This window comes from Aquarana catesbeiana, linkage group LG12 (genome assembly GCF_042186555.1).
Source record: "Aquarana catesbeiana isolate 2022-GZ linkage group LG12, ASM4218655v1, whole genome shotgun sequence".
In the NCBI taxonomy this organism is placed as follows: Eukaryota; Metazoa; Chordata; class Amphibia; order Anura; family Ranidae; genus Aquarana; species Aquarana catesbeiana.
The window spans coordinates 135,475,205-135,547,293 of record NC_133335.1 but is presented as its reverse complement, the minus strand read 5'-3'; positions in this window follow the sequence as shown (position 1 = coordinate 135,547,293).

Here is a 72,089-nt window from a genome sequence, read left to right as displayed (position 1 = left end):
TGAACAAACTATAGTAGGAGTAGACTGTTCGTCTCCTAGCCAGTCCTGGAGGCCAATGTGATCAGCTCATACAATTAACATGTTGAGTTCAGAATCAAACAAACCAATAATAATCTCTACATACATCCTGGGAGATATTGTGGACAAATATTACTGTCCCATTTTAAGTAGTCCAAGATATATTTTCTCACTCACCCTGTGCCAGGATAGCACAGGGTGACTTAGACATAAGAGGTGTATGGGGAGCTGAAAAAAGGGCATCCCCTACTTTCCAAGGGATTCTGAGTTCCACGGACCCTCCCGTCACAGTCTTCAAATTTATTGATTTCCTTTACCTTTCTAAGCCACATCCCGACCATCGGGTGCTGTGGGGATTTCCAATTAAGCAGAATGCATGACTTGGCGGCGACAAGGAGATGACAGATAATTGATTTTTTGTAGGCCTTCACCGGAGCATCTGAAACGTGAAGAAGGTCATCTGGTATTTGCCTATCTGTGAATTTCTGTGCAATATTTTGGCCTCTGACCAGAATCGTGTTATTTCGGGGCAGGTCCAAAACACGTGGAGCAGTGTACCTCGTTCCTTCTGGCATCTCCAGCGTCTATCCGAGTATGCAGGGAATATTTTATTTAATTTCACAGGTGTTCTGTACCAGCTGGTCAAGACTTTAAAATTAGTTTCTTGCATTTTCGTGCAGATGGAAGACTTGTATGTAAATTGAATAATGCGTTGTTTCTGTTGTGGCTAAATGTACAATTCAAGTCTCGTTCCCAGTCAGCGATGTATTTTAGTGAGTAAGAGTCTGGGGGAGTGATCAGAAGGTTATACATGCACGAGAGTGTGTGTGGTAAAGTCCCTTCATTTGAGCAGATTTCCTCTAGGGTTGTGAGGGGTTGGTCAAATTGCTCGGTAGAGGAAGTGATCTAAAGAAATAAGTGATTTGGAGGGCATTCCAAAACTGTAGGCGGAATGGACCTGACGGGTTTATGAGTTCTTGTAACAAAGGCCATTTTTTCTGTATTAGGAAGTGTAAGGCCTGTCAACAACCCATAGATATTAGTTGTTTGAATGGATCATCTTGATAACCCAGAGTAAAACAGGGATTTTCCAGAATCGTGAAGAGTGGCGAATTTCTGGATGATATGGACCCCTTCTTGAACAAAGAAAGCATACTTTCGTCGTTTGGCCAATAAGCGGGTGGGATTTCACTTCCTTGGGTAAGGATTCGTAGCAACAAGGCGCTCTATTCAAGGGGATATGGCTCTAATCTTGTTCAAGCTGATTCCACAGCTTGAGGGACCCATGTTTATTCCAGTCAACCAATCTACCAAGGTGAACTGCCTGGTAGTACTTATGAACGTCCGGCACTGCCAGGCCTCCATATTGTTTTGGTAGTATGAGTTGTGATCTCTTCAATCGGGGATGCTTGTGGGCCCAAATAAATTCGAAAAACATCTGCCGTATGTGTCGGAAATAGGTGGAGGGGATATGTACAGGTAAAGCCTGTAGGAGATGTATGAATTTAGGCAATATGCTAATTTTTAGGATATTGCAGCGACCGAACCACGAGTGTAGGCTGACAGACCATTTTTTTAGAAGTGACCGTACCTTTGAAAGTAGCAGGGGGAAAATCAGGTCAAACACCTTTGATATGTGGGCCGGGATAATTGTGCCTAGATATGCCAAAGCCGTGTTGTTCCATTTTAGCTTAAAGTTCGTCTGCAGTTGTACCTTAAGAGACTGTGGAAGATTAATGCCCATCGCCTCTGATTTTTGAAAATGTATTTTAAGATTGGAAAGGTCTCCGTATTTGTTGATTTCCTTAAAGAGAATGGGGAGGGATACCACAGGGTTGGTAAGGGAAAACAACATGTCGTCGGCAGAGGCTGAAATTTTATGTTGAGCGTTCCCTACCTTTATGCCATTAATATTTGGGTTCTTACGCACGGTGCAAATAAAGGGTTCCAGTGACAGGGCGAAGAGGAGGGGAGACAATGGGCATCCCTGACGTGTCCCGTTGGATATTGAAAAGGGATCTGATAAGACTCAATTTGCTCAGACTTGGGCTGTGGGTTTACAGTATATTGATGAGATCCATTGAGTCATATGATCTCCGAATCCTGCGTACTGAAGTATTGCGAGCATGAAGTTCCAATTCACCCTGTCAAAGGCCTTCTCTGCGTCCGTGCCCAGAAACACACAAGGGGTTCGGGATTTATTCACAAAGGGGTTCAGGATTTATTCACCATGTGTAGTAAGTTAAGCACCTTGGTGGTGTTGTCCCTAGCCTCTCTAGCGGGAACAAACCCTACTTGATCTAGATGAATCAAATGTGGTAAATGTTGTTGGATTCTATTTGCAAGAACCTTGGTCGATATTGAGCAGGGAGATCAGCCTATAGTTCCCGCAAGAGGTTGGATCTTTCCCTTCCTTTGGAATAACCGCAATGTGGGCTTGCAGTGATTCCATAGCAAAAGGTGATGTGGGGCCTACCATGTTAAATAGTTTAACCATATACGGACTTAGAGACGGCGTAAAGGTTTTATAGTATAAGATGGTAAGTCCATCTGGGCCGGGGGCCTTCCCAGGTTTGGATGCCGCTATCGCTCCCTGTACTTCTTCAATCGTGATAGGTCTTCTAAAGTAAAGAGGCAGCAGGGACCATTCGTATTGCGCTGCGCGACTCGCGCATGCGCAGTAGGGAACCGGGAAGTGAAGCCGCACGGCTTCACTTCCTGATTCCCTTACCGAAGATGGAGGCAGCAGCACCCGAGGACGGAGAGACGCTTCGGCCTCGGGTGCCGACATCGCGGGCGCCCTGGACAGGTAAGTGTCCATGTTTTAAAAGTCAGCAGCTGCAGTATTTGTAGCTGCTGACTTTAAAAAATTTTTTTTTCGGTGCCGCTCCGCTTTAAGAGCCCTATTTATCCACTTCCTGATCTTTTCCATAGAATGGCATTGAGGAGAGTGAAGCCAAGACAAACGGGGGACAATCTCTGAAAAAATGACCGTAGTGGTAGGAGAGCTTAATTTAAATCTATGTAGATTAGCTTTTATCTTAAAGAGCAAATCTAGAGTCCTCAGTTTTCCTAGAACATTTCCCCCCAGGTGTACAATCAGAATAGAATAGAATAGAATAGAAGGAGGAGGCCAATTCTGGTACAATCTAGAAAGAGCTAGGTACAGCTGACCCCATTGCAAACCCCGTATACCTTTCCATAACACCGTGAAGTGATCGGGGGTAAAGAAAGATTCTCCGTATGCCTTCCCAGGTTTGGATGCCGCTATCGCTCCCTGTACTTCTTCAATCGTGATAGGGTCTTCTAAAGTTTCCCTAGCTGATTCAGGCAATTTTGACATCTGGGAAGAAGTTAAGTATGATTGTATGTTTTCTTGCCTGGGGGGTACCCTATCTATGTTATATAGGGCAGTATAACATTTCTGAAATGTACCGGGCAATGTTGTGAGGTTTGGAGACTCTGGTTCCTTTTGGTGGTAATATGTGAGGTATGTATGTCGCCAGTCTCTGGTCTCGCAGGGATCTCGCTAGCATTTTACCGCATTTGTTACCCGATTCATATGAAATTTTTCTGCATATCTGCAGTGACGCTTTAGCTTTGAACTGTAGCAGGTCATTAATTTGCGATCGTTGGGTTAGGAGGTCAGTCTCTAAGGAAGGGGATGGTGCCTGTTTATGACGCGTTTCTAACTGTCTTAGGTCGTCTAACAGAGAGTTCAAATGTTGGGTATGTTGTTTTTTAAGTAAATCATTTAGTTTTATACCTCTGGCTGTTGCAGTCTGATTCTCTGATATCCAGAGCGCTGGACTATTTTTGTTTTTGTTTTTTATCTGTATATCTGTTACGGTTGCTCTAGCTGCACTGGTTTCACATTCCCCCTCCTAGCTATTATATGTTACAGTTTAGCTCCCCAGGTGTCCATATACTGGCACTGGGACATTGTTATTTTCTTAAAGTGGAGTTCCACCCAAAAGTGGAACTTCCACTCATTAGATTCCTCCCCCCCTCCGGTGACACAGTTGGCACCTTTCAGGGGGGAGGGGGGTACAGATACCTGTATATTACAGGTATCTGTACCCACTTCCGGCGTAGATAGCCGCAGAATCTGCGGGTATTTACGCCACATCCTGTTCCCCCCCCCGCTGCCTGCTGGGAAACAAACGGGTCCCAGAGGCAGCAGGGACCATTCGTATTGCGCTGCGCGACTCGCGCATGCGCAGTAGGGAACCGGGAAGTGAAGCCGCACGGCTTCACTTCCTGATTCCCTTACCGAAGATGGAGGCGGCAGCACCCGAGGACGGAGAGACGCTTCGGCCTCGGGTGCCAACATCGCGGGCACCCTGGACAGGTAAGTGTCCATGTTTTAAAAGTCAGCAGCTGCAGTATTTGTAGCTGCTGACTTTTAAAAAAAATTTTTTCGGTGCCGCTCCGCTTTAAGAGCCCTATTTATCCACTTCCTGATCTTTTCCATAGAATGGCATTGAGGAGAGTGAAGCCAAGACAAACGGGGGACAATCTCTGAAAAAATGACCGTAGTGGTAGGAGAGCTTAATTTAAATCTATGTAGATTAGCTTTAATCTTAAAGAGCAAATCTAGAGTCCTCAGTTTTCCTAGAACATTTCCCCCCAGGTGTACAATCAGAATAGAATAGAATAGAATAGAATAGAAGGAGGAGGCCAATTCTGGTACAATCTAGAAAGACCTAGGTACAGCTGACCCCATTGCAAACCCCGTATACCTTTCCATAACACCGTGAAGTGATCGGGGGTAAAGAAAGATTCTCCGTATGCCTCCGATGAGCCGCTCTCTTGTGCGCTCAAAAAATATAAGTGTACCCTATAATCCAGACACAGCATGCACCACCTGGGAAAGATCAAAGACACAGATTACGAAGGACAAATACTTGGAAACACTTGGACTCCCACCTACCCAAAGACCTGATATCATCTTCAGTCCCGCCTCTCCGAGCATCTTCAGAGGCAGCTCCAATTCTAAACGAATGGGGCGTAAACTTAAAGTCTTGTAAACCCATGGAAGTTAAACCTTTCTTAAAGACAAAATCAAATTGGTATTTGGTCAATGGAAGCCCATCCACATGAATCAACAAGTGACCCAAGTGTGAAGGGCGAACCAACAGGTATTGGTGAACCAACCCAACTGGACAAATGCTACCATCCTTGTCAGCTGGAATGGAGAGCCAATGACCTCTGCCTAATTGATCCTTTTTGGACCTTTTGATAAATATTTTGAGAACAGACTCCTCCAGGAGGATCTGATCAATCCAGACACCATTTGTACTGGATTTTTTCTGTGGGATCAACTCGGAAATTGTGAATGCTCCAAAAAAAATGCAGTACAAAAGCCGTCTGAAATAACAAAGCCTCGAATGCAGAAAAGCAAATAACCGGCATCACCCTACATAATTGAGCCAACATTACCCTGGATACCAGACAACTGGCATCCGGCACATAATGTGTGCCTCTATACCCTTTCAGAGCCTGCCTTACCATAAAAAATTGCATACAGGCTGGGAGCCTCAACAGCCGAAAAAAGAATGAAAGACCGGTCAGTGTTTTTGCTATGTGACCGTACAAAAAATGTAACTCCATTAGGGAAGTTAGAAAAGCCAGGATAGTAACCTGGCTTTACTACACACACACAGAGCCACAGTAATTACTACATGAATTATAGGCCACCTTCAGTTAATGGACACTGCACACCCAAGACAGGAAGTCCCCCTCCCTATATAGGCTCTCCCATTATAGGGAGTACCTCAGTTTTTTCGCCAGTGTCTAAGGTGTTGGTCACAGTAAAGAAGTTCTAAAAAGAAAGCTCCGCTAGGATCCACATGGGTGAAGGAGCTATGCACCGGATCCATTCAAAGTACCTTAAAAGAGGCAAAAGCATGGTACACGGGCCTCGTGAAAGAAGACACGAGATTTTGCCTGTAACGGCACAGGTGCAGAGTGGCTGAAAGTTTTAAAAAAGCCTCACTCTTTCTGGATGAGCAGTCAGTGATACACAGGAGCATCAGGGGCTTGTAAGGTGGTGGAACCAGGCACTTTATAAAGGGACACATTTACTTAAAGCATCAGGCTGAGCAGATAATAGCAGCATATAGATATTACTGAATTAATACTCAGCAGTTGAAATATTTGTGCTAGTACCTCTGCATTTGTGCTTAGGACTATACGTTCCCACAGAGGGGGCTCGGTTGCAACAAAAGGGGCGCAAAGGCATCACCTTCAGGATCTGAGGATCCTGGTCATGCTTCCGCAGTTCCTTTCTCTCCAGAAAGACCTAATGTAGCCAGTCAGGATGAGCCATTAGCACTATCAGATATTGCTGCCTCTCCTAACATCTCAGCCCCTGCATACGTCACTGAGGATGTTCTTGCTTCAGCTTTGGTTGGCTTAGAAGAGAGGTTAGCCCCATCAATTGCCAAATCTTCCCAAAAAGGGGAAAAAAAAGCGTATCAAATCCCCTTCTCCCTCCCTGGACCTCCAGCTGGAGGGACAGTGGTAAGATGAGGTTGAATCACCATCTGAGGACCAAGAAGAGGAGCAGTCTAATGACTCCTCTTCAGAAGAGACAGTCTCAGAAGAGCCTCTCTCAGCCTCGCATTCTCTGCAGTAGCAGCAATTGGCATTTGTCAGTCCTTGAAGGACCAAATGAAGCAGGTCATAAGGTCATAAGGTATGTGCCTGCTCAACAGGCCTGGGACATGGCTGACCTACCCAGGGCCTTATGTTTTGCTGTTGATGCAATTAAAGACTCTATTCATCAGGTATCTCGTCTTGTTCTAATGCTAGTGCAGATGCGTAGAAGCCTGTGGCTAAAACACCGTTCAGCCGAATCACCATGCAAAAAGGCTGTTGACTAGTCTCCCTTTTCATGGGGAAAGGTTGTTTGGGGAAGATTTGGACAAATTCATCCAAAAAATTCCAAAAAATTTCAAGTGGTAAAAGTACTCTTTTACCAGTGAAAAAGATGGCTAAACGTCCTTCCTTTAAACGTTCATCCTCTCCAGGTCCAGGGACAATTGCCTCCAGGCAGTCGCGACGGCCTCTGCTGTCAGGCTTTCAAGGTAAACCTCAAGGGCAAGCCCAGGGGCCGAAAAAACCCTGGGGACAAAAGCCTACAAAGCAGAGTCCCAAGGCCTCCCTGTGAAGGGGCGCCCCCGCTCGATCGGGTGGAGGGAAGGCTTCTACAGTTCCCCGAGATTTGTCAGGAAGAGATCCAGGACAAATGGGTCATCTCCATATTATCCCTACGATACAAACTGGAATTTCGTTAGTGTCCACCATCCCGTTTTCTAAGGTCAAAGGTGCCCAAAGATCTAACAAAAAGGAGGTAATCATAGAGATTCCCACGGGGATCAGGGTATGGGATTTTATTCAAATCTCTTCACGGTGTCAAAAACAAATGGGGATGTCAGACCCATACTGGATCTCAAGGACCTAAACCAGTTCCTAAACACCCGTTCCTTCTGGATGGAGTCAATTTGGTCAGTAGACTCCACCCTACGGGGGGAAGAATTTCTGGCGTCAGTGGACATCAGGGATGCATATCTACATGTGCTCATTTTCCCTGGTCACCAAAAGTTCTTACGATTCCCCGGTAGAGAGTCACCATTTTCAGTTTGTGGTCCTACACTTCGGGTTGGCGACTGTACCTCGGGTATTCACAAAGATGCTAGCCCCACTCCTGGCAAGGCTAAGGACCCGGGGTATAACAGTGATGGCATATCTAGACGATCTGCTGTTTGTAGATCAGTCGGTGGCTTGCTTAAATCAGTCCACCATGGTCAAGTATCTGGAACACTTAGGGTGGATCCTCAACTTTAAGAAATCAGCCTTACAGCCAGTAAGAAAGCTGTAGTACCTGGGCCTGGTCATAGACACAGTCCAGAGAAAGGTGTTTTTGCCCCAATCAAAGATCACTACTATAAAGGAGCTGGTCCAGTTGATCAGGGCGAAGAAAAGTCCTTCCATTCACCTATGCATGAGATTATTGGGGAGGATGGTGGCTTTATTCGAAGTAGTCCCCTATGCCCAATTCCATTCAAGACTGTTGCAAAACAAGATCTTGTCAGCTTGGAACAAGAAGATCCAAGCCTTGGACTTACCAATCTGTCTGACCCCAGAAATCCGTCAGAACCTCAGTTGGTGGTTGCTTGGAAGATTGTGACAACGGATGTCAGTCTGTCAGGCTGGGGAGCAGTCCTAGAGGAGGCTACAGTCCAAGGGAAGTAGTCCAAAGTCGAGAAGACCTTGCCCATCAACATCCTAGAGATTCATGCAGTACGTCTGGCTCTATGGGCCTGGACGTCCAGGTTACAGAATTGGCCTGTCAGGATTCAATCCGACAATGCTACAGCAGAAGTCACGCAGCCCAGTGGGAAGTGGACCATATTCTGGTTTGGGCAGAGAAGCATGTACCTTGCCTATCTGCAGTTTTCATTCTGGGCATAGAGAATTGGCAGGCAGATTTCTTAAGCCACCAGCAGCTGTTTCCAGGGGAATGGTCTCTACACCCCGATGTCTTTCAGGCAATTTGCCGGAAATGGGGCACCCCGGATGTGGACCTATTGGCATCCAAGTTCAACAAGAAGTTAATCAACTTTGTATCAAGGGCAAGGGACCCACTCGCATGCGGAACAGATGCATTAGTGGTCCCGTAGGATCAGTTTTCACTGATTTATGCGTTCCCTCCAGTTCAGTTGATACAGCGACTTCTTTGCAGAATCAAGCAGGAGGGGAAGCCAGTAATTTTGGTAGCACCGGCATGGCTCAGAAGATCCTGGTATACAGAGATTGTAAAGATGGTGGTAGGAGACCCATGGTCTCTTCCACTGCGCCCAGACCTGCTTTCACAAGGACCAGTATTCCATCCTACCTTATGAATGCTAAATTTAGCGGTTTGGCTATTGAAGCCCATATTCTGAGAAATCGAGGGTTTTCACGTTCAGCGATTTCTACCCTGATTAATGCTAGGAATCCAGCCTCCAGAGTCATTTATTATAGAATCTGGAAATCTTATGTCTCTTGGTGTGAATCCAAGAGATGGCATCCCCGGAAGTATGTCATAGGTAGGATTCTTGCCTTTCTACAGCTAGGGGTAGAAATGAAACTGGCATTGAGTACTATCAAGGGTCAAATCTCTGCCTTGTTAGTGTTCTTTCAAAGACCGCTTGCCTCACATTCTCAGCGACAACTCAGATACGGAAAATTGATGTTTTGTTTGTGTTACCAGAAGGTCCCAGGAAGGGGCAAGCAGCATCGAAGTCTACAGGCTTATAGTTTGAAAAAAAGGGTTCCACCCTTTCAAGTTAGAGCACACTCTACCAGGGCCGTGAGTGCTTCCTGGGCAGTGCATCACCAAGCATCCATGACTCAGATCTGCAAGGCTGCAACTTGGTCTTTGGTCCATACATTCACCAAATTCTATCAGGTGGATATAAAGGGACATGAGGACGCTGTCTTCGGGTGCAGTGTTCTGCGGGCAGCAGTATAGATCCTCATGTCTGATGGCAGCTTGTTTTTTTCTGTGTCTCCCTCACCTCAGATGGCATTGCTTTGGGACATCCCATATAGTAATTACTGTGGCTCTGTGTCCCGTGATGTACAATTAAGAAAATTGGATTTTTATAACAGCTTACCTGTAAAATCCTTTTCTTGGAGTACATTACAGACACAGAGGTCCCTCCCCTCTTTTTGGGATATATGTGTATTGCTACAAAACTGAGGTATTCCCTGTAATGGGAGTGGTTATATAGGGAGGGGGACTTCCTGTCTTGGGTGTGCCAGTGTCCATCACCTGAAGGTGGCCTATAACCCATGTAGTAATTACTGCGGCTCTGTGTCCCGTGATGTACTCCAAGAAAAGGATTTTACAGGTAAGCTGTTATAAAAATCCTATTATCCCTGGAGAAAACAACCCATTTTGCCCAGGAGAAATAGTAATCCGCCCATGTGTATGGCGCAACTGAGCTCCTAATAGCCCGAAATGCCACCGTCACATCAGGGCCCACAGGTGTGCAGGGCATGGCTGTCCCACTGGGTCCGCACTGGGAAGTAGCTGATGGAAAAGAGGGATCTGCAAATGAGAGAGATAAGAAAGGGCATTAGATTTTCCAGGAACAAATTTTGCCTTTAGCAAAATGTTGTTTTTCAAACATAAAAACACCTTATGCCCTAACACTTGAATGACAAATAAAGATTTGGAAGACAGACAGTTTACTGCAAATAATACACCCTTATTATCAATATGTAGCAGGATGCGCTTGTTGGCCCATTGAGAACCCCACAATTCCACAGCGACCACCACTGGAAATAGTTCTAGTAGCCTTCTTGAGCACCCAGGATTCCAGCCACCTACCATAGGCCCAATGTGTGTCCCAAATGGCTGCAAAACCACATGACCCTACAGCGTCAGTGAAAAGGTGTAAAGCATAGGAATTCACGAATGCCTCCTGGAAGAAGGACCTGTGATTAAAGGACTCCAAAAAATTTGCCCAAACGAACAAATCGTCCTTAAGCGACCGCGTAAGGCAAATGTGCGAGTAAGGGGATTTCAACTCAGAAGTAGCCAAATACAAGTGCCTAGAAAAAACTCTACCCATAGGCATGACTCTGCACGTGAAGGCTAAGAGACCCAGCAAAGATCGCATCTCTCTGAGTGTGATCTTTTTCTGTCTCAAAAAGATCGCAATCATGGAACTGATTCTGTCCATTTTCGCTGGAGGTAGCCTAAACTCCAACAATACCATGTCAATCGTGATACCCAAGTATTCCAAAAAAACTGATGGAAAAAACATCTTCTCATCTGCTAATGGAACACCAAAAAACGTTGCCACTTCAACAAAGAGCTGAAGCAACTCCGCGCAAATACCGGAGTCCGGGGGGCCTATAAACTAAAAATCGTTCAAACAATGAACTATTCCCTCCCAACCAGATTCAAAACATACCACCCAGTTCATGTAAGAAATGGAATGGTCGTGCTAAATAGAAAAAATATTGCTTTCTCTACAGAAATCACAAATAAATACACGTGCAAAAAGTTGTGCATAAAAACCTGAGTGTGTGTTAAATAAACAAAAATATCACTCTATATAAGACCACCATATAGTTGAAAAAGTGTCCATATAAATTCATATAGTGCAAATAAAATAATCATTGAGTGAAAAGTCCACATAGAATGTCTAAAATATTTAGACTAAATAAAACGGGCCACATAGAAGGATAAAAAATGGAGGGAACTCCAATAGTGTGATATTCTTAACCACTGCTAGGTTTATTAGTAAAACATTGCACATAAAAGGACAATAAGGTCATAAAAACAAAGGAAAAAATGCCGGCAATAAAAATACAGCTAACACCCGGGCTTCCGGGGTCACGTATAGTGTAGTGACATCAGTGCGGAGCATAGCCTGACATGTTTCGTCACACGTGACGTTTTCAAAGGGCACGGCCGATGCACTGAATGTCACCTTAAATACCGTATTTATTGGCGTATAACACGCACTTTTTTCCCCTTAAAATCAGGGGAAAGTCGCAGGTGCGTGTTATACACCAATCCCCTGCGATCCCGAGCTGTCACAATTTTAAAATCGCCGACCGCGATTTGAAAATGGCGCCGCCGGCGCCGAAATACACCGAGCCGGTCCTCGGCTCTTTCCGGCGGCTCTCGTTTACTTTCGGCTCCACTCGTAGTCCCGAGCGGAGCTATCCGAACCTACTCGGCTAGGTTCGGATAGCTCCGCTCGGGACTACGAGTGGAGCCGAAAGTGAACGAGAGCCGCCGGAAAGAGCCGAGGACCGGCTCGGTGTATTTCGGCGCCGGCGGCGCCATTTTCAAATCGCGGTCGGCAATTTTAAAGCTCAGGACAGGGGATCGAAGGCTGCACTGGGAAAGGCTGCACTGGGAAAGGCTGCACTGGGAAAGGCTGCACTGGGGAAGGCTGCACTGACATGGCTGTACTGACAAGGCTGCACTAACAAGGCTGCACTGAGAAGGCTGCACTGACATGGCTGCACTAACAAGGCTGCACTGGGGAAGGCTGCACTGACATGGCTGCACTGAGAAGGCTGCAATGATGGGCATTTAAATGTAAGTTTTTTTTCCTTCAACTTCCCTCCTAAAAGTTTTTTTTTCCTTAAAATTCCCTCCTAAATTGGGGTGCGTGTTATACGCCGATGCGTGTTATACGCCGATAAATACGGTACTCACAGGGAAGCAACCAAGCCTCTTTCCCGTCTGGCGGCCATATTAGTAAAAACAGAACCAGCCCTCATTTTAGGTCATCACTAGTAGGGAGAGAGATAGGAAAACTGAAGCTCCTCCACATTATCCTCCCTCCTTTCACATTCGGCCTATAATATCGAACCCCATTCTAAGGAGCAGCCAGAACGGGAAGGGAGCCTGGGCATAACAGACTGTATTGGTTCAATAATTTATAAATAAAAGGCCATACTAACACATACATAAATCTCAATAGGTATCAAGCTTAATAATCCCATGGGTACAGTAACTAAAGAAAGATGCTAGTACCACACAGATAAAGTAATAATAATAAAAAAGGGGGTAAAAAATAAAAGTAAAACATTTCAATAAAGAGAAGGAAGGTAATTTGGCAGTGAATCCAATGGAATGCGAGTCATATATGATTGGATGCGTACAACGCATGAGATGAAAACCAACAGGTGTAAGTAGAATAGACTCTAAGCTATAAACAGAGATATGTCCCATATTGATACAAAATTAAAAATTTTTTTTTTTACAAAATAAAAATTTATACAGCATGTTTCATATCTTAGGGCTAAGAATTGTCGATAAAAGCATTAATTTCGATGTCGACATTCAACCCCAGCGGTTTAAGACATTTAACCCGGTAGCTCCAGCTCATTTCAAGTTTGGATATGGCTCTCCTCTTGGGGCTGCCTCTCCAATGGGGCTTAAGCTTATCTATAGCCAAAAAGGAGGTGCCTCTAGGATACTTATTGTGCACCTCCAAATAGTGCCTAGACACAGAGTGGCCCCTGAAACCCCTCTTAATATTGCCGATGTGTTTGTTTAATCTCACTTGAAGTGATCGTACATTACACCCAATATACTGTAACCCACACGGGCAAATCAAAAGGTAGACGACATGAGTGGTGGAACATGTAATGAAAGATTTGATGTCAAATTCTTGAGAGGTACTGTTAGAGGCAAATTTGATGGTTTTCCGATCTCTGATATGGTTAATTCTACAAACAGCACATTTATTACATTTATAAAATCCCACCAAATTCTGAAAAAACATTGGTTTCTGATTTGGGGGATCGCAAGCACTGGGAGCCAAAGAGTCTTTTAAAGAACTCCCCTAAAAGCCACATGGGGTCTAAAAATGCTGGTTAGAAAAACCTGTAACGAATGGCGAAACACAATTACGATTCTGTCCATCTGCCGCCACCTGCTTCTCAATCAGACGTTGACTTCTGTCCGGCTGATCAACTTCCTGAATTCTCTGTTCAAGATCAATAGCAGAATATCCTTTCTCCAGAAATCTGCTGGTTAGAATATTATCCTGCTCTCTGAAGTCCTCCACTTTAGTGCAGTTACACCATAGGCATATATACTGGCTCTTTGGCACTGAATTGAGCCACGAGACATGATGGCAACTGTTTCAGGGGATAAAGGCATTCCTGTTGATGGACTTAAAATATGTTGAGGTTACAAACTGACCATTGTCCATGTATCTGTAAGTCCAGAAAATTAATGGTATTCTGATCCGCCTCATATTTCAACTGTATACCCTTGTTATTATCATTTAAGGATTGCATAAACAGATCCAATGACTCTCTCCATAGGAGGAGGACGTTGTCAATATACCCAGCCCACAGAACCAATTCTGGTCTGTGGCTGGCATAGACGAGGTCCTCCTCCCATTTACCCATGAACAAGTTGGCTAGGCTAGGGGCAAATTTTGCCACCATAGCCACACCCCTGTTCTGAAGGTAAAACTTGTTGTTAAACCAAAATAAGTTGTGCGTGGTCGCAAACTTCAGCAGGTCAACAATAAACCTCCTCTGACTGGTCGGTAGACCGGAGTCTCTGTCCAAGAAATGCTCAACTGAAGAAATTCCCCAATGATGAGATATGATCATATATAAGGATGTAACGTCTGCAGTGACCATCCAGAGACCTTCTTCATATGGAAAGTTGCTCAATAAATTGATCACATATTTGCTATCCTTAATGTATACAGGTAAAGATTTAACCAGAGGTTGAAGATATCCGTCAATATACTTTCCTGCCCTGGATGTATTAGAGTAGATCCCACTAATGATGGGATGACCAGGAGGATGGACCGGGTTCTTGTGTATCTTGGGCAGGTAGTATATGACGGGTATCCGAGATGATGTTGGTACAAGGAAGGCTTTTTCTTTCTTGTTTAATATACCTGAGGTGAAGTCCTGATCCACTATATTTTCTAAAATTCTTCTATATCCTGGGCGTGGGTCAGCTGGAAGGGGAGTGTAAGTGTCAGTATCTCCCACTAGATTGTGCAATTCCTTCAGATAATCAGTTTTATTTAAAATCACAATGCCGCCCCCCCTTATCAGCGGGGCAGATGATGATTTCTTTCCTTTCACAAAGTTGGTCTAGACCTGTTATTAGAGATTAATCAAGTTTATTTTTTATTATCTTAATCTTTTCAAGATCCCTCAATAGAACATCCCTGAAGACCTTCACTGATGAAGTTAGCCCTCCAGCGGGGTTAAAGAGGGAGGCATTAGCTAAGTTGGAATGTTGTACCTCTGTGTAAACATTCCTACTAGATTTAATCAGATTGGACATAATATACCTTTTGACACTCAGTTTTCTAGTATATTTATGAATATCCATGTAAGTCTGGAATTTGTTTAATCTTTGTGGTGGGGCAAACTTCAATCCTTTGTCAAGAAGCGAAATTTCATCATGGGATTCCCTGGCCAACTACTCCCTTTTCCTTTTGGGCCTTTGATCTCCGCCCCACCCTCTAACTCCTTTCTTTGTTCTATATGAAGGTGAAAAAATACTGTGCAAATATGTAACTAAATACAACAGCTGCTAAACAAATGTGACAAATTGAACAAGGAGTGTGAAAAAAAATGTAGCGCTAACAGAATATATGCCCTGTGATTCAGTGCAAAAATAAACAGTGGAACAAATCAAACCCAATAAATATGAAAAATGGGCAATAGTAAGACTATAATTCTCTAAGCAAAAGTCCAAGGTGAATAAAGTGGGTGAAAGTCCAAAAAAATACAAGGATCAAGTGTGGGTCTTCTATTTGTGCAAATGACCAAGTGAAACTTCAACAGTGATGGATCCAAAAAAGTGAGATAAGATGGGGTACTCTTACCAGAGTTGATGGACCCGGATGTCAGCGACACCGGGTCATAAAGGCTTGGATAATCGCATCAGTGGTTCTCTCTGATGAAAGTGGAAGTCTGGGATCTCCACGGATGTCTCCAAATGACCTCATGGAACTCTACCAGACAATGTAAATGTGATGTATTCACAGTGGAACGCTGCAACAACTCTCCTCACAATCAATGTATGTGAAAAGAAGAGAGAGGAGGCTCCAATGGTGCAGGTCAAAAAGGGTAGGTTTATTAAAACCAATGGTACATAAAAAGTGATCACGGTGTTAAAAGCAATGTGGGGAGCGTTAAGTATAGCCTGACGCATTTCATCCAAATAGGACATCTACAGCGGCATATAACAGCTCCCCCACATTGCACATATATGTAGCAATAACTCTCGGTGGAGCTGCTGGTTTAAAGCGGGCTGTTACCTTCACTTTCGCCACCTCTGTTTTATCGGCACCAGGTCTAGGGTCCCGTTGAGTTTACCTCTGGATGATGTAGGCACCAAACACTTGAGTATGTTTCCCAATGCTTTAATGAACACGTAATAAAGGAAGTAGCAGGAAAGAGGCAGAAGGAAATTTGCAGGGAAGCTCAAATACCTTTCCTTAGTATTCTTAGAACATTATTAGGAATTGAACACTTGTAGTTGAATGCACTCCCCTTGTGGGATTCAATCTTTGCCTGCCTGAATAGGCCTCTCTCACTTGCCTAGCAGCCAGTACGTAGCACGAACAAAAGTCTCTGCCACAGACTTATTTGGAACAAAACCCGTACGATCCTCTGCCACAGGATGTAATGGTTTACGATGAATATCAGACACAGTACTTGAACCTTTAAGCCAACCCGGCAGTACTATGCAGTAAGATTACTTCAGGATACGTCCTCCAACTGAGTCACCAGGCCCCTCTCCAGACCAGCACTCTGCATGATCCTTCCATGATGGGTCCTCCCCTGGGATCTCCTCAGTTGCCCAGCTTCTTCACTCAGGATAGACAGGACCATTCCTCTGCCACTGTGGTAGGCCCCAGACAGGCTTCTGGGCCCACCCACACGCCGCAGCGATGTGGGCCTCCGGAACGGAGGACCACGAGGTGGTATTCCTAAAGCATACCTGTCGGCCAGGAGGGCCAGCAGGTGGATGAAAAACGAACCCCTAAACATGGCATCTGTCCCATAAATACCCTCTCCCAGAATGCAACTCGGAGGACCACCTCCACCGAGTTGTCTCCGGGACAGAAGAGCACTCATACGCTTCAACACGTTGCCTTTCCAACACTGGCCCATGCTGACAACAACACCCACAGCGCAGTGTGGAATCATACGCAACTCAGCCAAGCTGGAACAGAGGCAAATCTAACTTCACCTAACAAACAAAACCCACTAGATTTACCTATCAGCAGTAGATTAAAAATCTACCAGCACTACATATATATATATAAGAATCTAAAAAAAAAATATACATCCAATAAACATCAATCAATTAGACATATGAAAATAATGGCATGCTATTGGTAGGATGATGGTCAGCTGTTCATTCTCTAACCAAGCCTCGATTCAGTTGGCCAATAAACCCACACTAGTATATCAGCAACCAATAACAAAACTCATAATAGGAACAAATAGGAAGTGAAATGGCTCATAAACAGTATCCACCACGTGCAAAAAGCCCACAAAATAAGTCTTTCATTCATGTGACTGAAAGTGGGAGTGTTCAACTCTCACCTTAACCAATAAGGATAAGCCAAAACAAATGTATCTGCAATGTAATGTGGCATCACGTCTCGGATGCGCGACGAACTTTACCGCACCAAAAAGACATGATTAGACATCTGGTACTGGAACCCATGTCCCGGCATGCGTGAGTCACGTGGCCTATCCTGTCTCGCGGCAACCCATCAAGGTGTCCGCAACACAATGCCACACCGACAGTGATGTCATCCACACATACAAGATGTCGATGTCTAATGTCTAATTGATTGATGTTTATTGGATGCATATTTTTTTTAGATTCTTATATATATTTATGTGCAATGTGGGGGAGCTGTTATATGCCCCTGTAGATGTCCAATTTGGACGAAACGCGTCGGGCTATGCTTACCGCTCCCCACATTGCTTTTAACACCGTGATCACTTTTTATGTACCATTGGTTTTAATAAACCTACCCTTTTTGACCTGCACCATTGGAGCCTCCTCTCTCTTCTTTTCACATACATTGATTGTGAGGAGAGTTGTTGCAGCATTCCGCTGTGGATACATAGCATTTCCAATCTGGTAGAGTTCCATGAGGTCGTTTGGAGACATCCATGGAGATCCCGGACTTCCACTTTCATCAGAGAGAACCACTGATGCGATTATCCAAGACTTTATGACCTGGTGTCGCTGACATCCGGGTCCATCAACTCTGGTAAGAGTACCCCATCTTATCTCACTTTTTTGGATCCATCACTGTTGAAGTTTCACTTGGTCATTTGCACAAATAGAAGACCCACACTTGATCCTTGTATTTTTTTGGACTTTCACCCACTTTATTCACCTTGGACTTTTGCTTGGTGAACTATAGTCTTACTATTGCCCATTTTTCATATTTATTGGGTTAGATTTGTTCCACTGTTTATTTTTGCACTGAATCACAGGGCATATATTCTGTTAGCGCTACATTTTTTTCACACTCTTCATTCTATAGGCCTTTCTATAGGCCTTTCCCAGGTCTGACCTGGGAAAACCCGCTGATTGTCAGGAATAGCTTCTGTTCTCCCATGGTTCCTGTTGATAGGAATGTTCGTACGATCTAACTCCCCTAAATAAGGGGGGAGGGGGTGGGGGAGGGTAATGGCAATGATATCCATCGTTCCACTGCCCCCTACCTGGAGTGCAGCTATCTTGATACTGATTCCACTCTCTCTGAGAGTAGTTCCCATATGGATAATCGCCTTCATATAATGGTTGGAAACAGTTATACGTAGGAATATGGTAATCCCCATATTGCCCTCCCTCATAGAATCTTTTCTGGGGTCCGTAATATCCATAATCCTCCTGGCGGACGGATTGGGGTTTACGGCTTTTAGTCCTATTCTTCCAAGATGGAGATTTGGGGGGAGGTCCCCTTGGGAAAATATTAGGGGGCCTAGATCCCTGTGAAGGGGGTAAAGATCTATAATCCCTCTCTGGGGATCTATATGAGACTCATCTAGATGGAATTTTTGATCTATTGGGAGTTTTTTAGAATGAACATAGTGATCTGGTTGGCCACTCGATGTCTGTCTTAATGGAGGGACAGTAACCACCATTGATGGTTCGCTCTCGTTCCCCAGAATTTTACTCTGCCATTTGAAAACTATCCCAGTTTTATAGTCATTAACATCCCTATTAAACTTCTTCTTTTTCTTATTCTTTTGTTTAATCTCCTCCTTTTCAAGGATTTTTTTTGAGGTTAGTAGACCGTTCTTTGTATTCCTTACTGTTAATGTGGGGTGAAAGTTTATCCTTAATTGATTTAATCTCTGTATCTAATCGTGTGAGTTTACATTTCTTTCTCTGAACCAAGAATTCTAAAAACTTCACACTCGCTTCATTGAAATATTGGAACCATTCTTGAAGTTCCGATTTGCCTTTTTGGGGACTAATTTCCCAACGCAGGTACCATGTTATCAGACAAATACTGTTCTAAGAAGGCTATGTCCCATTGGGTATGAATTTCTGACACCATGAGATTTTTTAGTCTCATAAATAAACCACCCAAGTCACCTTCAGGTTCCCCATTGATTTCAAAAACACCATCCTTCTTGACCACTCTTGAAGAACGATATTCAATACATACATACTCCAACCTTAAGAAATTACAAGGCAAAGAAGGAAATAGTGGCTTTGACAAAAAAAAATGAAAAAAACTAAAAGCCGCAAGTGTATAATGATATCAGATAATCAAAACAAATAGAAAAAAAGGGGGGCATACACAGCTCTAATAGTGATAAGTAATTAAGAGGAATATTCAATAAAGAAAAAGCTGCGACACATAAACATGCGATAACCATGTAAAAAATAAGTGTAAGAAATGGAATGGTCGCGCTAAATAGAAAAAATATTGCGTTCTCTACCGAAATCACAAATAAATACATGTTCAAAATGTTGTGCATAAAAACCTGAGTGCATGTTAAATAAACAAAAATATCACTCTATATAAGACCACCATATAATTGAAAAAGTGTCCATATAAATTCATATTATGCAAATAAAACAATCATTGAGTGCAAAGTCCACATAGAATGTCTAAAATATTTAGACTAAATAAAACATTAAAGTGCAAAGTCCACATAAATGTATGTTGAATCCAATTGCTCAATGAGGGAAAAATGAGCGAAGAAAATAAGTTGAAAGATGGTTCCGCCACTGCCAAGAGGGTAAAGGGTGGATCTATCCCTGAAGTGCACACTACAAAGAAGTATATAGGGACACTTACCAGATGAGGTGGACCTCCTATTTATAGCGAGGTCATCAGCGCCTGCAGAAATAACCCTCTGCGGGGTCCTTGCATCGGTCCAGGGTGTCCGTACTTCCAGATGTCTCCTCACCTACAATACCAAGCTCCGCTGTGCAGAGAGGACCCACCTGCTGGTGGAGGAAGCCAAGGCACTCACCCGGCACTGGGATGGGCCACATAGAAGGATAAAAAATGGAAGGAACTCCAATAGTGTGTTATCCTTAACCACTGTTAGGTTAATTGGTAAAAAATCGCACATAAAAAAGGACAATAAGGTCATAAAACAAAGGAAAGAATGCCGGCAATAAAAATACAGCGATCACCCATGCTTCCGGGGTCACATATAGCATAGTGACATCAGTGCGTAGCTTACCCTGACATGTTTCATCACATGTGACATTTTCAAAGGGCACGGGCGACGCACTGAACATCACCTTAAATACTCACAGGGAAGCAACCAAGCCTCTTTCCCGTCTGGCGGCCATATTAGTAAAAATAGATCCAGCCCTCATTTTTGATCATCACTAGTAGGGAGAGAGACAGGAAAACCAAAGCTCCTCCCCATTATCCTCCCTCCTTCCACATTCGGCCTATAATATCGAACCCCATTCTAAGGAGCAGCCAGAACAGGAAGGGAGCCTGGGCATAACAGACTGTATTGGTTCAATAATTTATAAATAAAAGGTCATACTAACACATACATAAATCTCATTAGGTCTCAAGCTTAATAATCCCATGGGTACAGTAACTAAAGAAAGATGCTAGTACCACACAGATAAAGTAATAATAATAAAAAAGGGGGTAAAAAATAAAAGTAAAACATTCCAATAAAGAGAAGGAAGGTAATTTGGCAGTGAATCCAATGGAATGCGAGTCATATATGATTGGATGCGTACAACGCATGAGATGAAAACCAACAGGTGTAAGTAGAATACACTCTAAGCTATAAACAGAGATATGTCCCATATTGATACAAAATAATTTTTTTTTTTTTTTACAAAATAAAAATCTATACAGCATGTTTCATATCTTAGGGCTAATGCCCATACATGTGGTCGGATTTTCCGATGGAAAATGTCCGATCGGAGCGTGTTGTCGGAAGAATTAAGTAGTTTTGCTGCTCATATTCACACAGACTTCTCACAAACGTATTTCTTTATTATTAATCGGGATTCCCTTAATATATTTTGATTTGTCACATCTGACAAAAATATGTTTGTGTTGTTTTTTGTTTTTTTTATTTTTTTAAAGGCAGATTTATTTTTTATTTTGGGTTTGTATTTTTTCAAAGGCTGATCTTTGTTTTTGTTTTTTTTTTTATTTTACTCCAGAATATTTTTGTGTGTGTTTTGTGTGTCAAGTTACCACAACACCATTATTATCTTGTATTATTTCCAATAGCCACTTTTCAATAAAATCGACCGGATTCCTTCCCTCCATTTTTTCAGGGATGCCAACAGCTCTGACGTTGTTCCTGCGAAGCCTATTTTCTAAATCATCGAGTTTTGCAGCATGTTTAGCCACCATTAACTGTTGAGCATGTGTGTCTCTTTGCATGGGGGCCCATTCATCCTCTATGGTGCTAATACGCCCCTCAATAGCAGAAGTCCGATCCCTTAATTTCTGCATATCTTGACACATGAAAGACATCTCAGCCTTCATCCCATTAACCTCCGATGCAAGTGCAGTGATAGAGAGATTACAGGATGTAACTGCGGAAAAGATATCCCTCAGTGTGGGCTCCTGTTCGGGCGAGCCCGAGGATTGGGCCTTGTGTGGTCTTTGGGGCATAGGTAAAGTACTCACTGTATCCCAGGGCAGCAAAGCAGCGTGCGGGTCTTCCAGGGGAACAGTGTCATCTGCCTCCGACTGTGAGCAGCTGCGACTCTCCGCTCCATTGCCATTCGACTCTGGTAAGTCCCACACATCGGTCTGGGGGAAAAGCCTCTGCACGGCCTCCCTGTGTTTCGCTGTGGCCGACTTTAATGCAGCGCCACCATCTTGGGCCTCGTGGTCCGGAGCAGAGCGGGCCGCAGAGCCGCGTCTGGGTTGTTTTGAAGCCATGATAGAGTATCGCTGTGAGCAGGCGAGTGTAGCAGGTGTTCTGGGGGGGAATCTGGTGCCAAGTTCGGGCGGTCAGCAATGATTTGCAGGATTTTTAAGCGGATTTTCGGCAGAGCTCACAAGACGTGCGACTGACTACATCCGCTGTCAAGCCATGCCCCCTTCTTGTATTATTTAATCTCAAGGAGATTGTTTGGTGTTCCCTTGTTAATTTCACATTGTATTTTTGGAATGTACCTGAATCCTCACAAACAAACTGTCCTTTTAGAAGGAAAACACACATAGGCAAGTATAATTGAAACCAAAAATCATTTATTAAGGGATCAGAACCAAACAAAGAGGGAGTCAACTCTGGATAAACAGGAGAAATTAGCGAAGCCTTGGACCCCCAGGGCAGACATCAATTCTTGAACATCAAAATTGGTGGCCTGAGGAGTCCATATGTAAGGGAGTGCAGTCTGGTCCAGAAGTCCCAGAGATCCGGAAAGCAGCAGATGACATCTGTGTCCCCAGGCTGTGGTACCACAAGAGGCTGCATCTTTTGGCCGACCAGACTGAACCCAGGGCCATCACTTTCTGGTCTTCCTTCCACACTTCCTTCCTGGCTGTGGCTCTGCTGTTGGAGATGTGGCGGGGGGGGGAGTAGGACCTGGAGGAGGAGGAGGACTAGTAGGACCTGGAGGAGAAGGAGGAGGAGGACCTGGAGGAGGAGGAGGACCATGTGTGAGGTCACAAAGGTGGGTATCAGATGTTATTTGGGCCCTCAACCCCTTATTGAGAGCCTCCAAAATTAATGACTCACACATGAGTTGTTGGCCCTCCTCCATCCGCTGCATTTTACAGGCAATTATGCCAGCAAAGTCCTACACAGTGTGTGGTGCTCCCAGGGCCTCTGTAGCCTTCCAAAAGAGGCCTATGGCAGCCTCCTCTAGGGTACTCCTCTTCCTGCCACTTTCTCTTTGCAGGTGGATGGGAGGGACCTGCATATCAGGCAGCCTGCTCGGCCCGGCCACCTCCTGGCTGAGACTTCCCTGTGTATGAAAAAGGGACATGGTTGTAATGTTTTGCATCATCAATCACAATCATAAATTAGTACTCCAAACTAACATCTAGTTAACATCATTGATTGGACAACCTGAACTATTTAGAGGAATGCTATACCTAGCTCAATCTGGGCTCCTCCACATGTTGTCGCCTGGAAGGCCCAGGTTGGGCGTCAGAAGCCTCAGCTGGGGGGGAAGGAAGCGTGGAAGGAAGACTGGAGAGTGATGACCTGGGTTCAGTCTGACCTGCCAGAAAATGCAGCCTGTCATAGTACCACATCCTGGGGACATAGATGTCATCTGCTGCTCCGGATCTCTGCGAATCCTGGACTTTCTGGCGCTCCCTTACATATGTGCTCCTCAGACCACCAATTAGGATCTTCAAATATGTGATGTCTGGCGTGGGGATCACCTGCTTCACAATTTCCAACAATTGATCCAGCGCTGCCTTCCTCTTTGTTTGGTTCCTATAATGTGGGTGGTTGATCTCCCACAGATAAGGCAGCTCCCTGAACATGTCAATGAATATTGCCATGAAGTCTGTATCATTCAAGATATCCATTTTAACTGCAAGACACAACACAAGACAAACCCTAATGTCAGCCAAAACTTTCCTAATCTTGTTACAATATAGGCCTCAATCTAGAAGCAGTATAGGCCTAAGTTTGTCTCTTACCTTCGTTATTACGATCGGCGCCTCCAATGCTCCTTCCTCCGCTCACAGATCGTACGTAATACGCACGTGTGTTACGCTTTATACACACTGCGCATGCGTGTAACTCCGCCCGCCCTTGACGTTCTTTCTAGTCTATTCCCCGCCCCTTTTTGTTCGGCGCAGTGGGTGAAGAGCACATGGTGGAGTCAGAGCAGGTGCGTGCTGATTATAGCAACGAGGAGGAGGAAAGCCCGGATCCGGAAACGTCCCGATCCAGAAGGAGACGATTTAAGGCCACAAATATGTCCTTTGGGGAGATGTTGGAGATGGTCGACATCCTGAAGAAGGCCGACTATGATGGGAAGTATGGACCTTACCCCAACCCCAATATCAGAAAGGCCAAGATCATGGCAAAAGTGGTCAAAAGTCTGCACCAGAATTTCGGGGTACGACGATCGAAAGATCAGCTCAAGAAGCGGTGGTCGGACCTGAAATCAAGAGAGCCAGAGCAGTACAGAAAGATCTGGAGAGTGCTGCAAAAAAGTAAGTAGTTGTGCTGTGTTCCTATTCTTTTTGTCTTTATTACGTTCTTGCTGCTCCATATGCTTTTCTTAAGTGTTGTACAGTTTAAAATGGCAACTTTAATGTTCATGGGCCCATTATTCGTTCGTATCAAACATTTTTCTTTCGGCCTATAAAACACCATTGTTTAGGCCATATGCATTTGCCAACATTTTTTAGGGCCTACTTGTATGAAAAATATTTGGTTGTGTAGATGGGTTTGTTACTAGAATGAAATGCAAACTAGATTCTGTGTAAGGAGAGGACACTCAGCAGCTGTTTAGACATCTGGACGCTGGAGCACTAGTGTGGGACACAAGAACACCCTTTTTATTAGGGGGCCCACACAGGTGCTCCAGTGTATACTATAGGGGGGTGTCCATCTGTGAAGCTTGTAAAAAACAGGTAAAGTATTGAAGTTTGACAAAGGACAATAAAAATGCTACATCTTGGAACTCTGCCAAAATAGACAATTGTACCCCACTTCCAAGCAATGATTCATCTTTAGATTTCGGCCATCAAATATCTGTGTGCTAATTATCATTTTTGTTTTACATAGGGGAGAAAAGACTCGGAGGACACCCCTCATCCGAGGAGACCACAGACCCCCCACCTCTGGAAGAAGGGGAAATACCCCCAACCCAAGCTGAGCAGGAGGAGGAAGACATGGTGGAAATTGACACCACAACAGGTGAGTGTCTGCGACCACAGACTCAGGTAAGAGATGGATGCCGGCAGATTTTTGATAATTGTTTTTGTTTGGTTTCTCTCTTTTTAGGTGATTGTGATGTTGTGGATTGAGATTCTTTCACATCAGAAAGTGCCCAGATCCTGATCGGGGAGATCATGGGATGTAATTTAGAATTGGAAAACATCAAGAAAAAAATCAATGATGTTATTCAAAAAAATTATAACATCATTGATGTTTTGGGGCAAATTTAAAACCCCTCAAAATCACTTTGTTTTTTGTGTGCTACAATCTTAAAAATGTTTTATCGATGTTTAGAAAAGCCAAATTTGGAGGATGCACACAGTGTGCCAACATGTGCTATCTGACATCACGGGAGATCAATGGATGGGTTTTGGGGGTGCAACCCCTTCCTCAATAATAAAGGAGCTGTGAGGAAGGGGTTGCTCCCCCAAAACACGTCCCTTGATCTGCTATGATGGCAGCTAGCACATGTTGACATTCGTAAATTGGTGTGCGTCTTCCAAATTTGTTTTTTAAAGGGGTGACTTCACCCCATCTGAACGCAATATCAAACACAGTTCCTAAATACTCATGTCTGATATTGCCTTCAAGTTTTACCATATGTGAACTTTGTAAGTTCAAGATTTTTGTCTTTCTTGTTGGTTTTACACATGCCTGTTTTATCTTAAATGGACATTTCTATTTTTGATAATGCCACCCCAAAAATTGTTATACAACAAACATGTTGGTTTGTTTTAAAAACCTTTTCTAAATGCACATGTGATTGTGCAGGTATTAAAAAGATTGTTATCAAGAATGTGTGGATTATTGTCTCAACGCTCCAACACTTTTGTGGTGATGTAATTGCGGTTTTCTGTGAAAATGGGGGTTATTTCCTAAGGGAAAATCCTCTTTGCACTACAAGTGCAGTTTCAGTGCAGTTTCAAGTGCCCTTGTAGTGCAAAGTGTCTACGTCTTTAGTAAATAACACCCAACAGTGCTTTGTATAAGGTTACACAATCACGCCATTTTCAGGACTCCCCACATTGCTGTCAGGGTCAGCTAAAACAAACACAAGCAGTAAATGTCACCAAAGATTAGCTTTTTTTTTTATTTGATAAAGGCTTCACAAATTGTCTGGCATATTGATGGCCCCCCTACCCGCAAAGAACTCATGGTATCTTAACCGGACATCACGGGCACTCAGGGAGGGCAAGCCAGGACGGCCACTTTCAAGCGCCGTCAGGGTTGTTTCATGTAGAATTCCGGCCTCAGGCCCAACTGAGCCAGCATAGTTGACAGAATGTTGGCGTAAAAAGTTATGTAGAACACAGCACGCCAGGATTAGATGATTAAGTTTATACTTTATACTCTATATATACGCCATATGGATGGGTGTCAGAAATAGGCGGAACCAGCTGGCCATGATTCCAAATGTGTTCTCCGGTAATTAAAAACCCTCTATTCCGGGGTGAGGGTCCTCATCGGGAATGGCCGCATAAGATGGTCCCCCAGCGCAAATGCTTCATCCGCAATGAAGACGAATGGTAGTCCTTCAACATTGTCTTCTGGAGGTGGCAAGTCCAAGCTGCCATTCTGGAGACGCCTGTAAAACTCTGTCTAGGCGATGACTCCACCATCGGACATCCGGCCATTCTTCCCCACGTCCACATACAGGAAGTCGTAATTAGCCGACACCACTGCCAACATCACAATACTATTGAACCCCTTGTAATTATAATAGTATGACCCCGAGTTGGGTGGTGGGACGATGTGGACGTGTTTCCCATCAATTGCCCCTCCGCAGTTAGGAAAGTCCCACCACAGGGCAAAGTGGGAGGCCACTGTCTGCCATTCCTGTGACGTGGAAGGAAACTGTTGAGGAAAACAAAAAAAATTAGTATTTTTGCACATAAACATGGCAAGAAGATTAGTCACAAACATTCTTGGCCAACCTCCAGATAACATTTATTAAGGGGAATTTTACAACACCAAAGTATAAGGTACACCTATCATATCCCCCCCCCCATGGGCCATTTCTAACATTATGGGGGGGGGGAATCTTGGACGGGTAACCCTCTCCACTTCATTGAGAGATGAATGCCTAAATACAGGGTATTACTTGGAACAGCCCCTCCTTAATTACACTATTGGCAGCCCACTGGACAAGAAGGTAAGTTAAGAAGGTAAGAAGTGTCCTAATACAAAGATATAAATACACACTGTACACTTTTGAGCACATTTGGACATTCTGATATTACCTATCAAGATATTAATAGGATACAAATACTTTAAACAGTACCATTTGAAAGTATACAGGCAGGCCCTTGCACTACATGCTTTGGGTAATTCATCCATACATCTGACCACAAAAGAGGTGGATATAGTGTGTATGGGTTTGGAAAAGTCAGCAGATAGATGATTGAGGTTAGATAGAGAATTGGGATCAGCTGACTTAGCAGTTGGGGGGAGGGAGGGTTAATAAAAATGATTTGGGGACACCACAAAAAAAAGCCTCTGGCACTCTGCCTGAATTTAAAGCACAAATCACATTTAAAAATTTTTTAGGGGGTGTTTGGGGTAAAGCACTACTATGGAGCTGACAAAACACATTGTTAATTGACTACATGAGGTGAATATAGGGCAGGAGAGCATGCTGGGGAGGTTATCGAAGGCAAATATGTATGAAGGACAAAAAAAATAATTACATAAAAATCCAGCATGCATGAGGACAAAGGGGACATTCACAGCATATTACAATCATGGTAATTAGGGAATGAGGAGAGAATAAGAAAAAAGGACACTCTTGAGTACGGACAGGGAGGCTGCACACCCCGAATATAGAATTAAAAAACAACAGAAAATCCCCCTAATGGGGCTTTAATGCAGCCAATGGTATATGAAACACAAAATACAAAAAGGTGTTGTGATGGCCATTTTAATTTAGTTAATACAGCAAGTACTGACAACAAAGAATTTGGGACATGGACTTAAATCCAAAGATGAAAATAGGAAACAATGCCAATAACAGAGGGCAGTGTACAATACAATTACATCACAGGCAACAGTAATACAATAGCACAAAGATGTTGGTTGTGTGAGATCCTGACGCGTTTCGACCCCAATGGGTCTTCTTCAGAGGATAGGTATGTATAAAAACTGTAAAAATGTAGACATGTGTCAAGCAATTTCAAGCCAAAACAGAAAGAAAGAGTATATAAACAATTCCATATGGTGTATCTTTACCAGTCACGATGTACTCGATGGTTACAAATGGCCATAATGTGAAAGAATATCCCTCTTGGTGTATCCCCGATATCCTAGCGGGTGGGCCAGTCACAAGGGGAGCGAGTGCCACCCACACGTCTTACAAGGAATCACACACTATGTAACCCCAAAGAGGTGGAGGGAGAGAAGGGGGTACACACTGCACCTGCGATAAAATTACAATATATATATTTATTAAGTGGCGGGTTCCAAAATAGGATTTGTACGGCAAAAGAGTCAAAAGAAAAATGTGTCTATTTGCTATTACAATTTCGAGGGTTCTAGCTGGATAACGGGCGTGGTGGGATGACGAAGCCATGCAAGAGGGAAGACAACAAGGATAGCAGGTGTGAGGGAAAAAAGTGAGGGAAGAAGAGTGAGGGAAAAGAAAGGAAGGAAAAGATAAGTGATGAACAGGGATGGAATGGAGGGGAGGGAAGGAAGGGGAAGGAACGGCAGGGAAGGTATGGTATGGTAAGGAAAACACATATATAATGCATGGGTCGGCTCCCAAATCACGTCCGTATATGTAAGGAACCTGAGAACACAGAGAGAAAGTGTAGCGACCAGTGAGTGTAGGAGAGGCCCATCAAGGGGCCAGAAAAAGTGAAAAGTGAAAAAACCAAGAATAATCGTAGACCAAACAAAACAAAGAAAAAGCCCCCAAACAGGTGTGAGTATGTGAGTGACATGTGAGAAGAACAGAGTGAATGAGGGGGGCATGGGATTTAGTGTGAAATTGATGAGGTTACCGATAAGATAATCGAAAATAGTCCATGATATCACGGAATGTGGAACGGGTAAATCAGAATTTCAGACAAGATGAAAGAAAATATATCACATTAGTGGTGTGAACCGAGCATGGTGAACGCTGTAAGAAGGTGTATGAATCAGTAGAGAATATGTACTTACCACCAAATGGGATGATAAGGCAGCACAGGAGCGTCCAGTGGAAACAAATAATCCAGCTGGACCTTCCCTATTGCCAACCTAATTTATAGAAGAACTTATTTGCCAAAGTATCCCGCAGGTGCAGGTGTCCCTCCCCCTCCATCCATTCCCCCATGAGGAAAGAGCGACGCAATGGCGGCGCCCTTGGTGTGACTCCCTCGGCGTTCCGGAAGAGGAATTCTCCCGGATCCACCGTCACCCCCGCCGCAACTGCGTAGGCATCGTGACGTCACGCGCACGCCCGTGGTATCGCGCGTGCGCGGGAGGCCAGGACGTCCGGAGGGGATCCGGAACGCCGCTGGCAGGGATAGAAATAGCGTCCACCTAGTGGGCGCTTGGAGAGACGCAGGACCCTTTGCGCCTCTCCACCCTGCCAGGAAGGCATGTGTGTCACGTCTCCACCCCCCAAGAGACCCGGCCCCCCGGGCCACTAAATGGTGGCTATAACACGGAGAAGGGGGGAAGAAGGGAAGGTCATAAAAGGAGTTATAGGGCCATAAAAGGATTGTTCTATCGTGTGTTGGCAATGACATACCTATAGTTAACACTGCCCCTCATAATCATGGAAAAAATTGAATGCAGTAGGTAAATTTAGCCACCAAAACAATACAAAACAAAACAATTTCCAAAAGAAAAAACGGTGAACTGGTTGATGTGTCAAACAACATCCCTGCAAAAGCGAAATGCTTTATTAGTGATGTGGAATCCCATGGGTTGTATCCTAGGTTGCTGGGAAATGTAAAATTATATTTACTGTAGTTAAAATATCCAGCTGGGTACGTTGGATAACAAGGGATTATTGGATAATGTGTCTGTACCTTGGGGAAACATTTCAATCAGCATATACAATCCCATGGGAAAAAATACCAAAAATGAAGTAGCAAACATCTTTCATAAGAATGGGTCTCAGGGTATTGCTGCCAAGGCAGGTCCTCACAGGAGGAGGTAATACCTGCCAGAGAAGACCCTCACAGGGCCATTGGGCACAAACAACAGTTCACAGTTTGTGTCTGGACTCGAGTGTCAAAACGGCGGGGGAGGGGTGTTTAACCACCCAAAATTTAACAATAAGAAAAAAGGACACTCTTGAGTACGGACAGGGAGGCTGCACACCCAGAATATAGAATTAAAAAACAACAGAAAATCCCCCTAATGGGGCTTTAATGCAGCCAATGGTATATGAAACACAAAATACAAAAAGGTGTTGTGATGGCCATTTTAATTTAGTTAATACAGCAAGTACTGACAACAAAGAATTTGGGACATGGACTTAAATCCAAAGATGAAAATAGGAAACAATGCCAATAACAGAGGGCAGTGTACAATACAATTACATCACAGGCAACAGTAATACAATAGCACAAAGATGTTGGTTGTGTGAGATCCTGACGCGTTTCGACCCCAATGGGTCTTCTTCAGAGGATAGGTATGTATAAAAACTGTAAAAATGTAGACATGTGTCAAGCAATTTCAAGCCAAAACAGAAAGAAAGAGTATATAAACAATTCCATATGGTGTATCTTTACCAGTCACGATGTACTCGATGGTTACAAATGGCCATAATGTGAAAGAATATCCCTCTTGGTGTATCCCCGATATCCTAGCGGGTGGGCCAGTCACAAGGGGAGCGAGTGCCACCCACACGTCTTACAAGGAATCACACACTATGTAACCCCAAAGGGGTGGAGGGAGAGAAGGGGGTACACACTGCACCTGCGATAAAATTACAATATATATATTTATTAAGTGGCGGGTTCCAAAATAGGATTTGTACGGCAAAAGAGTCAAAAGAAAAATGTGTCTATTTGCTATTACAATTTCGAGGGTTCTAGCTGGATAACGGGCGTGGTGGGATGACGAAGCCATGCAAGAGGGAAGACAACAAGCATAGCAGGTGTGAGGGAAAAAAGTGAGGGAAGAAGAGTGAGGGAAAAGAAAGGAAGGAAAAGATAAGTGATGAACAGGGATGGAATGGAGGGGAGGGAAGGAAGGGGAAGGAACGGCAGGGAAGGTATGGTATGGTAAGGAAAACACATATATAATGCATGGGTCGGCTCCCAAATCACGTCCGTATATGTAAGGAACCTGAGAACACAGAGAGAAAGTGTAGCGACCAGTGAGTGTAGGAGAGGCCCATCAAGGGGCCAGAAAAAGTGAAAAGTGAAAAAACCAAGAATAATCGTAAACCAAACAAAACAAAGAAAAAGCCCCCAAACAGGTGTGAGTATGTGAGTGACATGTGAGAAGAACAGAGTGAATGAGGGGGGCATGGGATTTAGTGTGAAATTGATGAGGTTACCGATAAGATAATCGAAAATAGTCCATGATATCACGGAATGTGGAACGGGTAAATCAGAATTTCAGACAAGATGAAAGAAAATATATCACATTAGTGGTGTGAACCGAGCATGGTGAACGCAGTAAGAAGGTGTATGAATCAGTAGAGAATATGTACTTACCACCAAATGGGATGATAAGGCAGCACAGGAGCGTCCAGTGGAAACAAATAATCCAGCTGGACCTTCCCTATTGCCAACCTAATTTATAGAAGAACTTATTTGCCAAAGTATCCCGCAGGTGCAGGTGTCCCTCCCCCTCCATCCATTCCCCCATGAGGAAAGAGCGACGCAATGGCGGCGCCCTTGGTGTGACTCCCTCGGCGTTCCGGAAGAGGAATTCTCCCGGATCCACCGTCACCCCCGCCGCAACTGCGTAGGCGTCATGACGTCACGCGCACGCCCGTGGTATCACGCATGCGCGGGAGGCCAGGACGTCCGGAGGGGATCCGGAACGCCGCTGGCAGGGATAGAAATAGCATCCACCTAGTGGGCGCTTGGAGAGACGCAGGACCCTTTGCGCCTCCCCACCCTGCCAGGAAGGCATGTGTGTCACGTCTCCACCCCCCAAGAGACCCGGCCCCCCGGGCCACTAAATGGTGGCTATAACACGGAGAAGGGGGGAAGAAGGGAAGGTCATAAAAGGAGTTATAGGGCCATAAATGGATTGTTCTATCGTGTGTTGGCAATGACATACCTATAGTTAACACTGCCCCTCATAATCATGGAAAAAATTGAATGCAGTAGGTAAATTTAGCCACCAAAACAATACAAAACAAAACAATTTCCAAAAGAAAAAACGGTGAACTGGTTGATGTGTCAAACAACATCCCTGCAAAAGCGAAATGATTTATTAGTGATGTGGAATCCCATGGGTTGTATCCTAGGTTGCTGGGAAATGTAAAATTATATTTACTGTAGTTAAAATATCCAGCTGGGTACGTTGGATAACAAGGGATTATTGGATAATGTGTCTGTACCTTGGGGAAACATTTCAATCAGCATATACAATCCCATGGGAAAAAATACCAAAAATGAAGTAGCAAACATCTTTCATAAGAATGGGTCTCAGGGTATTGCTGCCAAGGCAGGTCCTCACAGGAGGAGGTAATACCTGCCAGAGAAGACCCTCACAGGGCCATTGGGCACAAACAACAGTTCACAGTTTGTGTCTGGACTCGAGTGTCAAAACGGCGGGGGAGGGGTGTTTAACCACCCAAAATTTAACAATAAGAAAAAAGGACACTCTTGAGTACGGACAGGGAGGCTGCACACCCAGAATATAGAATTAAAAAACAACAGAAAATCCCCCTAATGGGGCTTTAATGCAGCCAATGGTATATGAAACACAAAATACAAAAAGGTGTTGTGATGGCCATTTTAATTTAGTTAATACAGCAAGTACTGACAACAAAGAATTTGGGACATGGACTTAAATCCAAAGATGAAAATAGGAAACAATGCCAATAACAGAGGGCAGTGTACAATACAATTACATCACAGGCAACAGTAATACAATAGCACAAAGATGTTGGTTGTGTGAGATCCTGACGCGTTTCGACCCCAATGGGTCTTCTTCAGAGGATAGGTATGTATAAAAACTGTAAAAATGTAGACATGTGTCAAGCAATTTCAAGCCAAAACAGAAAGAAAGAGTATATAAACAATTCCATATGGTGTATCTTTACCAGTCACGATGTACTCGATGGTTACAAATGGCCATAATGTGAAAGAATATCCCTCTTGGTGTATCCCCGATATCCTAGCGGGTGGGCCAGTCACAAGGGGAGCGAGTGCCACCCACACGTCTTACAAGGAATCACACACTATGTAACCCCAAAGGGGTGGAGGGAGAGAAGGGGGTACACACTGCACCTGCGATAAAATTACAATATATATATTTATTAAGTGGCGGGTTCCAAAATAGGATTTGTACGGCAAAAGAGTCAAAAGAAAAATGTGTCTATTTGCTATTACAATTTCGAGGGTTCTAGCTGGATAACGGGCGTGGTGGGATGACGAAGCCATGCAAGAGGGAAGACAACAAGGATAGCAGGTGTGAGGGAAAAAAGTGAGGGAAGAAGAGTGAGGGAAAAGAAAGGAAGGAAAAGATAAGTGATGAACAGGGATGGAATGGAGGGGAGGGAAGGAAGGGGAAGGAACGGCAGGGAAGGTATGGTATGGTAAGGAAAACACATATATAATGCATGGGTCGGCTCCCAAATCACGTCCGTATATGTAAGGAACCTGAGAACACAGAGAGAAAGTGTAGCGACCAGTGAGTGTAGGAGAGGCCCATCAAGGGGCCAGAAAAAGTGAAAAGTGAAAAAACCAAGAATAATCGTAGACCAAACAAAACAAAGAAAAAGCCCCCAAACAGGTGTGAGTATGTGAGTGACATGTGAGAAGAACAGAGTGAATGAGGGGGGCATGGGATTTAGTGTGAAATTGATGAGGTTACCGATAAGATAATCGAAAATAGTCCATGATATCACGGAATGTGGAACGGGTAAATCAGAATTTCAGACAAGATGAAAGAAAATATATCACATTAGTGGTGTGAACCGAGCATGGTGAACGCAGTAAGAAGGTGTATGAATCAGTAGAGAATATGTACTTACCACCAAATGGGATGATAAGGCAGCACAGGAGCGTCCAGTGGAAACAAATAATCCAGCTGGACCTTCCCTATTGCCAACCTAATTTATAGAAGAACTTATTTGCCAAAGTATCCCGCAGGTGCAGGTGTCCCTCCCCCTCCATCCATTCCCCCATGAGGAAAGAGCGACGCAATGGCGGCGCCCTTGGTGTGACTCCCTCGGCGTTCCGGAAGAGGAATTCTCCCGGATCCACCGTCACCCCCACCGCAACTGCGTAGGCGTCGTGACGTCACGCGCACGCCCGTGGTATCGCGCGTGCGCGGGAGGCCAGGACGTCCGGAGGGGATCCGGAACGCCGCTGGCAGGGATAGAAATAGCGTCCACCTAGTGGGCGCTTGGAGAGACGCAGGACCCTTTGCGCCTCCCCACCCTGCCAGGAAGGCATGTGTGTCACGTCTCCACCCCCCAAGAGACCCGGCCCCCCGGGCCACTAAATGGTGGCTATAACACGGAGAAGGGGGGAAGAAGGGAAGGTCATAAAAGGAGTTATAGGGCCATAAATGGATTGTTCTATCGTGTGTTGGCAATGACATACCTATAGTTAACACTGCCCCTCATAATCATGGAAAAAATTGAATGCAGTAGGTAAATTTAGCCACCAAAACAATACAAAACAAAACAATTTCCAAAAGAAAAAACGGTGAACTGGTTGATGTGTCAAACAACATCCCTGCAAAAGCGAAATGATTTATTAGTGATGTGGAATCCCATGGGTTGTATCCTAGGTTGCTGGGAAATGTAAAATTATATTTACTGTAGTTAAAATATCCAGCTGGGTACGTTGGATAACAAGGGATTATTGGATAATGTGTCTGTACCTTGGGGAAACATTTCAATCAGCATATACAATCCCATGGGAAAAAATACCAAAAATGAAGTAGCAAACATCTTTCATAAGAATGGGTCTCAGGGTATTGCTGCCAAGGCAGGTCCCTTACAGGAGGAGGTAATACCTGCCAGAGAAGACCCTCACAGGGCCATTGGGCACAGACAACAGTTCACAGTTTGTGTCTGGACTCGAGTGTCAAAATGGCGGGGGAGGGGTGTTTAACTACCCAAAATTTAACAATAAGAAAAAAGGACACTCTTGAGTACGGACAGGGAGGCTGCACACCCCGAATATAGAATTAAAAAACAACAGAAAATCCCCCTAATGGGGCTTTAATGCAGCCAATGGTATATGAAACACAAAATACAAAAAGGTGTTGTGATGGCCATTTTAATTTAGTTAATACAGCAAGTACTGACAACTGTTGTTTTTTAAGGGAATGAGGAGAGAAATACAATATATTAGCAAACATTATATACAATAAAATGTGATATTAAAGGATAAAAATCTTACCTTCATATACTCCTTCTGTAGGACCTGGATGATGGAAGAACAGGTCTCTGGGATAATGATCCCCAGAGCCTGGGGGGAGATGCCTGTCGAGAACTTCAAGTCCTGCAGGCTTCTCCCTGTCGCCAGGTACCGCAGGGTGGCGACAAGCCTCTGCTCCGCAGTGATGGCTTGCCTCATGCAGGTATCCTGCCTGCTGATATAGGGGGTCAGCAAAGCCAGCAGACGGTGAAATACGGGGGCCGTCATCCGGAGAAAGTTCCTGAAATCATCAGGATTATTCTCACGGATCTCATGGAGCAAAGGCATATGAGAGAACTGGTCACGCTGAAGCAACCAATTCTTGGTCCATGAACTCCTCCCCACCCTGTTCATGGACTGGACTTGTGTCAAGGTCAGGACCCCAACACCAAGCCCCCGCACAGCACGAACTCTACGAGGAGTACGTATACGCAACATGGCTAGAAAACGGTCGGCTGCTCAGAACGAAGTAACAGAACGCACTGAAGAACAGCAAGGCCTGTGAAGAGCGACCTGAAAAACAGTAACGAACGAACAAGAACACAATGACTAAGTCACGCGGAACTTGCTTGCACGCACTGAAGAGCAGATACAAACCCACAAGCACAAACTGAACCGCAGAAAACGATCTGAAAGCCACGAGTCTGAAAAAGCGCGAATCGTCTCTCACCAAACTTTTACTAACACGAGATTAGCAAAAGGAGCCCAAAGGGTGTCGCGCTTGGTTCTGAACTGGCCTTTTCTAGTCTCGTCGTACGTGGTTGACGTCACCGCATTGTTGGCGATCGGAAATTCCGACAACTTTGTGCGACCGTGTGTACGCAAAACAAGTTTGAGCCAACATCCGTCTGAAAAAATCCTAGGATTTTGTTGTCGGAATGTCCGATCAATGTCCGACCGTATGTACGGGGCATAAGAATTGTCGATAAAAGCATTAATTACGATGTTGACATTAAACCTCAGCGGTTTAAGACATTTAACCTGGTAGATCCAGCTCATTTCAAGTTTGGATATGGCTCTCCTCTTAGGGCTGCCTCTCTAATGGGGCTTAAGCTTATCTATAACCAAAGAGGAGGTTCCTCTAGATCCTTAGGATCCTTATTTTGCACCTCTAAATAGTGCCTAGACACAGAGTGGCCCCTGAAACCCCTCTTAATATTGCTGATGTGTTCGTTTAATCTCACTTGAAGTGATCGTACAGTACGCCCAATATACTGTAACCCACACGGGCAAATCAAAAGGTAGACGACATGAGTGGTGGAACACGTAATGAAACATTTGATGTCAAATTCTTGAGAGGTACTTTTATGCCGTGTACACACGACCGGACTTTCTAGGAAACTAGGTCCGATGTTCTTCCCGCCGGACTTCCGGCAGACTACTGCCGGACTTTCTGAACGGACGGACTTGCCTACACACAACCGGACTTTCCAGCAGACTAGGTCCGGTCCGGTCTTTCGCCGGAGTTACGGCGGACTTTCAGAATGAACGGACTTGCCCACACACGGACAAGTCCATTCATTTTGAACGTGACTCAGGTATGACGGGACTAGAAAAGGAAGTCAATCTCTCCGCTTTTATCGGCGAGATTGGCACCTTGCGAGCCCCGTTGCGGGGCATATCAGGCCCTTAGGTCTGGTATGGATTTCAAGGGGAACCCCCTATGCTGAAAAAGCGGCATGGGGTCCCCCCTAAATCCATACTAGACCCCTATCCCAGCCCGCAGCCTGGCTGGTCAGGAAAGAGGTTGGGGAGGAGCGAGCGCCCCCCCTCCTGAACCGTACCAGGCCACATGCCCTCAACATGGGGTGGTGAGTGCTTTGGGGGAGGGGGCGCCCTGCGGTCCCCCCACCCCAAAGCACCTTGTCCCCATGTTGATGAGGACAAGGGCCTCTTCCCAACAACCCTGGCGGTTGGTTGTTGGGGTCTGCAGGCGGGGGGCTTATCGGAATCCGGGAGCCCCCTTTAATAAAAGGGCCCCCAGATCCCTTAATTGATTTAATCTCTGTACCCAATCGTGTGAGTTTACATTTCTTTCTCTGAACCAAGAATTCTAAAAACTTCAATGGGAGAAGAGGCCGGAGAACTGGAGAGACCCCCGAAGTTGGAAGAAGACCCCCAGAGCTGCCTAATAAATTACTTTAAAAACCTGTGTAGTGTGTTTTTTTTTTATTGACACTTTTTCCCTAGGTGAATGGGTAGGGGTAGGATGTACCCCATACTCATTCACATAGGGTGGGGGGCCGGGATCTGGGGGCCCTCTTATTAAAGGGGCTCCCGGATTCCGATAAGCCCCCTGCCCGCAGACCCCAGCAACCAATGGCCAGGGTTGTCGGGAAGAGGCCCTTGTCCTCATCAACATGGGGACAAGGTGCTTTGGGGTGGGGGGGCCGCAGGGTGCCCCCTCCCCCAAAGCACCCACCACCCCATGTTGAGGGCATGTGGCCTGGTACAGTTCAGGAGGGGGGGCGCTCACTCATCCCCACCCCCTTTCCTGACCGACTGGGCTGCGTGCTCAGATCGGGGTCTGGTATGGATTTAGGGGGGATCCCACGCCGATTTTTCGGTGTAGGGGGTTTCCCTTAAAATCCATACTAGACCTGAGGGCCTGGTATGCCCCGCGCTCGCTGCAATAGGAAAATTGTTTTTTCCTATTGCAGCGAGAAGCAGTACCCTGCCCTTGCGTCGTATCTGGTCCATCGGAACAGCCTACAGATGAACGGGCTTTCCGTCAGGAACTGAGTCAGGCGGAGTTACGACAGAGAGATTTGAAACATGTTTCATTTCTAGGTCCGTCGGACTTTTGGGAAAAAAAAGTCCGCGGGTGCCTACACACGATCGGATTGTCCGGCGGACTTTGGTCCACCGGACCAAGTCTGCTGTAAAGTCCGCTCTGGTGTACGCGGCATTAGAGGCAAATTTGATGGTTTTCCAATCTCTGATATGGTTAATGCTACAAACAGGGCAGTTATTACATTTATAAAATCCCACCAAATTCTGAAAAAACATTGGTTTCTGATTTGGGGGATCACAAGCACTGGGAGCCAAAGAGTCTTTTAAAGACGTAATTCCCCTAAAAGCCACATGGGGTCGTTCTGGGAGAATAGGGCCCAAAACCGTATCATTCTTGATCAAATGCCAGTGCTTACATATCAGCTTCTTGATCCAAAAATGCTGGTTAGAAAAACCTGTAACGAATGGCGAAACAAAATTATGATTTTTTCTTTATTGATTATTCCTCTTAATTACTTATCACTATTAGCACGGTTTATGTCCCCCCTTTTTTTAATTGTTTTGATTATCTGATATCATTATACACTTGCGGCTTTTAGTTTTTTTCAGTTTTTTTGTCAAAGCCACTATTTCCTTCTTTGCCTTGTAAATTTTAAGGTTGGAGTATGTATTTGAATATTGTTCGTCAAGAGTGGTCAAGAAGGATGGTGTTTCTGAAATCAATGGGGAACCTGAAGGTGACTTGGGTGGTTTATTTATGAGACTAAAAAATCTCATGGTGTCAGAAATTCATACCCAATGGGACATAGCCTTCTTAGAAAAGTATGTTTCCGATAACATGGTACCTTGGGAAATTATTCCCCAAAAAGGCGAATCGGAACTTCAAGAATGGTTCCAATATTTCAACGAAGCGGGTGTGAAGTTTTTAGAATTCTTGGTTCAGAGAAAGAAATGTAAACTCACACGATTGGATACAGAGATTAAATCAATTAAGGATAAACTTTCACCCCACATTAACAGTGAGGAATACAAAGAACAGTCTACTAACCTCAAAAAACTCCTTGAAAAGGAGGAGATTGAACAAAAGAATAAGAAAAAGACGTTTAATAGGGATGTTAGTGACTATAAAACTGGGATAGTTTTCGAATGGCAGAGTAAAATTCTGGGGAACGAGCAACCCTTCAATGGTGGTTACTGTCCCTCCATTAAGACAGACATCGAGTGGCCAACCGAATCCCTATGTTCATTCTCAAACTCCCAATCGATCAAATAATCCATCTAGGAGAATCTCATACAGATCCCCCGAGAGGAATTATAGAGCTTTACCCCCTTCACAGGGCTCTAGGCCCCCTAATATTTTCCCAAGGGGACCTCCCCTCAAATCTCCATCTTGGAAGAATAAGACAAAACGCTGTAAACCCCAATCCATCCGCCAGGAGGATTATGGATATTACTGACCCCAGAAAAGATTCTATGAAGGAGGGCAGTATGGGGATTACCATATACCTACGTATAACCGTTTCCAACCATTATATGAAGGCGATTATTCATATGGGGACTACTCTCGGAGAAAGTGGAATCAGTATCACGTTAGCCACACTCCAGGTAGGGGGCAGCGGAACGATGGATCTCATCGCCATTACCCTCCCCCACCCCCTCCCCCCTTTTTGAGGGGAGTTAGATCGTACGAACACTCCTATCAACAGGAACCATGGGAGAACAGAAGCTATTCCCGACAATCAGCGGGTTTTCCCAGGTCAGGCCAAAATCAGAAAGGCCTATAGAATGAAGAGAGGAGTTAGAGGGGGCGGAGATCAAAGGCCCAAAAGGAAAAGGGAGTAGTTGACCAGGGAATCTTTCATCTGAGTACCGCTGACCTTTCCCATGATGAAATTTTGCTTCTTGACAAAGGATTGAAGTTTGCCCCACCAAAAAGATTAAACAAATTCCAGACTTACATGGATATTCATGAATATACTAGAAAACTGAGTGTCAAAAGGTATATTATGTCCAATCAGATTAAATCTAGTAGGAATGTTTACACAGAGGTACAACATTCCAACTTAGCTAATGCCTCCCTCTTACCCCCCCTGGATGGCTAACTTCATCAGTGAAGGTCTGCAGGGATGTTCTATTGAGGGATCTTGAAAAGATTAAGATAATAAAAACTAAACTTGATAAATCTCTACAAATAGGTCTAGACCAACTTTGTGAAAGGAAAGAAATCATCATCTGCCCTGCTGATAAGGGGGGCGGCATTGTGATTTTAAATAAAACTGATTATCTGAAGGAATTGCACAATCTAGTGGGAGATAATGACACTTACACCCCTCTTCCAGCTAACCCACACCCAGGATATAGAAGAATTTTAGAAAATATAGTGGATCAGGGCTTCACCTCAGGTATATTAAACAAGAGAGAAAAAGCCTTCCTTGTACCAACATCATCTCGGATACCCGTCATATATTACCTTCCCAAGATACACAAGAACCCGGTCCATCCTCCTGGTCGTCCCATCATTAGTGGGATCAACTCTATTACATCCAGGGCGGGAAAATATATTGACGGATATCTTCAACCCCTGGTTAAATCTTTACCTGCATACATTAAGGATAGCAAACATGATCAATTTATTGAGCAACTTTCCATATGAAGAAGGTCTGTGGATGGTCACTGGAGACGTTACATCCTTATTGATGATTATACCTCATCATTGGGGAATTTTTTCAGTCGAGCATTTCTTGGACAGAGACTCAGGTCTACCAACCAGTCAGAGGAGGTTCATTGTTGACCTGCTGAAGTTTGCGACCATACACAACTTCTTTTGGTTTAACAACAAGTTTTACCTTCAGAACAGGGGCGTGGCTATGGGGGCAAAATTTGCCCCCAGCCTAGTCAACCTGTTAATGGGTAAATGGGAGGAGGATGTCGTCTATGTCAGCCACAGACCAGAATTGGTTCTGTGGGCTAGGTATATTGATGACTTCCTCCTCCTATGGAGGGGAAATAGAGAGTCATAGGATCTGTTTATGGAATTCTTAAATAATAACAACAGGGGTATACAGTTGAAATATGAGGCGGATCAGAATACCATTAATTTTCTGGACTTACAGATACGTGTGGACGATGGTCAGTTTGTAACCTCGACATATTTTAAGTCCACCGACAGGAATGCCTTTATCCCCCGAGACAGTTGCCATCATGTCTCGGTGTTCAATTCAGTGCCAAAGAGCCAGTATATACGCCTATGGCGTAACTACAATAAAGTGGAGGACTTCAGAGAGCAGGCTAATTTTTCTAACCACCAGATTTCTGGAGAAAGGATATTCTGCTATTGATCTTGAACAGAGAATTCAGGAAGTTGAACGGCTGGACAGAAGTCAAATTCTGATTGAGAAGCAGGTGGTGGCGGACGGACAGAATCATAATTTTGTTTTGCCATTCGTTACAGGTTTGTCTAACCAGCATTTTTTGATCAAGAAGCTGATATGTAACACTGGCATTTGATCAAGAATGATACGGTTTTGGGCCCTATTCTCCCAGAATGACCCCATGTGGCTTTTAGGGGAGTTCCGTCTTTAGAAAACTCTTTGGCTCCCAGTGCTTGCGATCCCCCTGATCAGAAACCAATGTTTTTTCAGAATTTGGTGGGATTTTATAAATGTAATAAATGCGCTGTTTGTAGCATTAACCATATCAGGGATTGGAAAACCATCAAATTTCCCTCTAACAGTACCTCTCAAGAATTTGACATCAAATTTTTCATTACATGTTCCACCACTCATGTCGTCTACCTTTTGATTTGCCCGTGTGGGTTACAGTATATTGGGCGTACTGTACGACCACTTCAAGTGAGATTAAATGAACACATCAGCAATATTAAGAGGGGTTTCAGGGGCCACTCTGTGTCTAGGCACTATTTTGAGGTGCACAATAAGGATCCTAGAGGCACCTCCTTTTTGGCTATAGATAAGCTTAAGCCCCATCGGAGAGGCGGCCCCAAGAGGAGAGCCATATACAAATTTGAAATGAGCTGGATCTACCGGGTTAAATGTCTTAAACCGCTGGGGTTGAATGTCGTTATCGTAATTAATGCTTTTATCGACAATTCTTAGCCCTAAGATATGAAACATGCTGTATAAATTTTAATTTTGTAAGAAAATTTTTTTTTTTATTTTGTATCAATATGAGACTGTTTATAGCTTAGAGTGTATTCTACTTACACCTGTTGGTTTTCATCTCATGCGTTGTACGCATCCAATCATATATGACTCGCATTCCATTGGATTCACTGCCAAATTACCTTCCTTCTCTTTATTGAAATTTTTTACTTTTATTTTTTAACCCCCTTTTTTATTATTATTACTTTATCTGTGTGGTACTAGCATCTTTCTTTAGTTACTGTACCCGTGGGATTATTAAGCTTGAGACCTAATGAGATTTATGTATGTGTTAGTATGGCCTTTTATTTATAAATTATTGAACCAATACAGTCTGTTATGCCCAGGCTCCCTTCCTGTTCTGGCTGCTCCTTAGAATGGGGTTCGATATTATAGGCCAAATGTGGAAGGAGGGAGGATAATGGAGACGAGCTTCGGTTTTCCTATCTCTCTCCCTACTAGTAATGACCTAAAAGGAGGGCTGGTTCTGTTTTTACTAATATGGCTGCCAGACGGGAAAGAGGCTTGGTTGCTTCCCTGTGAGTATTTAAGGTGACGTTCAGTGCGTCGCCCATGCCCTTTGAAAACATCACGTGTGACGAAACATGTCAGGGTAAGCTCCGCACTGACGTCACTACGCTATACGTGACCCCAGAAGCACGGGTGATTACTGTATTTTTATTGCCGGCATTCTTTCCTTTGTTTTTATGACCTCATTGTCCTTTTATGTGCGATTTTTTACTAATAAACCTAACAGTGGTTAAGGATAACACACTATTGGAGTTCCCTCCATTTTTTATCCTTCTATGTGTCGCAGCTTTTTCTATATTGAATATTCGTCTTAATTACTTATCACTGTTAGCGCGGTGTATGTCCCCCCTTTTATTCTATTTGTTTTGATTGTCTCATACCACCCAATTCAAAAAGGAGGAAAAATCCTCAAAGTACGCACAGGATAGCTCACAGCCCATAGGCAGAAATTTATCTAAAAAAAACAAAAACATCAAAATAAAATCCCAAAGAATTAAACGCCAAAGGACTAATGAGCAAGAGCCAAAAGGCTGACTTATGTCCACCTTTGCCAGCAACGCCCCTGCTCCTGCCGATCTAATCCTAGAAATCTCATCCTCAAAAGTGGAATAGGATACCGAACAAAAAGCATCATCAATCTCATCTTTCAGAGAAGACCCCTTTGTCAGAAACCATGAATTAAACTGAGACAGAAGTACAGTTAATTCACACTTGTTTAATAATAATAATAATAAAAGGTAAACAGAGTAAATGTAGTCAAAACATAGCCAGACTTCAGGAACTGGAACAGATAGTCAGACAAGCCAAAACTTCAGGGAGCCAGAGAACAACGTATTAGAACAGCACGCAGGATCTGGAGGCAGAAGGAATGTCAGCCGAGCAAGTCTTTAACAGGAACACAGGAGAGCGTCTCTAGAGATGTGACCAAGGCGAAGGCAGAGATCCTCTGGACTGGACGGCTTAAGTAGGCAGGACTGACGAGCAGGATATCGTCATCACAGTGAGTCACTGTGGAGAGATAGGAGCTGGCAATTAGCCAACAGCTGAGTGGTCAGCTCAGAGAAGGAAAGGCTGAGCCCAGCCCTGACAGTACCCCCTCCTCAATGACCCCTTCCCCTCGGAGGACCACCAGGCTTGAGGGAAAAACGCCTATGGAAATCATGAAGGAGGACCGGGGCATGTACGTCCGAGAATGAGACCCAAGAGCATTTCTCGGGACCGTACCCTTTCCAGTGCTTCAGATACTGTATGCACCCACGGAACCTACGGGAGACAACAATGGACTGTACTTCATACTCAACAGAAAAGAAGGAGGGCGCACCAACCTAGTGCATTACCACTGATAAACTTTAATGCAGCATAAAAACAGCAAAAATTATACTCACAAACGAGCTTACAAAACCAGCTTTGAAAAGGGCGCAACAGCGCTGTTTCTGTAAGTCGACACACCAGGACCTATTGCCAAGAGGGTCAAACCGGTGCAAATGGCTAACGCGTTTCGGGGTAGCACCCCTTTCTTCAGAGCCTAAGCGGGCAATGGTTGGTCTCTCGAAATTCCCTCTCTATAAATGTACCTGTATCTGCCACACCCAGTTGATAGCGACTCCCCCCCCCCAAAAAAAAACAAAAAACCAAAAAACCTATAGGCAACACCCACCCATTTAAGCTAACCCTCCCTGGACCCATCCCTCTGAGTGCAATCCACATTTAAGCCAAATAAAAAAAAAAAAAAAAAAAAAATTATAAAAAAATATAAAAAACAACAAGCATCACTCCATTTTGCCTGCTAAATATTGAGCCAATGGATCTATAATACTAACAGCATGAACCGCATAGCACCCCAGGGGGGGGGGGGGGAGGAGGGGGGGAGAGAGAGGGGGGGGAAGTAGGCACCGACCACACATACCTAAAATCCTGCATGCAGTTCAGACAGTAGCCCCATGCCGTAGATACACCGGGATGGATAGTGCGGGGCTTCTCCGGCTCCCAGGAGCCATGATGACACTGCATACAGCGTGTGGAACGCACGCCGCCCGAAGGACCAGGAAGTGCGGGCGTTCCTGTGTTCCACCCGCAACTTCCGGCCGATCGCTGCATCATTTCCCCTTCCAGAAGTGTCAGAGGACAGTGTGCAGGGGACACGGCCCGGAAGCGCGGGTGTGTTTGCGTTCCACCCGCTGCTTCCGGCCGTCATAGAATAGCTTGTGGATGGCTAAGATTGATGGTGCGCGCGCATCTCAATACCAGTGGCGTCTCCAGCTTTCAAATTTAGGGGGGGCACATGGGGGGACAGGGACAAAAGTAGGGGGGCAACTATAAAATGCATATATATATATATATATATATATATATATATATATAAATATATATATCCTGGGGCCCTTTACTACGACCCCACAACGGGCCCTTTCACATGTTCTGCAGTGAGCTCCCTTCCTACTGTATTGGGGTCCCCCAGGGTGGCAGAAAACAAGAGATATATGTCACCAGCATATCAAGAAAATATAAGGATCCAAAGCAGTGGGAGAACTATCAGGGTTGCAAAGGTTGTCTTGCCTCCGGGCCCTGGTGTTCTGCCACTGTGGGGTTCCCCAGCCTCCTCTTGCTGTCCTGCCCCTGCTATTGACAGCTCTGGTCTGGCATCTCTTGGAATTTACAGGCTGCTCCTCCTGTCCTAAGGACGGGAGAAATCAGTCTGTTTTTTCAGTAACTGAAAGTCCTGGTGGAGTCCTTCCTGCAACTCGCTCTTCTCCCTGCCAATGAGGATGCAGGTGAAGGAGCAGATCAGGCGGCCGTGGTTGTGTGAACGCTCGCATTATGCAGTGTCAGCGAGCAGGGGAGGGGGGAGGAATCACTAGCAGGAGCTGACTGGGGACTCTCTCCCTCTTAGACATTGATTTTTTGTAAAAAAAAAAAAAAAAAATTTTTTTTTTGGGGGGAGGCACATGGTGGGGCACAGCATAATGTTGGGGGGGTCAGGGCCCCCTCTGCCCCCCCCCCTAGGGTCGCCATTGCTCAATACGCCCGCACACCTTACACCAATCTCTCTACTGCTGTCAGCTATTAAAGGCAGAATCTGACTGCACAGGACAGGCAGCCTTTTAGCAAAGACTACAGGCAGCACTCAGCCCACATCTCTCTACAAAAGACCATTCTTAGAATGGAGAGTGAAAAAGATGTATTAAAAAAGAAAGAGAAAAAAAAAAAAACATATATTTGGTATAATTAGAATAGATATCAAATCCAAATGGGGAGGTAGGTAAAAAAATCAAACCGAAAATAATAAATAGTAATCAGTCAATATGATCCGCAGAAGTATCCTCCCAAGGTGCGATAGATTATACAACATATAATGTATATATAGTTCGTAGATTAAAATATAATTGATTATACAACATGTAATATATATATTTTATAAAATACATCATAAGATATAGTATCTTAGTATTAAAAGATCAAAACATGGAAATCCATAACAATTAGTCATATAAATAAGACCAAGAAGAAATCCGTGCATGATGATACCTACATGATACTGATCCTAAAAGAGGATAAAAATAAATAGAAGATCTAAAAATAAATACAAAAACTCATCGGCCTATACCATTATTGATCACCATTAAAAACAGCAATAGAGTAAACCTACTACGAGGCTACGCACCACTCCATGTAGATAAAATAAAATATAATAAATATAGTAAATAATGTATATAACATATGATATAATAGAACATATTATGTCATACAACCATAGTGACTATCTCCCCAGCATATGCCCTGGAGGATACCTCTGCGGTCTAGTATACCAAAGAAGAGAGAGACCATTGCCCGCTTACACCTAATGGGAATTAACACTATAACCCAATGGCGGTGATATACATAAAATAATAAGAACTACATATTGTACCAAAATTAACAACAAAAATAAAATAACAACTGTCTAAAAACCAACCACAACCTAATGACTAGATTCTAAGCATAAACCTAAAGACTACATACCTACTACTACACCTGTTAAAATAATCTGCCCCAATTCCTGGTCCTTGATCCTAGTGTATCCCATAGGACCCAAAAATAAGCCCCAACCTGCATATTGATGGCACGGAGTACACTACAAATGTCGAACCATAATTAGCCTAACTAATGCCACCAATGACTCGGGGACTTCAACGGGGACTGAAAGTGTTATACAACATTGTGTAGTTCGATCTCCTCGTTCAGGCCTTTCGGGGCCAAAGTGCCTAGGGAAAATATCCAGAAAGCCTCTCTATTACACAGCATTTGGTGTTTTTTGCCGTTATCCAAGTCGCTCGGCATTGCTTCAATGTCGAACACTTTGAGGCCGTCTGTACTGCTACTGTGGGTTTCTTTAAAGTGTTTCGGTAATGAGTAGTTGTCCTTTTCCGTCAGGATACTGCTCCTGTGCTCGTTCATTCTGGTCTTCATGGGTCTTGATGTCCGTCCAACATAGAGGAGGCCACAAGGGCACAGAAGGCCATAGATGACATATGGAGTGCCGCAGTTGATAAACTGCTTCATCTTGTGAACCCTACCGTCTGTTCCAACGACTTCTTTCTTTCTATGGCACATATGCACGCAGTTCCCACAAATGTTACTCCCACATCTGTAGCTACCTTTCTGGTCAAAAATCGTGCTCCAGATGCTGCTGAGCCCTCCATTTCTTTGTTTTCTCACCCTACTTGGGGCAATAATGCTCCTTAGGTCCTTCGGTCTCCTAAAGACCAAATTGGGATGTGAAGGAAGGCTTGTCTTTAAGATGGGTCTGATTCGAGGATCCTCCAATTCTTTTTGAGGATTTTTTGTATTATGGGGGCCTTGTTGTTATACCTAGTGCAGAACCGTACTTATGGTCGTTCATCCGTGTGAGGGTTTGTCTTTATTTCTTCTCCAGCACAAGTATTGTCATATAGCACAAGGTACTTTTGGAACGCCTCCTCTATGTGTTCCTCTTCGTAACCCTTTTCCTTGAACTTTGTCTTAAGGACAACTCTTGCTTCAGGGTGCAGGTCCGCCTAAGTCTGCAAAACTGACCAAAGGGGACATTTTTAATCCATCTAGGGTGAAGGTGGCTCCGGGCGTGGAGGTATGAATTACCAGCGCTCGGTTTGAAGTGGGTTTTTGAGTAGATGGCCCCAGTGTCGTCAACCTGTAGCTCTAAATCCAGGAAGATCAAGGACTTATCGTCCACCACATGTGTAAAGGAAATCCCATAAGGGTTTCCTGCACAATGGGCTAGGAATCCTTTCAGCTCCTCATCGGTACCGCTCCAGATGATGAGAATATCATCTATGTACCGCGAGTACAGCACTAGGTTCTTCCCATAAGGGTTATTGGCCCAGATGTAATTGAGCTCCCAATAGCCCATAAACAGGTTCGCATAGCTGGGAGCAAACCTAGCACCCATGGCTGTACCCCTTACCTGCCTATAGAACCTGTCCAAGAAGGTGAAGTAATTGTGAGTCAAAGTGAACTCAATGCATTCGTAAATAAATCGAGCTTGCCTGGGATTAAATAAGTGTGCTTCTGCAACATAGTATTCGATAGCTCTAAGCCTGAACTCATGCTGGATAGAAGTGTATAGAGATGTCACATCAAGTGATAGCCATCTATATCCCTGCTCCCAAGTATATGCACCAAGTACCTCTAGAGCATGGCCTGAATCCTTAATGTATGATGGCAGGTTAACCACCAATCCCTGGAGGAAGTGATCAATATAGTTGCCAAGATTGCTGGTCAAGCTGTCGATCCCTGCTATAATAGGTCTTCCTGGGGGCTTCTCCATATCTTTGTGTATCTTTGGGATATGGTAGAAGTGGGGGACCACTGGGTGCTTGGAATACAGAAAATGGTACTCATTTTTGGTCAGGACTTGATCTGATAGTGCTTTATCCAGAAGTGCTTTTAGCTCAATGTTATAATTGACCGTAGGGTCCCAGGTGAGTCTCTCATAGGTATTGGTGTCGCCGATCAGTCTATATGCTTCCTCTAGATATTGATCCCTATCTTGAATAACCAGACCTCCACCTTTGTCTGCTTTTCTTATGACTATTTCAGAGTTCTTTTTCAAACTACCTAAAGGGCCCTCCAGACTTACTCTGTGGCCCTTAATATACTTCCGTTTATTATCCCCACAGATTTTCCTGAATTCCTCCATCACTACTTCGTAAAACGTGGGTATGAAATTCCCCTTGTTCCAGTGGGGGTAGAAGCTTGATTTTGGTCTGAAATTAGTATTGATCGTCTCACCCTCTAGGGTTAGGGGAGGAGAGACTCCCACAGATTCTTGACCTCCTTCCCGGTATAGTTCCTCCAAAATCTCCAATATCTCCTTATCAAGAGGTTCAGCATGGGCAATGGGGATAGTTGTTTCTGGACCCTCATTTGTTGTTCCATTTATTTCCCTCAACCTAAAATGGCGCTTCACAGTGAGATTCCGCACAAACTTATTTAGATCGATAAAGAGCTCAAACAGATTTGGAGGACTCTCAGGGGCGTAATTGAGTCCCCTTCTAAGCAATTCAAGCTCTGTATCAAGGAACTCACATTTCGACAAATTGAACATTTTTATAGTGGAGTGGCTCTCTGATGTTTTTGATCTCTCTTTAGATTTCCGCCCTCCCCTACACCCTCTTCTCGTTGTTTTAGTTGCCTCCTGCTGTTCGGGGGTGATAGAGGTTGGAATGCGATGCTTTTTTGCGCTGCGGGTTTCATTCTTCCCGCAGCTCCATGCACAAAAAAAGGAATCTCAACCTTAGATTTAGTTGTATTGGTATCGGTCTTTCCTGTTCCCAATACGTCATTGCATCTTGGTTTTAAAGGGGACTCCTGTTGTTTCTCAATTGTATCCAACGTAGACTGTATCGGTATCGCTAGATCGCTTCTCCCCTCTTGTGTTGTGATCTCCTTCTGCTGAGTCACATCAGTACCAGGGTCATGTCCAATGAGGTCTCCAGCCTTCTGATTGCCTTGCTTGCTTTTCTCATTGTGATCACAGTTGCCACATAAACCCCTCTGATCTCGAAGGGGCGGAAAGTCTTCATGCACACTGCATCTATAGGGGCCAATATCCGACCAATCATTATGTTCCTTATTCCCATTATTCCTAATTCTGGTCTGTTTCTACCCCAATGTTTACTCTTATTTTTAAAATGGTTCCCGTTACGATTTCTATTTCTATTGCTATTCATCCTACTACCAGCGTTGGGTGAAGTACTGGCCTCAGGGTGGTCTCTTATCTCAGGATCACCATCCTGTACATGGGTAGAGGGTCCAGGCGTCTTGTCTTTCTTCCAATTAAACTCCCGCCCTGACATATAGTCCTGCCTATCCCTCTCAAATTTCCCAGATTTTTTGACTATTAAATCTGCCTCGAATTTTGTAATTTGTTCATTAATTCTCGTATCCCATGTAGAGAAAGATTCTATATCTGAAAATGCCTCTAGCTGTTCTTGGATGCTAATGATATCCGATTTCACATTTACCAAATTTCTCTCCCTCTGTTTAATAATCATTTCTAACCAGGATTTGTTGAATGACCGCATCTCCCTAATCCAATCCTGACCAATATCCTCCTCTAAAAAATCGCACACTTTTGTTATTCTCAATCCTCCAGGGATTCTATTAACTTCTAAATACTTTTGCAATAGAACGACATCCCACCATTGGGTCATTTCATTCTCCAGAAGATGATTCAGTTTATAAAAAGTTGATATCATAGTTTCCTCTCTGTTTGGTGCGACTTTAATAGTCTCAATATATTAGACATTAGGCTTTACCTTTTTAGGCGGTCGCACCACACGTTCGGTTCATGGACACCTGAGCGCAGGAGAGATTTTTACTGTTTTTGCTGTACTTCATACTCCTCATGGTTCTCAACCTGTACAGGGTGAGGACGAGACACCGAGGTGGTAAAGCGGTTGCAGACCAAAGGTTTTAATAAGGAGACATGAAATACATTTGAGATACACATTAGAAGGAAGGTCTAATGCATAAGCCACTGAGTTAATCCTGCAAAGAATACGGAAAGGCCCAATAAACCAAGGTGCGAAATTCAGAGAGGGAACACAAAGTCGGAGGTTGCGAAATGACAGCCAGACCCTGTCCCCAACCTGGTAGGAGGTTGCAGGCAGGAGTCTGCGGTCAGCATGGAGTCTGTACCTATCATTAGCATGTTGCAAAGCCTCCTGGACTTGTGCCCAAGTGGAATGAAGACCACGGAGATGCTCCTCTAATGCAGGAATACTCTGCGGAACAAATGGGTCAGGCAACATGGAAGGTTTATAAACCATAGCTCACCATAAACGGGGATGATCGGGAAGCAAAATTCAAGGCACTATTGTGAGCAAACTCCGCCCACAGTAAGAGGTCTGACCAGTTGTTATGATGGTCAGAATTATTGCAATGTAGGAATTGGTCCAAGGACTTATTGGCTCGTTTTGAGACCCATTAGACTTCGGGTGATACGCAGAGGAGAAAGCAAGCTGAATTTTCAACTGTGCACAAAAGGCTCACCAGAACCGAAATACAAACTGACTACCCCTGTCCGAGACAATCACTTTGGGTAGCCCATGTAAGGGAAAGATCTCCCGAGCAAAAATGGAAGCCAGTTCCTTAGAATTGGGCAATTTCTTAAGTGGAATACAATGAGACATTTTCGAGAACCGGTCAACCATCATAAGGATAACTGTGTTGCCCTGGGAGTTGGGTAACTCCACAATGAAATCCATAGACAGGTGGGTCCAGGGCCTCTCTCCATTGGGTATGGGTTGTAGGAGGCCCACTGGAAGGTGTCGTGGAGTCTTACACTGAGCACACACAGAACAGGCAGCTATGAAGGCAGTTACATCAGCATATAGACTAGGCCACCAGAATTGTTGGGAAATGGCCCAAAAGAGTTGATTCTTCCCAGTACGGAGACTCTCTGGGACAAAGCAACGGTCACAAGGTTTCTCAGGAGGAGCATGGACCTGAGCAGCAAGAATTTTGTCACCCAAAGGAGAAGTGAGACCGTAGCCAGAATACGATCAGGAGGAATAAAAGGAGCTGGAACCGACTCCATCTTGGAAGTGGAGGAAAATTGTTGTGACAAAGTGTCAGCCCTTAGATTCTTGGTACTGGGTAAGAATGAGACAATGTAATTGAAACTAGACAAGAAAAGAGCCCATCGCTCCCTTCTGGGAGAGAGCCTCAGACAAGAATGTGAGATTCTTATGGTCAGTAAGAATGAGAACCGGCACAGTGGTACCTTCGAGGAGATGTCTCCATTCTTTCAGGGCTAAAATTGTCGCTAACAGCTCTCTGTCACCAATCTCGTAATTGCACTCCGAATTTACATTACGAATAAACTTCTGATAATAGTTGGCAAAGCCAAGAAAACGCTACAGAGGACATAAACCCATGGATCGGGGCCACTGTAAGACTGCTGAAAGTATCTCTGGGTCCATTGAAAAACCAGCAGCGGAAATGACATAACCCAGGAATTTAACCTGTTCACAATGGAATTCACGCTTCTCCAATTTACAATAGGAATTGTTCCCTCTTAGTTTCTGAAGCACACGGCAGACATCTGTGTGGTGGCTTTCCAGGGACTTGGAAAATATGAGGATATCGTCAAGGTAAACCACCACACATAACTGCAACAATTCTCAGAGGACATTGTTAATAAATTCCTGGAAAACTGCCAGGGCGTTACAAAGGCCAAAAGGCATTATGAGGTATTCATAATGGCCTGTTCTGGTATTAAATACAGTTTTCAACTCGTCGCCCTCCTTAATCCTAACGAGATTATATGCCCCTCTCAAATCAAGCTTTGTGAAAACCATTGCTCCCTTGAGGCAGTCAAATAACTCCAATGGATTCGGATAGGCAGTCTTAATTGTGAAACAATTGAGACCCCTATAATCAATACAAGGTCTCAGTTCACCACTCTTCTTCTTCACAAAGAAGAAACCATCACCAGCAGGAGATGAGGATGTGCGGATGAAACCTCGAAAAAGTGCGTCTGCAACATATTCCTCCATGGCCCTATTCTCCAAGACCGACAAAGGGCAAACCCTGCCACGAGGGGGTATGGCACCAGGTTGAAGGTAAGTTGCACAATCATACGACCGGTGAGGATGCAAACTACTGGCTTGACCTTTGTCAAAGACATCGCTAAAATTGCGGTACTCCTTCGGCAGGGAGGAGAGTGAAGAGGTGCACAGGACCTTGGCTACCTTCTGGAAGCATGTCTTACTGCATTGTGGCGACCAGGAGAGAACCTCAGCACGGAGCCAATCAAAAGAGGGGTTGTGCCTCTGTAACCAAGGATAATCAATAACCAGTGGAAACTCAGGGGAGGAAATAACTTGGAATTGGATTATCTCATGGTGAAGAGCCTCTACAGCCATGCATAACGGAACCATCTCATGAGTCACATGGGCAGGCTGTAGAGGTCTTCTGTCAAGAGCCTCAATGGCAAGTGGAGTGTCACGCAGCTGCAGCGGAATCGAGTGCTTCGATACAAAGGCAGCATCAATCAACAGGCCTGCAGCCCCAGAGTCGATTAGAGCCTGTATCTCGACGGACAACTCAGTCCAAGAAAGGGTAACCAAAACTAGGGGCTTATCCTTCTGGATAACTAGGGACGAAACAACGCCACATAAGGTCTGTCCATGACAGGACCTCAAAGTTTGGGCGTTCCCTGGACGGGTAGGACAAGACTTCAAAAAGTGACCTGCCTGGCCACAATAAAGGCACAATTTCTCCCTCCTCCTAAGGGTTCTCTCATCCGCAGAGAGACGCATGAAGCCCAAGTGCATGGGTTCATCTTCACAGACCGACTCGTTACCAGGAGGCATGGGAGCTGAGGGAGGCAAGGGTGGGACTGCAAAGTTCGGAGATAAATATACAGGAGGCTTCCACAAGCGCTCCTTAAAAGAGAGTCTTTCTCTGAGTCCGTAGTCAATGAGGATAGCAAACATGATCAACCTCTTCAGCTTAGTGGGTATATCTCGGGCTGCTCTCTCATCCTTGATGGTATCCAAGAGACCATGAGAAAAAGCAGCCATGAGGGCCTCATTGTTCCAAGCAACCTCTGCTGCCAGAGTACGGAATTCAATGGCGTAATCGGCAACAGCTCTAGTACTCTGATGGACATGAGGCGCTTGGCAGCAGAAGTGGAGCGTGCGAGAATGTCAAATAGCCTTTTAAAAGAAGCCACAAACTCTGGGTAACTCAAGACAACAAGTTTTTGTGTCTCCCATAGAGGGATTGCCCAGGCCAAGGCTCTCTCAGAAAACAAAGATATCACAAAACCTATTTTGCTTCTGTCCGTGGGAAACATCTGGAGCAGCATCTCAAAGTATTTCTCAACCTGGTTGAGAAACCCTCTGCATTGGACTGGATCGCCCCCAAATCACTGGGGAAGCGGAAAGGAACCAGACATACCTCTTATAGAGGTAATACTGGAGGTGGGTGCCTGCACAGAGACTAGAGCAGCAGCAGGGACGGCCTGCAACACAGGTTGTACCGGAGCAGCCACAGTGGGAGATTCCAGGTGAGCCGTGTGACTCAGGAGCATTTGTAACGCCATGGCAAACTGATCCATGCGGTGATCCTGCTCATCCAATCCGGAAAAAATATTACCAACAAGTGGACTGACTGCATCTTCTGAATTCATGGCCTTCGCCTACTGTCAGAAACCAGGTATCTGACTGAGACAGAAGTACAGTTAAATCACACTTGTTTAATAATAATAATAAAAAGGTAAAAAAAAACAAAGGTTAACACTGCGCTAGAAATGGATATGAAAAACTAAAAATGAATAAAGCAAATAAAAAGCTGCCAAGACCAAAAAGTCTTAAATACAAAACTCCAATAAGTGGAAAGAATGTGGGTGCGGCGGTATGTGCAAAATATTTCCAATACCTTGAAAAAGGATAAGGTAAAATTCAGATAATGGTGAAAAAAGTCTAAGAAAAATAAAAGTAAAGTAGAATTCCAATACATGAAAGTGGAAAAATACAACCAATTAAAATGGGAAACACATCAAATGCAATAACCAAAATGTGCTCTAATGAAATAACAAATAATAAATTAATATATTAGTAAAGTACTCAAAACGGTGAGAATTGGATGAAGAAGTGCTTTGGCTCGGGTTTTTCGGGTTCTTTTATGGGCACTGGCAGCACAGCAGGCCATAGACACACCCTCAAATAGATTTCTCCCAGTCCCTTTGGGCTTAGTTGGGATAGTTTTGTGGGGTTTTTTTCCCTTCCTATTCTCATCTACTGCTTCCTTTTTGTATCCCCTCTTCTCCCCCCCCCTAATTTTTTTTTTTTTTTTTATGAGGAAACATGACATCAATTCCCGCTTGGGGCACAACTGCCCAATCCGGTCAGGTTAACCTCCCTTAATGTGAAGGGCCTTAATGTCCCCTAAAAAAGGTCTAGACTACTTAGAGACTTGACCAAAATGCATAGTCAGATTGCTTTCCTCCAGGAAACACACTTCCAGGCCAGGAAAATCCCTAAATTGAGTAATAGAGCTTACCCAGTGGTATATCATAGCACATCCCCAATATCTAAAGCTAAGGGAGTCAGTATTCTTTTAGCAAGGTCTGTTCCATGGTCACTAGGTACATACATTAGCGATGAGCAAGGTAGATTTTTGATAGTTAGGGGTGTAATCGGCGTGTCATGACCTTGCAGTAATACATTCATTACCTGTCTGTCTCTTACCTGGTCTGTGTATCAGCCTTGAGGCTTGTACTCTCACACCTGCATGCTTAAGTAATCTTCCCTCTGTGTGGCTCCACCCTAGCCTCAACAGGAACCACTATTTAACACCGTTTTCTCCAAGCCTGCCTTGCAATATTGTGTGTTTGGCTTCCTGTTTGCTGTGTGCTCTAAGTTTGTCTCTGTCTCTGTTACCGATCTTGGTGTGTTCCCGACTATCCCTGTCTGCTTCTGACCCTGACCTTTGGCGTGTTCTTGACTATCCCCGTTTGCCTGTGACCCTGACTTTTGGCGTGTTCTCTGTTATCCTTGTCTGCTAGTCGCCCCGACATTTGGCTTTCTCCTTACTGTCCCTTGCTGTCCTGGGCTGCTGTTTCCTCTCCATCCTCCAGTAGCCTACCATGAGCGTGAGCTGGGGTGAACACCTGCTGGCTCTTAGACTCCGCGCCCTGGGGAATCTATGCTCTAACTCACTGTGGGATCCTTGTTGGTGCTCCAGGGGACCTGCCTTCCTGAACCACCCGGAGTTCCATCCGCAGCAGTCAGCCTTAGGGTCCACTATCATAGCGGTGCACTCCTGACCCCAACGGTGTGCATCTGTCACCTGGATACAGGTGACCTGACAGTTTGCACAGCCATGGACCCATCTACCTGCCGATGATCAGCTGCAGGGCATAGTCCACAGACTCCAGACCCAGGAATCTAATCAGACCCAGGTGATGCGATTCCTTCAGGATTTGGCTTCCCGCTTTGAACAACTTCAAGCCTCCTTAGGCTCCCCGGTTCCACAACTGCAATCGGCTGCCGTATCAGCTCCACTTACAGTCGCAGCCGCTAACCCTTTGCATGTACCAGCTCTGTCACGTTACTTTGGGGATTCCAAGGCCTGTAGAGGGTTCCTTAGCCAGTGTACCATTCATTTCGAAATCCAACCACAAAACTTCCAGTCTGATCAGGCAAAGGTAGCCTATATTATTTCTCTCCTGTCCTGCGAGGCTTTAGCTTGGGCTGCCCCTATGTGGGAGAGGAAAGACCCAGTGGTTTCTAGACTCTCTAATTTTCTGAAACTCTTCCGGAATATCTTTGAGGAACCAGGTCGTGTCTGTTCAGCGGCCAGGGCCCTTTTACGTCTCCGCCAAGAGTCTGCTTCTATGGGACAGTATGCTCTTCATTTCCGCATACTGACGGCTGAGCTGAGCTGGAACAATGAGGCCTTAGTCGCAACCTTTCTGCATGGCCTTTCTGATAGAGTGAAGGACAAATTAGCAGGAAGAACCATCCTCACTGATCTGGACAAAGTTATCTCCCTGTGTAACCAGATTGATATTCATTTTCAGGAAAAGACCCTAGAAAAGCGACTCCAGCACTCCTTGGTCCTTAGTCAGCCCGAGCTCTCCGCTTTTCGTCCTGTGGAGCACCTCCTGCCAACTAAGGAACCCATGCAGCTGGCCCAGACCAGGCCATCCCCCGAGGAACGTGCCATGCGCAGAACTCTGAGCCTGTGTCTCTGCTGTGGGGGCAAAGGTCATTTTCGTGACACATGCTCATTTCGTTCAGGAAAAGCTCGGGTAATACATCTGGAAGGTGGAGTATTGGACCCAGAAAAGTCATCTTCTCGTCTCCTTCTTTCGGTGTTTCTTCATGTTGGCGTTTCCTCCCACTCGGCCTTGGATTCAGGAGCCGCTGGCAACTTTATGGACTGGAGAACTGCATCTTCCATGAACCTTACCCTTTCACCCCTCACCACTCCACTGGTGGTCACGACGATTGATGGCACTGTTTTTCCAGGGGGCCCTATCCGCTTCCAGACCCCTCCTGTTAAGAAGTCGTTAGGGATACTCCACCAGGAGTGGAAATCCTTTCTTATCCTTCCTAAGGTCTCAACCCCTATCGTATTGGGGCTTCCTTGGTTGCAGCTCCACTCTCCACACATTGACTGGACTTCTGGGCAGATCCTGGCTTGGGGTCCCTCCTGTTTCTCTTCCTGCCTACTCAAGGTTGCCCCTAAGGGGAGACTTCCCGTGGCTACCACCTCAGTATCCTCTGCCCTTCCCGCTGCATATAGCGATTTCCGGGATGTGTTCTGTAAAAAATCAGCTGAGGTGCTTCCTCCTCACAGGTCCTTTGACTGTGCCATTGACCTTGTTCCTGGAGCAGCTCTACCCAGGGGTCGTACTTACCCTCTGTCCATCCCAGAGACCCAGGCCATGTCTGAGTATGTTGCAGAAAATCTATAAAAAGGATTCATCCGGAAATCCTCATCGCCTGCAGGAGCAGGGTTCTTTTTTATTGCCAAAAAGGATGGTACCCTAAGACCCTGCATTGACTACCGAGGCCTAAACGCAGTAACGATCAAAAATCGATACCCCCTACCCCTAATATCGGAACTATTTGACAGGTTGAAAGATCCCTCCATTTTTACCAAGTTGGATCTCAGGGGTGCATACAATTTGATCCGAATACGGGAAGGGGATGAATGGAAAACTGCGTTTAATGCTAGAGATGGGCATTACGAGTACTTGGTCATGCCCTTTGGTTTGTGTAACGCCCCAGCGGTGTTCCAAAACTGTTAACGAAATCTTCAGGGATCTGCTTTACCAATTTGTTGTCATCTACCTGGATGACATTCTCATCTTTTCGGATAGTCTTTTTGTTCACAGAGACCATGTTCGGATTGTACTTCAGCGCCTTCAAGAAAATAATCTGTACGCCAAGCTGGAGAAATGTTCTTTTGAATGTTCTAAAGTCCTGTTTCTGGGATGCTTTGTCTCTAACTTCGGTCTTCGTATGGATCTTGGGAAGGTCTTGGCCATTACCAACTGGCCTCTTCCTGCCGGCCTCAAGGCCACGCAGTGCTTTCTTGGGTTCACCAATTATTACAGGCAGTTCATTAGGAATTACTCCTCTATTGCCGTGCCAATTATCGCCTTGACCAAAAAGGGTGCTAATGCCAAGGAGTGGTCCCCCGAAGCTGTCTCTGCCTTTCATGATTTGAAACAGGCCTTCATTTCTGGACCTTTGTTGAGGCGACCTGACCCAGGGGATCCATTTTTTATTGAAGTGGACGCTTCCTCAACTGGGGTGGAAGCTGTGCTTCTTCAATCCTTTGGGAAAAAACGTCTACCATGTGCATTTTTCTCCAGAAAATTTTCTCAGGCGGAGAAGAATTACACTATTGGTGATCGGGAACTTCTTACGATTAAATTGGCGTTGGAGGAGTGGCGTCATCTCTTGGAGGGTTCCCCACATTCCATAACAATTTTCACTGACCATAAAAATCTGCAGTACTTACAGAATGCCACACGATTGAATCCCAGACAAGCCAGGTGGAGTCTCTTCTTTTCCCATTTTAACTTCACCATTACATTCAAACCTGGTTCCTGCAACAGTCGGGCTGATGCACTCTCTAGATCTTTTGACATTCAGGATGAGGAGCCTACCGTTGAACCTGAGCCGATTATCCCTACTCCATGCATCCTTGCCCATTCTACCACTCTGAAGTCAAAAATTCCTCCTGGCAGGAGCTTCGTCCCTACTGAGCTAAGAGCTAAGATCCTTCGTTGGGGACATGACTCCAAGGTGGAAGGTCATGCTGGGTTTCTTCGATCCTTCCTCCTCATCAGTCGCCACTACTGGTGGCCTACTCTCCATTCGGATGTCAAAGACTATGTTAAGGCTTGTCATGTCTGTGCCCAGTCTAATGCCCCGTACACACGGTCGGATTTTCCGATGAAAAATGTCCGATCGGAGCGTGTTGTCGGAAATTCCGACCGTGTGTGGGCTCCATCGGACATTTTCCATCGGATTTTCCGACACACAAAGTTTGAGAGCAGGCTATAAAATTTTCCGACAGCAAAATCCGATCGCGTCAATTCCGACCGTGTTTGTCCAGTTCCGATGCACAAAGTGCCATGCATGCTCAGAAGAAATTCCGAGACGGAACAGCTCGGTCTAGTAAGATTAGCGTTCGGAATGGATACAGCACTTTCGTCATGCTGCAATGTCAAAAATAGTTTAATACAGCGCACTCTCTTCTTCTTTATAATGTGAGAAGAATGAAGTCATTTTGCTGCTCATATTCACACAGACTTCTCACAAACTTATTTCTTTATTATTTATTGGGATTCCCTCAATATATTTAGATTTGTCACATCTGCCCAAATTTTTTTTTTGGTTGTTTGTAATTTTTTTTTGTTTTCTTCCAGGCTGGTTTTGTATTTTTTGGGGGTTTGTTTTGTTTTTCAAGGCTGTGTTTTTCTTGTTGTTTTTGTTGTGTTTTACTCTATAATATTTTGTGTGTGTTTTGTGTGTCAAGTTACCACAACACCATTGATATCTTGTATTATTTAATCTGTAGATTGTTTGGTGTTGTTGTCTCTTGTTAATTTCACATTGTATTTTTGAATTGTCCCTGCCTCCTCACAAACAAACTGATCTTTTTGAAGGAAAACACACACAGGCGAGTATAACTGAACAAAAAATTCCTTTATTAAGGGCTCAGAACCAAACAAAGAGGGAGGCAACGCTGGAGAAACAGCAGAAATGGGTGAAGCCTTGGAACCCCAGGGCACACATCAACTATATTCAAGCAAAATTGGTGGCCTGAGGAGTCCATATCTAAGGGAGTGCAGTCTGGTCCATAAGTCCCAGAGATCTGGAAAGCAGCAGATGACATCTGTGTCCCCAGGCTGAGGTCATACAAGAGACTGCATATTTTGTCATACCAGACTGAACCCAGGGCCATCACTCTCTGGTCTTCCTTCCACGCTTCCTTCCACGCTGTGGCTCTGGTGGTGGAGTTGGGGCAGGAGGAGGAGGAGGATGAGGGGGAGGGGCCAACTCACTCAGGTGGGGATTGGGTGTGAGTTCACCATTCACCCCCTTACTTAGGACTTTATACAGAAGGTCCTCACATATTTTGCGTTGACCCTCCTGCATGCCCTGCAGTTTTGTGGCAGCCATGCAGGCAAAGGCTTCTTCAGGAGTGGGTAAGGCTCTGAGGGATGTAGAAGCCTCCTCGCCTTTCTCGCTCTTTTGTTTGGAAGGCGGAGGGGAGGAACCTGCGATTCTGTCAGGCTGCGACTGGTCCCATGCTTCTCCTGGCTGACACTTAGCTCCGCCTCCTCCTGGCTGCCACTAGCCCCCGCCTCCTCCTGGCTGCCACATTGCACAGCTTCCTCCTGGCTAAGGTCTTCCTGTGTATGAAAAAGGGACATAGTTTTAGTTTTTTATTCATCAATCACACACAATTTTCACCTCATGATTGTTGCAAATTGAATGTTAACAAATATAACAGACTATCATTCTGAGCCCAGCATTTTTCATTCTTGTCCCAATTTTGGATGTCCACTACTGTCTATTGATATGTAAAACACTTTATTAAATCAGCAATTAGTGATCAATAATAACACCTAGTAAACATCATTTATTTATTGACCAGAAATCTGTAGAAGAATGCTATACCTGACTCAAGCTGGGCTCCTCCACTTCTTCCTGGCTGGAAGTCCCAGGTTGGACATCGGAAGCCTCAGCTGGGGTGGAAGGAAGAGTGGAAGGAAGAGTGGAGAGGGATTCCCTGACTTCAGTGTGGTCTGACAGAAATCGCAGTCTCTCATAGTACCACGGCCTGGGGACATAAATGTCATCTGCTCCAGCTCCGGATCTCTGGGAATCCGTGACCTTCTTGCGCTCCCTAAGATAAGTGCTCCTCAGGCCACCAATTTTGTTTTTTAAATAGGGGATGGTTGCTGTGGGGACCACCGGCGTCACCAACTCCAGCAGTTTCTCCAGCGCTGTCTGCCTCTTTTGTTTATTATTGTAATGTGGATGTCTCCTAGATTGTAAGCTCTAACGAGCAGGGCCCTCTGATTCCTCCTGTATTGAATTGTATTGTACTTGTATTGTCTGCCCTAATGTTGTAAAGCGCTGCGTAAACTGTCGGCGCTATATAAATCCTGTATAATAATAATAAATAATAATAATAATGTCTCACCTGCCACAGACAGGGGTATTTGTCTATGAACAGGGGGAAGAAGTTGTGGTCATTGAAGCCATCCATTTTCTCTGCAAGACACAACATAAGACAAACCCTAATGTCAGGCCAAACTCTCCTAATCTTGTTACAATATAGACCTCAATTTAGAAGCAGTATAGGCCCAAGCTTAGATCTTACCTTCGTTCTCACGATTGGCGCCTCCGTTACTCCTTCCTCCGCTCACAGATCGTAAGTACTACCCACGCGTGTTACGCTTTAGACACACTGCGCATGCGTGTAACTCTGCCCGCCCCTGACGTTCTTTCTAGTCTATTGCCCACCCCTTTTCATTCGGCGGAGTGGGGGAAGAGCACATGGCGGAGACACAGCAGGTGCGTGCTAATTACAGCAACGAGGAGGAGGAGGAGGAAAGCCCGGAGCCAGAAACGTCTGGATCAAGAAGGAGAAGATTTAAGGCCTCAAATATGTCCTTGGTGGAGATGTTGGAGATGGTCAACATCCTGAAGAGGGCCGACTATGATGGGAAGTATGGACCTTACCCCAACCCCAATGTCAGAAAGGCCAAGATCATGGCGAAAGTGGTCAAGAGTCTGCACCGGAATTTCGAGGTACGTCGATCAAAAGATCAGCTCAGGAAGCTGTGGTTGGACCTGAAATTAAGAGAACATGAGCAGTACAGAAAGATCCGGAGAGTGCTGCAAAAAAGTAAGTAGTTGTGCTGTGTTCCTATTCTTTTTCTGTTTATTACGTTCGTGCTACTCCATGTGCTTTTAGGAACTGTTGTACAGTTTAAAATGGCAACTTTGATGTTCATGGGCACATTATTCGTTCGTATCAAACATTTTTCTTTCAGCCTATAAATCACCATTGTTTTGGCCATATGCATTTGCCCACATTTTTGACGGCAAACTTGTCTGAAAATAATTTGGTTGTGTAGATGGGTTTGTTACTAGAATGAAATGCAAACTAGATTCTGTGTAAGGAGAGGACACTCAGCAGCTGTTTAGACATCTGGACGCTGGAGCCCTAGTGTGGGACACAAGAACACCCTTTTTATTAGGGGGCCCACACAGGTGCTCCAGTGTATACTATAGGGGGGTCTCCATCTGTGAAGCTTGTACAAAATAGATAAAGTATTGAAGCTTGACAAAGGACACTGAAAATGCTACATCTTGGAACTCTACCAAAACAGACAATTGTACCCCACTTCCAAGCAATGTTTCATATTTTTAGTTCTGCCATAAAATATCTGTGTGCTAAGTATACCTTTTTTTTTTTACATAGGGGAGAAAAGACTCGGAGGACACCCCTCATCCGAGGAGACCAGAGACCCCCCACCTCTAGAAGAAGGGGAAATCCACCCAAGCAATGCAGAGCAGGAGGAGGAAGACGTGGTGGAACTAGTCACCACAACAGGTGAGTGTCTGCGACCACAGGCTCAGGTAAGAGTTGGATGCCGACATATTTATAATACATTTTTTTTTTGGTTCGTCTCTTTTTAGGTGATCGTGATGTTGTGGATCCAGATCCTTTCAGCTCGGAAAGTGCCCAGATCCTGATTGGGGAGATCATGGGGTGTAATGTTGCATTGGAAAACATCACGAAAAACATCAATGATGTTATTCTAAAAAATAAGAACATCATTGATGTTTTGGGGCGAGTTTAAAACCCCTCCAAATACCTTTGTTTTTGTTGTGCTACAATGTTAAAAATGTTTATGCGATTTTTAGAAAAGCCAAATTTTGAAGATGCACACAGTGTGCCAACATGTGCTATCTGCCATCACGGGAGATCAATGTAGGCGTTTTGGGGGTGCAACCCCTTCCTCAATAATAAAGTAGCTGAGAGGAAGGGGTTGCTCCCCCAAAACACGTCCCTTGATCCCCCATGATTGCAGCTAGCACATGTTGACATTCGTAAATTGGTGTGCATCTTCAAAATTTGGCTTTTCCTGGGGTGACTTCACCCCATCTGAACGCAATATCAAACACAGTTCCTAAATACTCATGTCTGATATTGCCTTTAAGTTCTACCAAATGTGAACTTTGTAAGTTCAAGATTTGTGTCTTTCTTGTTGGTTTGAAACATGCCTGTTTTATCTTAAATGGACATTTCTACTTTTTCTAATGCCACCCCAAAAATTGTTATACAACAAACATGTTGGTTTGTTTTAAAAACCTTTTCTAAATGCACATGTGATTGTGCAGGTATTAAAAAGATTGTTAATCAAGAATGTGTGGATTATTGTCTCAACGCTACAACACTTTTGTGGTGCTCTCATTGCTGCTTTCTGTGACAATGGGGGTTATTTCCTAAAGGCAAATCCTCTTTGCACTACAAGTGCAGTTTCAGTGCAGTTTCAAGTGCACTTGTAGTGCAAAGTGTCTTTGCCTTTAGTAAATAACATCCAACAGTGCTTTGTAAGGTTACACAATCACGCCATTTTCTGGACTCACCACATTTCTGTCAGGATCAGCTAAAACAAACACAAGCAGTAAATGTCACCAAAGATTTGCGTTTTTTTTTATTTGGTCAAGGTTTCACAAATTGTCTGGCATATTGATGGCCCCCCTACCCACAAAGAACTCAAGATATCTCAGCCGGACATCACGGCCACTTTCAAGCACTGTCAGGGTTGTTTCATTTATAATTCCGGCCTCAAGCCCAACTGAGCCAGCATAGTTGGCAGAAAGTTGCCGTAAAAAGTTATGTAGAACACAGCACTCCAGGATTATATGATTCAGTTTATACTCCGCCATATGGATGGGTGTAAGAAATAGGCGGAACCGGCTGGCCATGATTCCAAATGTGTTCTCCACCACTCTTCTGGCTCTGTCCAGCCAGTAATTAAAAATGCCCTCTGGTCCGGGGTGAGGGTCCTCATTGGAATGGCCGCATAAGGTGGTCCCCCAGCGCAAAGGCTTCATCCGCAATGAAGACGAATGGGAGTCCTTCCACATTGTCTTCTGGAGGTGGCAAGTCCAAGCTGCCATTCTGGAGACGCCTGTAAAACTCCGTCTGGGCGATGACTCCACCATCGGACATCCGGCCATTCTTCACCACGTCCACATACAGGAACTCATAATTAGCCGACACCACCGCCAACATCACAATACTATTGAACCCTTTATAATTATAATAGTAGTTGGGTGGTGGGACGATGTGGACGTGTTTCCCATCAATTGCGCCTCTGCAGTTAGGAAAGTCCCACTGCTGGGCAAAGTGGGAGGCCACAGTCTGCCATTCCTGTGGCGTGGAAGGAAACTGTGGAGGAAAAAAAATAAAAATTAGTCTTTTTGCACATTAAAACATGGAAAGCAGATTAGACACAAACATTCTTGGCCAACATCAAGATAACATTTAGTAAGGGGAATTTTACAACACCAAAGTATAAGGTACACCTATCATATCCCCCCCCCCCCTCCTTGGCCATTTCTAACATTATAGGGGGGGACTCTTGGACAGGTAACCCTCTCCACTTCATTGAGAGATGAATGCCTAAATAATGGGTATTACTTTGAACAGCCCCTCCTTAGTTACACTATTGGCAGCCCACTGGACAGGTAAGAAGTGTCATAATACAAAGATATAAATACACATTGTACACATTTGAGCACATTTGGACATTCTGCTATTGCCTATCAAGATAATAATAGAATACAAAAACCTTAAACAGTACCATTTGAAAGTATACAGGCAGGCCCTTGCACTACATGCTTTGGGGAATTCATCCATAAATCTGAGCACAAAAGAGATGGGTATAGTGTGTATGGGTTTGGCAAAGTCAGCAGATAGATGATTGAGGATAGATAGAGAATTGGTATCAGCTGACTTAGCAGTTGGGGGGAGGGAGGGTTAAAAATGATTTGGGGACCCCCAAAAAAGCCTCTGGCACTCTGCCTGAATTTAAAGCACAAATCACTTTTAATAACATTTTAGGGGGTGTTTGGGTTAAAGCACTACTATGGAGCGGATAAAATACATTGTTAAGTGACTACCGAGGTGAATATAGGGCCAGGAGAGCATGCTGGGGAGGTAAGTGAAGGCAAATATGTATGAAGGACAACAAAAATAATTACATAAAAATCCAGCATGCATGAGGACAAAGGGGACATTCACAGCATATTGCAATCATGGTAATTAGGGAATGAGGAAAGAAATACAATACATTATCAAACATTATATACAATAAAATGTGAGGTTAAAGGATAAAAATCTTACCTTAATATACTCCTTCTGTAGGACCTGAATGATGGCAGAACAGGTCTCTGGGATAATGATCCCCAGAGCCTGGGGGGAGATGCCTGTCGAGAACTTCAAGTCCTGCAGACTTCTCCCTGTCGTCAAGTACCGCAGGGTAGCGACTAGCCTCTGCTCCGGAGTGATGGCTTGCCTCATGCAGGTATCCTGCCTGCTGATATAGGGGGTCAGCAAAGCCAACAAACGGTGAAATACGGGGTCCGTCATCCGGAGAAAGTTCCTGAAATCATCAGGATTATTCTCACGGATCTCACGTCACGCTGAAGCAACCAATTCTTGGTCCATGAACTCCTCCCCACCCTGTTCATGGACTGGACTTGTGTCAAGGTAAGGACCCCAACACCAAGCCCTCGCAGCATGAACTCTACGAGGAGTACGTATACGCAACATGGCTAGAAAATGGTCGGCTGCTCAGAACGAAGTAACAGAACGCACTGAAGAACAGCAAGGCCTGTAAAGAGCGACCTGAAAAACAGCAACGAATGAACAAGAACACAATGACTAATCAAAGTCGCGCGTAGCTTGCTGAAGAGCAGATACAAACCCACACGCACAAACTGAACAGCAGAATACGATCTGAAAACCACGAGTCTGAAAAAGCTCGAATCGTCTCTCACCAAACTTTTACTAACACGAGATTAGCAAAAGGAGCCCAAAGGGTGCCGCACTTGGTTCTGAACTGGCCTTTTCTGGTCTCGTCGTACTTGGTTGACGTCACTGCGTTCTTGGCGATCGGAAATTCCGACAACTTTATGCGACCATGTGTACGCAAAACAAGTTTGAGCCAACATCCGTCGGAAAAAATCCTAGGATTTTGTTGTCGGAATGTCTGATCAATGTCCGACCGTGTGTATGGGGCATAAGTCCTCCATGCAGGCTCCTGCTGGTCTTCTCATGCCCTTGTCCATTCCCAAGGAGCCCTGGTCCCACATAGCCATGGACTTCATCACTGATCTTCTACCTTCTGAGAAGAATACGGTCATTTGGTTGGTAATTGAACGATTCTCCAAGATGGCCCATTTTGTTCCTCTTCCTGGTCTCCCTCCTGCTCCTGCCTTGGTTCCCATTTTCGTATGAGAGATTTTCCGTCTTCATGGTGTCCCTTCCCATGTCATTTCGGACAGGGGTGTTCAGTTTACTTCTCGCTTTTGGAGAGCCTTTTGCAAATCCCTCAACATTACCTTGGATTTTACCTCTTCTTACCATCCCCAATTCAATGGCCAGACTGAAAGGGTTAATCAGGAGTTGGAGGTCTTTCTCCGTACCTTGGTCTCGGCTCATCACGATGATTGGGCATCATTACTCCCGTGGGCAGAGTTCTCCCACAACAATCATGTCAACATCAGTTCTCAGAAGACACCCTTTGTCGCTGTTTATGGAAGACATCCTCATCTACCTCTTCCTATGACCTGTTCTTCCCAGCTTTGGCTTTTGTTCAGGAATCATTCAATTCCTTGTGGGTTGACGTTCATGATTCCCTCCAGAAAGCTGCCAAAAAGTTCAAAAGTTTTGCTGACCATCGCAGGCGTAAGCCGCCTTCTCTACAGCCAGGAGACAAAGTCTGGCTTTCTACCAGAAACATCAGACTCCGGGTTCCTTCTCTCAAGTTTGCCCCGAGATTCATTGGTCCTTACAATATAATTTCTAAGCTGAATCCTGTTTGTTTTAAACTCCAGATCCCTAAAAGTCTCAGGATCTCATATTCCTTTCATGTATCCCTTCTGAAACCTTTAGTTTTCAATAAGTTCTCTCGACCTCTCCCTACCTTGGCTCCAGTCTCTGAAGATGATCAGGAGTACGAGGTCAGTCAAATTTTGGATTCTCGCTTCTATAAAGGTGTCCTTCAATATCTCGTGGATTAGAAAGGTTTCGGTCCTGAGGAGAGATCTTGGATTTCTGCATCTGAAGTCTTCCCACCTCGTCTTCTGAGGAAGTTCCATTTGAAGTTCCCCTCCAAGCCTGGTCCAAAGCGGGGGAGCGGGAGGCCTCGTAAGAGGGGGGGGTACTGTCATGACCTTGCAGTAATACATTATTGACCTGTCTGTCTCTTACCTGGTCTGTGTATCAGCCTTGAGGCTTGTACTCTCACACCTGCATGCTTAAGTAATCTTCCCTCTGTGTGGCTCCACCCTAGCCTCAACAGGAACCACTATTTAACACCGTATTCTCCAAGCCTGCCTTGCCGTGCAATATTGTGTATTCGGCTTCCTGTTTGCCGTGTGCTCTAAGTTTGTCTCTGTCTCTGTTACCGATCTTGACGTGTTCCTGACTATCCCTGTCTGCTTGTGACCCTGACCTTTGGTGCGTTCTCGACTATCCCTGTTTGCCTGTGACCCTGACTTTTGGCGTGTTCTCTGTTATCCTTGTCTGCTAGTCGCCCCAACATTTGGCTCCTTACTATCCTTACTACTCTCCTTACTATCCCTTGCTGTCCTGGGCTGCTGTTTCCTCTCCATCCTCCAGTAGCCTACCGTGAGCGTGAGCTGGGAGACCTGGGGGCTGTGACCTGGAGCCAGTTGCAGCCCAGTTCATCCTCACCACTAGAGGCTCTGGTGAACACTGGCTCTTAGACTCCGCGCCCTGCGGAATCTATGCTCTAACTCACTGTGGGATCCATGTTGGTGCTCCAGGGGACCTGCCTTCCTGAACCACCCCGAGTTCCATCCGCAGCAGTCAGCCTTAGGGTCCACTATCATAGCGGTGCACTCCTGACCCCAACGGGGTGCATCTGTCACCTGGATACAGGTGACCTGACACGGCGCTACTCGGATAACCTTGGTTAATGTATATTTTCCTAACTCGAATCAGTTGCTTTTTATAAGGTCTTTGGTTCCTCTGATTTTGGAGCATAGGTTTGGGGTGTTGATTTTAGGAGGAGATTTTAATTTTGCATATGATCCACTCCTAGATGTCTCAAGGGGTGTATCTCATCTAGCATTCTCTTATTTAAAGCGACTAAAGGCAGAATTAAATCTTCTTCAACTGGTAGATGTATGGCGTTTACAACATCCCAATGTCAGAGACTATACTTTTTCTCTTCAGTTCATTCATCATATTCAAGAATCGATTATGTTTTTCTTCCACAAAAAGAGCTGGACAGAGTTTGAGCAACTTCGATAGATCCAATTTTGCTTGCAGACCAAGGACCGTCTCACTTAGATATAGATCTAAATATAGTGGCTACAAGGACCCTGTCTTTGAGGCTTAATGATACACTGTTAAAGGACCCAACTACCATGGCTGAGGTTCTCCAGGGTTTAGCAGAATATTTTAGGCAGAATGACCAACCTAATACATCTCCGACTGTATTGTGGGAGGTGCATAAATGCTTTATAAGAGGAATCTTTCTTAAACACGGAGCCAGGATAAAAAAACTAAGGTGGTTGGAAAGTGAGATGTTACTCGTGAGGATTGGTAAAATTGAGTCCATTCACAAAAAAACTCTTGCTAAGCAGACACAGGAAGAATTATTCTCCTTACGTCAGCAGTATAATTAACTTGTGAATTCAAAAGTAAGGGAGAAATTGAGTCGATATAAACAGTCTATATACGAGTATGGAAATAAACCGGGTGTTCTATTAGCTAGGGCACTGAAAGGATTACAAACAAAATCACATATCACCCAAATCACGGCCGACTCCGGCATTAAGCTTTCAGATCCTGCAGCTATAGCTCAGGAATTTCAAAAATGTTATTGGAGGCTTTATAATCTGCAATGCTCTACACGGGCAGATTTGATTTCCTCCTTTTTGACAGCATCAGGTATGCCCCTACTTCTGCCAGAGGTAATTGCAGGAATGGAGGCCCCTATAACAAATAAAGAACTGGCCTTGGCGACAGAATCCTTTAAACCAGGGAAGGCTCTCCCGGTCCCGACGGGTTAAATCTCATATACTATAAAACATTCCAGGACATTCTCTCTCCTTACTTCCTACGTGCTTACGATTCCATCTCAGCTAATGGTAAGCTAACAGAGGACGCTTTGAGGGCCCACATTATTGTGATTCCCAAGCAGGATAAAGATCTTACTCAATGTGGGAACTATCGACCTATAGCTCTTTTAAATGTTGACTTAAAATTATTCTCAAAAATCTTAGTGAATAGGTTATTGCCACACTTTCCTCATCTTATTCACGCAGACCAGGCAGGTTTTATCCCACAGAGAGGCTTGATTCATTTTGCTCATTCAGAGAATCTGCCTTTTCTCCTTTTATCAACAGATGCTGAAAAGGCATTTGATCGGGTGGATTGGCAATATCTTCAATTTACTCTTAGACATATCGGCTTGGGGGAGTGAATGCTGTCATGGATTCAGGCATTATATATTGGTCCTACTGGGGCTGTGCTGGTCAATGGGGTCCATTCAGAGTATTTCTCTTTGTCTAATGGGACGAGACAGGGTTGTCCTCTTTCTCCATTAATGTTTGTGTTAACCTTAGAACCCTTCCTCTACAAAATTAGATCGAACCCCCTGATCAGTGGTCTTCAGGTTTCAAATACGGAGCATAAAATTTCCGCATATACGGATGACCTTTCATTTTTTCTTACCAATCCGGAGGTTTCATTACCTCGTTTACTTCAATGTCTAGCTCAGTATGAGGATCTTTCTAATTTTTCTATAAATGACGCTAAATGTGAAGCGATGAGTATCCTCCTTTCCAAGGAGTGTATTGTTAACCTACAAGGTGTATACCAGTTTAAATGGGTTCAGTCCTTTTTGAAATACTTGGGGGTCAAACTGCCCCCGAATATGGCCCTACTATATGGGACAAACTTCTGCCCATTACTATCGAAAATGCGATTATATTTTCAACTATGGCAGACCCTTACCCTCACGTGGTTTGGGAGGTGTAATGCATTTAAGATGACACTGCTTCCTCAGATCCTATATTTAATGCAAGCGATTCCTATTAAACTACCTCAAGCTTTTTTTTTCTCATGCTGGACACTGTTAACTAAATTTCTCTGGAGAAGTAAAGTCGGTAGACTTCTCTATCCGCTGTTGGTATTGCCTAAATCACAGGGGGAATTGGTCTGCCTGATCTGATCTCTTACTATCGAGCCTTACATTTGTCCAGAGTAGTGTCATGGTGCACCTCTTCACAGACTAAACTGTAGTTACAAGTGGAACAACATGCTTCACCGATTGCTCTGTCTGTACTTCCATGGGTCGCTCATAAATACTATCAGAGGTTGAAGAGGCATCCTACAATTGGGGCCACTTTTGCAGTTCTTACTCACATATTTTTAACAAAAGGCCTCTCTCCCTTCCCATCCCCATTAACACCAGTGATCCAGAATCCAGATTTCACGCCTGGGCTTGATAATAAACAGCTTCGGTGGTTGATAGGAATAGGTAGAACCAGATGCATGCATTTTGTTACCCAACAGGGTTGGATGTCAACGCAAGACATTTCCACTCTTTCCCAGCCTCCCTTGAGCCTGTGGTCTGACTTTCAATTGTCACACTTTTTAAGGTCTATAGCAGATGCAGAATTATATGTAAGGCCACTGACACCCTTTAAGCATTTATGTGCGGAGGGGGAACATGTACCACACATGTTGTCACTTTTGTATAAACAGATTATTCAGCCTCAAGAAGGCCAGATTCCTGCGTATATACGACGCTGGGAAGAGGACCTTCAGATCTTTTTTACAAGATCGCAAATTAACAGGATTATTCTATTGGCTCATAAATCCTCCATAGCAAGCCGCTTTCAAGAACAGAGTTATAAGCTATTAGTTAGGTAGTATAGGGTTCCTACTTTAATGAACAAATTCTACCCGTAAATTTCTAAGTTATGCTGGCGATGTAATAAAGAGACTGGGACATTATTACACATTTTTTGGCAGTGCCCTTTAATTACAGCATTCTGGAAGGATGTGGGGGAGATGATTAAAAAATTTACATTTGTTGACCTTGGTTCAGACCCTTTGGGCTATCTCTTGCATTTAAATGAACATAGAAAGACGTTGTTAGCGCAAATGCTGAATGCTGCCCTGGCTTGTATTCCCGACATGTGGAAGTCCACGACTACACCTTCTTTGAAACACTGGTTTTCTAGGATAGGCGAAATTAGGACAATGGAATTTTTGACAGCGTCTCTCTATGGTAGAGAGGAGGAGTGTAGGGATACCTGGTGGCCATGGACAATCTTTTCGGCACCCCTCAATATGTTGATTG